General features: G+C 57.2%; 4 protein-coding genes across 6 annotated transcripts in view; all 4 read right to left on the reverse strand.

Moving 5' to 3' along the window:
- Nucleotides 1–6845: 6845 nt before the first annotated feature.
- LOC137674909 (acrosin-like) lies at nucleotides 6846–11050 on the reverse strand. Its single transcript, XM_068420711.1, has 5 exons — nucleotides 10980–11050; nucleotides 10463–10663; nucleotides 9859–10124; nucleotides 9435–9580; nucleotides 6846–7178 (listed from the first exon to the last, which is right to left on the reverse strand). The coding sequence occupies exons 1-5, from the start codon at nucleotides 11048–11050 to the stop codon at nucleotides 6846–6848; spliced, it is 1017 nt and encodes a 338-aa protein (XP_068276812.1).
- A 9491-nt stretch (nucleotides 11051–20541) lies between these two features.
- Nucleotides 20542–38519, reverse strand: LOC137675040 (unconventional myosin-Vb-like). The gene is made up of 37 exons (XM_068420929.1): nucleotides 38493–38519; nucleotides 34696–34806; nucleotides 34087–34249; nucleotides 33841–33985; nucleotides 33296–33452; nucleotides 32953–33093; nucleotides 32638–32719; nucleotides 32323–32424; nucleotides 31981–32093; nucleotides 31602–31867; nucleotides 31303–31384; nucleotides 30868–31008; nucleotides 30665–30787; nucleotides 30156–30239; nucleotides 29405–29554; nucleotides 29153–29319; nucleotides 28914–29000; nucleotides 28718–28829; nucleotides 27641–27852; nucleotides 27316–27472; nucleotides 26984–27223; nucleotides 26012–26221; nucleotides 25787–25880; nucleotides 25499–25644; nucleotides 25124–25255; nucleotides 24729–24962; nucleotides 24549–24646; nucleotides 23753–23939; nucleotides 23453–23546; nucleotides 23083–23238; nucleotides 22760–22911; nucleotides 22345–22434; nucleotides 21987–22137; nucleotides 21278–21548; nucleotides 21021–21195; nucleotides 20796–20876; nucleotides 20542–20700 (listed from the first exon to the last, which is right to left on the reverse strand). Exons 1-37 carry the CDS (start codon nucleotides 38517–38519, stop codon nucleotides 20542–20544), a joined length of 5292 nt encoding a protein of 1763 aa, XP_068277030.1.
- Nucleotides 38520–42286: 3767 nt separating this feature from the next.
- On the reverse strand, nucleotides 42287–54010 carry MEX3D (mex-3 RNA binding family member D). The gene is made up of 2 exons (XM_068420706.1): nucleotides 53419–54010; nucleotides 42287–43692 (listed from the first exon to the last, which is right to left on the reverse strand). The coding sequence occupies exons 1-2, from the start codon at nucleotides 53936–53938 to the stop codon at nucleotides 42428–42430; spliced, it is 1785 nt and encodes a 594-aa protein (XP_068276807.1). The 5' UTR covers nucleotides 53939–54010; the 3' UTR covers nucleotides 42287–42427.
- A 10203-nt stretch (nucleotides 54011–64213) lies between these two features.
- The window catches only part of MBD3 (methyl-CpG binding domain protein 3), an 18959-nt gene continuing 14434 nt past the window's right edge, over nucleotides 64214–68738 (reverse strand). For all 3 annotated transcript variants that reach the window (XM_068420555.1, XM_068420557.1, XM_068420556.1), the window contains 2 exons: nucleotides 68157–68354; nucleotides 64214–65383 (listed from right to left, as the gene is read on the reverse strand). In XM_068420555.1, the coding sequence (XP_068276656.1) occupies nucleotides 68162–68354 (193 nt within the window). In that variant the 3' untranslated portion in view covers nucleotides 64214–65383; nucleotides 68157–68161. The remainder of the gene's footprint in view (nucleotides 65384–68156; nucleotides 68355–68738) is intronic.

Here is a 68738-nt window from a genome sequence, read left to right on the forward strand (position 1 = left end):
CAATGAGTGCAAGCTGGAACACAGGAGGTTCCACATAAATATGAGGAAAAACTTCTTTACGGTGAGGGTGACCGAACACTGGCACAGGCTGCCCAGAGAGGTTGTGGAGTCTCCTTCTCTGGAGACATTCAAAACCTGCCTGGACGCGTTCCTGTGTGATATGGTCTAGACAATCCTGCTCCGGCAGGGGGATTGGACTAGATGATCTTTCGAGGTCCCTTCCAATCCCTAACATTCTGTGAAGTCACCCCCAGCAGCACAGGCAGCCCCGTCACCACCGCCCAACCCTACCCCGGCGCGTGCTGGGCCTGGCATGTCACCCGCCCACCGCTGGGTCCCCACTGCTCTCGGGGCTCACCTCCCCTTGCCCACGTGCAGGTGCTTGCCCGGTGCCCCCTTGTCCCAGAGACCCACAAAGCCCAGCCAGTGCTCTTGGCAGCCCACAGGCCCACAGCCCAGGCCTGCAACATGCGTCTCCCACACACGCAGCAGCACTGTGCAGAGATGAGAGACAGCCTCACCTGACAGGCCCCCGACCCCCTCCCACACAAGGCTCTGCAGGCCCCAGCACCTGAGCAGAGCCTTTCTGCGCAGTGAACACGGCTCCGGCAGGTGCTGGGAGAGAGAAGGAGCCAGCCGGAGCGCTGGCAGCGGCCACCCAACACCACCTCATCCTCTCTCCCCCGCTGCAGGGTGACAGCGGTGGTCCTCTCGTCTGCAAAGACAAGAGCGCTGACTACTTCTGGCTTGTTGGGGTGACCAGCTGGGGGACAGGCTGTGCGAGACCATGGAAGCCCGGAGTCTACACCTCCACTCAGCACTTCTACGACTGGATCCTGGTCCAGATGGGACTGCGCCCAGCAGTGACGGCTACTCCAGCGCCACAGCCAGTCCTCACCACCACCCCCTTGCAGAAGCCAACACCCACGCAGTCGGGCAGCTTTAGGCCCTGTCCATTTCCACTCCAGAAGCTCGTGGAACTCTTCAATCTGCTGCAGGACCTCGTGCAGCACCTAAAGGGGTGAAGGCTTGAGCAGCAAGATGGACAGGATCCAGTGCAGGCTGCAGGTTACCATCACCGTTTCCCCCGGGTCAATGCCTGCCCACCCAAAGGCAGCCGCAGCTCCTCCCAGCACACACATCCTCTGCAGCTGACTTAGCCCTTGAAATAAAGTTTGCCAGTTTTCACAGCTAACCATGCTTCAGTCCGATTCAATCTCCTGTGCCAGGCAAGGACTTCACGGCCGGCGCCTGCAAAATGAGGCAGCGGGAGCTGCGCTGGGCCGTGCTGACGCCCACGGGGCTGCGCCCGCCCGGGCTCCAGAGCGGCTCTGGGGGTCACTGGGATGCCCTAAGGCAGGGGCTCAGCCCCCCAACCCCTGGCGCTGGGGGGCTGCCCCTCGGGGACCTCACCCTGCCCCTTGTGCCAGCCAGACCCGCAGAGGTGAAGCTGCTTCCCGAAGGCACCGGTGGCTGCGTTGGCCCCGGCTTGAGGAGCTCGGCTGGGAAACGGGCAATAAAGAGAGAGGAAGTTTCCGGGCGCTTTTGGGCTGGTGTGAGGATTTTTTCACGATTCCTTTCCCCCCTTGCTGGTCTTGCGGCTGCCCAAGGTGCAGCCAGACAAGGGGAGGAGGGTCCCTGCCTGGCCTGCAGCTCCCTCCCTCCCTCCCCATTCTGGGCGGGATTTGGGGTGATTTTGCTGTGGCACTGAGGCAAAGCCGCGCCCCAGAGCTGAGCGCGGTGGGACGCGAGGAAGGGCGTGATTGTCCTGAGGGTGACCGAACACTGGCACAGGCTGCCCAGAGAGGTTGTGGAGTCTCCTTCTCTGGAGACATTCAAAACCTGCCTGGACGCGTTCCTGTGTGATATGGTCTAGGCAATCCTGCTCCGGCAGGGGGATTGGACTAGATGATCTTTCGAGGTCCCTTCCAATCCCTAACATTCTGTGATTCTGTGATTCTGTGATTCTGTGAAGGTGGCCTTAGAGAAGACAACCTGTCTTTTGTGGATACTCTGCTATTCCAGCACCAGATTTTGCAGGTGGTTAAGGGGGATTGCCGTGAGAGGTGGGCACACTTCACAGAGAAGTTGGGGTCATTTTGAGGAGACGAAGCTGGCAGAGACAGCAGTACCCAGGAAACCCCATCAGTAATGCCTTGGAAGTCCAAGATGACCTAGCGAACAGCACCTGAAACACCAAATCTGTTCACACATGTGGCAAACCTGGGAGCAAGGGGAAAAAAATAACCGGGGTTTAGGTCGCTTGTTTGGGAGGAGACAAGTGTGGAGAAAGGGAAGAGTCAAGGAAGATGAGGGGGCTGTTCAGCCTGGAGAAGAGAAGGCTCTGGGGAGACCTTCTACCACCTTCCAGTGCCTGAAGGGGCCACAGGAAAGCTGGAGAGGGACTTTTGACAAGGGCATGGAGTGATGGGATGAGGGGGAATGGTTTTAAACTAAAAGAGGGGAGATTGAGATTAGATATTAGGAAGAAATTGTTGACTGTGAGGGTGGTGAGACCCTGGCCCAGGTTGCCCAGAGAAGCTGTGGCTGCCCCCTCCCTGGCAGTGTTCAAGGCCAGGTTGGATGGGGCTTGGAGCAACCTGGTCTGGTGGAAGGTGTCCCTGTCTGTGGCAGGGGCTTGGAACGAGATGGCCTTCAAGGTCCCTTCCAACCCAAACCACTCTGTGATTCTGTGATTCTATGGTTTCTTGGAATACGCGGGCTTTTCTCGGGAATTGTATGAATATTCATTTTCCTATAATGTATATTAGGAGCGTGCTTTTGTCCCTGGGTGTGCACGCCAGGAGGAGAGATCCCCCATGAACCCAGCACTGCAATAAACCAGTGTCGGCTTTCTAAACTAGCATTTGGGTTAGAGAGTTTTCTTGGTTACTACTTTCCGGTAACAGTGCCAAATCCTCCCAAGTACGAGGAGGGCACGTACTAACACAGTGCCTGGGGTGCACAGACAGCCCCAGTGTCTCATCGTGACGTGTTGTGCAGAATCCAGCCCTATTTTGGGAGCACGCAGGGGCGGGCACTGTCCCATCCTGGGTGTCAGGCACCTGGGGACAGCATGGCCGCCACCGTGAGGGATCTGGAGCTGCTCCTTTCCCCATCAGGAGACCAAAAGACCTGACAGCACCACGTGAGGGAGAGCTGGGGAAAGCGTGCTGCCAAGTGACAACGTGTGACCTTCCCTCGCGCCCTCGACACCGTTCCCTCCCCCTGAGGCACTCCAGCCCAGGCAGCACGCAGGAGCACGGGCAAGAGGCACAAATGCATCTGCCGTGTGGCACAAGGAGGCTGCGGATGCTCCTTGGTCCCCGCACAGCTCGGCCCAATCAACTTGTTCTTTTTCCCCCTGAAAAACACTTACTTAAATATACTTTAATATACTTAAAGCAAAAAGCATTTGCACCCTCAGCCCCTGAGAGCCGCCTGTCAGGGGGAGGGGACACCCCAGCCCCCCTTAACCCTTTCCATGACAACAGGAGCTGGGGAGGCTCTTGGGGTGGGGCGGCATACGGGGACCCTCAACATCGTCTCCCGGGATACGCCAGAGAGTCCTTAGCAGCCAACAGGGCCAGAAGGCACCATGGTGCGGCCACCACAGCAGCTCCCAGCGCGTGGCCCCCGGTTCCCCCCGGCGCCCCGGCTCCTTCAGCCGCTTGTGCTCCCCAAAACCATCTATCCCCAAGGTAGGAACCGACCCCCACCCCTGCAGCACGGGGATGTCCTTGGGGGCCAGAGCTGAGCTGACCCCCACCCGTCACTCCTGGCTCTCTTGCAGGCTCAGCCATCCTCTACCAACTGCCCAGGCAGGAGCGGCCCTTCCTCGCAGCCTGGGCACCCCCAGGCGTGGGGGCACCCCCGGCCCCTCAGGCACCACCAGCAGGTACGGCACCCCTGGCTGCTCGGGCACCCCGACTCTGGGCACCTTCAGCACCCCCCACCCCGGGCGCTCCAGCCCCACCACCCCTGTCCCCCCAGCACTTTTGGGGCATCGCTGCAGCGAGCCCAGCCAAGCGTCCCTGCCCTCGCCTGCCTGATGCGCGCCAGTCGACCCCATTGCCGGAGAACTGCCCAGATCCTTGGGGCCAGCTCTCCCCTCTCACCCCCAACAAGCCAGTCTCCTCCCCAATGTGCAGGCCCGTTCCCCCCAGCTCAGCAGCTCACCCCACAGGCAGCGCCCTGGCCACGAGCTCCCCACGTGCCTGGCGCAGGGCTGGGGGACGTCGGCCATCGGGGCCGGCTCGGCGGGTGCCCCTCGAGGCTCCCCCCAGCTCAGCACGGCTCCTGCTCCCCCCCATAGCTCTGCAGATGGCTCCGTGCGGCTGCTGCTTTGGCTCCCGGCTCTTCAGCATCCAGAGGACCGTCATCCCAGTGGCCCCAGCCCCCCCGGTGACCCTGACGTCCCAGCACAGCACTGGGATGTCTGCACAGAACGACACCTCCAGCACAGCCACCACCGCAGGGACAGCCCCGGACAGCACCATCCCACCAGGCAGTGATGTCCCCCCCAGCGCCTGTGCTGCCCCCCCACGACCAAGGCCCTGGGGACCTGGCAGGTGACCCCAACACCTATGATGAGGAGGCTCTTGAAGAGGCCCTGAGGCTCCTTGATCCCTTCCTGGACACGGTGGGGCTCAGCCTGGAGGATCTGTGCAGCAGCCTCACACCTGGGCACCCCAGTGGCACCAGCATTGAGGGGACAGCGGTGGCCCCAGCCCCCCCAGTGCTGCAGACATCCATCACCGGCTGGCAGCAGATGCAGGGCCAGGCTTCAGGGAACACCAGCTGCAGCACGGCCACCTCCACGGGGACAGCACTGGGCAGCGACATCCTCCAGGGCAGCAACGACCCCCCTAGCCCCTCTGCTGCCCACCACGACCACCACACTGGGGACTCAGAAGGTGACCTTGAAGTGCCCCAGGAGGCGGCTCTCAAGGAGACCTCGTCGCTCTTTGAGGGCTCCATATATGCGGTGGAGGTGGACCCGGAGAGTCCCTCCAGCAGCCCCGTGCCTGGGGCACCCAGTGACACCGACACTGAGCAGACAGCGGTGGCCCAGGCCACCCCAGTGCTGCCGATGTCCACCCCCAGCTGCCAGCACATGGAGGGGCAGGCTGGAGAGGCCATCAACTCCGGCACGGCCACCCCTGTGGGGTCACCCCTGGGCAGCGACGTCCACCCCAGCCCCTGTGCTGCCCCCCACAACGACAGCGTTGGGGACCCAGGAGGTGACCCTGAAGTGCCCCAGGAGGAGCCACTCGATGAGACCTGGTGGCACTTTGAGTCCTCCATGGAGGTGGTGGAGGTCATCATAGACAGTGCCACCAGCAACCCCATGCCTGGGGACCCTGGTGACACTGCTGCGGCCGTGCCACAGAAGCGGGGACAGAAGTGGGGGCGGAAGCGGGGGCAGAAGTGGGGGCAGAAGTGGGGGCAGAAGCGGGGGCAGAAGTGGGGGCAGAAGCGGGGGCAGAAGCGGGGGGCAGAGCACCTCGGCCACAGCACCCTGCAAGCGCAGGGCTCTCGGAGGCAGCATGGGAGTGGCGGGGGCGGGATTAGTCCCACCACAGTGATGAGAATGGGATGGGGGGAGTAGGGGATGGGGCAGGAGGGTGGGTGTATTTGGGGAGGGAGGGGGTTAGAGTAGCTTTGAGGGGAGTTTGTTCTTGTTTTTGCCATTAAAAGCTGTTTGTGTTTGTCCAGAACCGCTGAGTGCCTGAGTGGGACGGGGAGGGAGCGTAGGGGGCACCAGGAAACGGCACCGCAGGGGTGCAAAAGCCCTGCTGAGCCCCAAATCGGAGCCGGCGAGCTCCGAAGGGCACCGAATCGCCCCCAGAGCCAAGTCAGCGCCAGCGGGGCAGGGACTGCCCTGTCGCCTTCCCCAGGGCAGCCAGGACACACAGGTCCCTGCAAGACTCACGCACACGGCCCCACGCAGAAAGCAGCACAGAGCCCCTGGGACAGGGACAGACCTGGGGGGGCCGGGGACGGACACACGACAGTCAGGGCTGCAAGGCCTTCGTCCTGAGCACCACCAGTGTCCCCTCCAGGGGGGACAGGGCTCAGGGCAGAGCCCTGCAAAGCCTCAGGACAATCACGCCCTTCCTCGCGTCCCACCGCGCTCAGCTCTGGGGCGCGGCTTTGCCTCAGTGCCACAGCAAAATCACCCCAAATCCCGCCCAGAATGGGGAGGGAGGGAGGGAGCTGCAGGCCAGGCAGGGACCCTCCTCCCCTTGTCTGGCTGCACCTTGGGCAGCCGCAAGACCAGCAAGGGGGGAAAGGAATCGTGAAAAATCCTCACACCAGCCCAAAAGCGCCCGGAAACTTCCTCTCTCTTTATTGCCCGTTTCCCAGCCGAGCTCCTCAAGCCGGGGCCAACGCAGCCACCGGTGCCTTCGGGAAGCAGCCTCACCTCTGCGGGTCTGGCTGGCACAAGGGGCAGGGTGAGGTCCCCGAGGGGCAGCCCCCCAGCGCCAGGGGTTGGGGGGCTGAGCCCCTGCCTTAGGGCATCCCAGTGACCCCCAGAGCCGCTCTGGAGCCCGGGCGGGCGCAGCCCCGTGGGCGTCAGCACGGCCCAGCGCAGCTCCCGCTGCCTCATTTTGCAGGCGCCGGCCGTGAAGTCCTTGCCTGGCACAGGAGATTGAATCGGACTGAAGCATGGTTAGCTGTGAAAACTGGCAACTTTATTTCAAGGGCTAAGTCAGCTGCAGAGGATGTGTGTGCTGGGAGGAGCTGCGGCTGCCTTTGGGTGGGCAGGCATTGACCCGGGGGAAACGGTGATGGTAACCTGCAGCCTGCACTGGATCCTGTCCATCTTGCTGCTCAAGCCTTCACCCCTTTAGGTGCTGCACGAGGTCCTGCAGCAGATTGAAGAGTTCCACGAGCTTCTGGAGTGGAAATGGACAGGGCCTAAAGCTGCCCGACTGCGTGGGTGTTGGCTTCTGCAAGGGGGTGGTGGTGAGGACTGGCTGTGGCGCTGGAGTAGCCGTCACTGCTGGGCGCAGTCCCATCTGGACCAGGATCCAGTCGTAGAAGTGCTGAGTGGAGGTGTAGACTCCGGGCTTCCATGGTCTCGCACAGCCTGTCCCCCAGCTGGTCACCCCAACAAGCCAGAAGTAGTCAGCGCTCTTGTCTTTGCAGACGAGAGGACCACCGCTGTCACCCTGCAGCGGGGGAGAGAGGATGAGGTGGTGTTGGGTGGCCGCTGCCAGCGCTCCGGCTGGCTCCTTCTCTCTCCCAGCACCTGCCGGAGCCGTGTTCACTGCGCAGAAAGGCTCTGCTCAGGTGCTGGGGCCTGCAGAGCCTTGTGTGGGAGGGGGTCGGGGGCCTGTCAGGTGAGGCTGTCTCTCATCTCTGCACAGTGCTGCTGCGTGTGTGGGAGACGCATGTTGCAGGCCTGGGCTGTGGGCCTGTGGGCTGCCAAGAGCACTGGCTGGGCTTTGTGGGTCTCTGGGACAAGGGGGCACCGGGCAAGGACCTGCACGTGGGCAAGGGGAGGTGAGCCCCGAGAGCGGTGGGGACCCAGCGGTGGGAGGGTGACATGCCAGGCCCAGCACGCGCCGGGGTAGGGTTGGGCGGTGGTGACGGGGCTGCCTGTGCTGCTGGGGGTGACTTCACAGAATGTTAGGGATTGGAAGGGACCTCGAAAGATCATCTAGTCCAATCCCCCTGCCGGAGCAGGATTGTCTAGACCATATCACACAGGAACGCGTCCAGGCAGGTTTTGAATGTCTCCAGAGAAGGAGACTCCACAACCTCTCTGGGCAGCCTGTGCCAGTGTTCGGTCACCCTCACCGTAAAGAAGTTTTTCCTCATATTTATGTGGAACCTCCTGTGTTCCAGCTTGCACTCATTGCCCCTTGTCCTGTCAAGGGATGCCACTGAGAAGAGCCTGGCTCCATCCTCATGACACTTGCCCTTTACATATTTATAAACATTAATGAGGTCACCCCTCAGTCTCCTCTTCTCTAAGCTAAAGAGACCCAGCTCCCTCAGCCTCTCCTCATAAGGGAGATGTTCCACTCCCTTAATCATCTTCGTGGCTCTGCGCTGGACTCTCTCTAGCAGTTCCCTGTCCTTCTTGAACTGAGGGGCCCAGAACTGGACACAATATTCCAGATGCGGCCTCACCAGGGCAGAGTAGAGGGGGAGGAGAACCTCTCGTGACCTGCTAACCACACCCCTTCTAATACACCCCAGGATGCCATTGGCCTTCTTGGCCACAAGGGCACACTGCTGGCTCATGCTCATCCTGTTGTCCACTAGGACCCCCAGGTCCCTTTCCCCTCCGCTGGTCTCCAACAGCTCTGCCCCCAACTTGTACTGGTACATGGGGTTGTTCTTGCCCAGATGCAGGACTCTACACTTGCCCTTGTTATATTTCATTAAATTTCTCCCCGCCCAACTCTCCAGCCTGTCCAGGTCTCTCTGAATGGCTGCGCAGCCTTCCGGTGTGTCAGCCACTCCTCCCAGTTTTGTGTCATCAGCGAACTTGCTGACAGTGCACTCTATTCCCTCATCCAAGTCATTAATGAATATATTGAATAGTACTGGTCCCAGTACCGACCCTTGAGGGACTCCGCTAGACACAGACCTCCAACTGGACTCAGTCCCATTGACCACCACTCTCTGGCTTCTTTCCTTCAGCCAGTTCACAATCCACCTCACTACCCGATCATCCAGACCACACTTCCTCAGTTTAGCTGCGAGGATGCTGTGGGAGACCTTGTCAAACGCTTTACTGAAATCGAGATAGACCACATCCACAGCTTTACCATCATCTATCCACTGGGTTACGTCCTCATAAAAGGCTATCAAGTTGGTTGAGCATGACTTCCCCTTGGTGAAGCCATGCTGAGTGCCCCTAATGATCCCCCTGTCCTTGATGTGCCTAGAGACAGCACCAAGGACAAGTTGTTCCATCACCTTTCCGGGGATGGAGGTGAGGCTGACCGGTCTATAGTTACCCGGGTCCTCCTTCTTGCCCTGTTTGAAGACTGGAGTGACATTCGCTTTCCTCCAGTCCTCAGGCACCTCTCCCGTTGCCCACGACTTAGCAAAGATGATGGAGAGTGGCCTAGCAATGACTTCCGCCAGCTCCCTCAGCACCCGCGGGTGCATCCCATCAGGGCCCATGGATTTATGGACGTCCAGATTGCTTAATTGGTCCCTGACCCAGCCCTCATCTACCAAGACAGATTCCTCCTCTATCCTGACTTCTTCTGGGGCCGCAGGGGTCCGGGGCTCCTCAGGACAGCCTCCAGCAGTATAGACAGAGGCAAAGAAGGCATTCAGTAACTCCGCCTTCTTTTTATCCTCTGTCTCCAGGGCCCCCACCTCATTCATCAGTGGGCCTACATTGCCTCTAGTGTTGGCTTTACCTGCAATGTATTTGAAGAAGACTTGTAGCACACTCCTACCTGGCAGGTGTCGATGCCACCCTGCGGGTAGCCAGCACACAAGTTGTGGCTGTGGATGGCCCCTCTGTACCACCGGCTGCTGTTACAGAGCTTGGCGTCGATGAGGTGGACCTGGGCCTCCTGCAGCGCATCGCTGAGTTGTCCAGCTGTGAGCACAGGAAGGAATTAACAGCCAGCAGCTCGTGGCCACTTCTCCTGCCCTGTCTGGACGAACCCCCCCTCTAGGGCTTGCCTCTGCCTCTGCAGAGGCATCGTACCGGGCTTTCCCTTCTCTCTTGCTTTGGGCAAGGGCTCAGCCCACGTCTCTGTAGGCACACGTCCCCGCAGCCTGACTCGGGCTGTCGCCTCTGCTCTCAGGAAGCCCAGCCCGCCTCCCCCGTGTGCCAAGCTGGCCCCCAGGACACGAGCGCTTTTGGCAACTCACATCTTGGAGTCGTGTAACCCCAGCCGCTGACGTAGCAGGTGGTCAGCTCTGACACTCTCAGCGAGGCGTCGGGCACACAGGCCAGCTGGACATAGTAGCCGCACTGGACAGGCTGGTCCAATACCAGCAACGCAATGTCGTTCTTCTCCGGGCCCTGTGTGTAGTTTTTGTGAACCAGGAGCCGTGCAATATTGCGCACTTGGGTCTCAGGGCCCTGCTGGCTCAACTGGGTGGCCCCGATCACCACGCGCCACGTGCTGATGTGCCTGGAAAGCGGATGGAGAGAGAGCTCAGAGGGAGCGGAGCCACGTGCTGCAGCAGCCCAGCAGCTCCCTGCCTCCTGCTTCACAAGGGAGAGGGGAAAGCAGCTCTGCGGAGGGTGTGAGTGCCCTCGCATGCCTTAGGCACAGGGAGCGTGGAGCTGGAGGCTGCTGGGCAGCAGTGGCACGAGCCCAGCCTTCTCCTGAGCAGTCTCTCAGGTGGGCTCGGGAGTGCCTGGGCACTGGGCGTACCGCAAGGGCAAGGGAAGGGAGCAGCACGTGGTGCTGCGGGCAGGGCACCTGCTGGTGTTGCGGGGACATGCCCGTTCCCTGATCCTCCTTACCTGACCTTGATGAAGCAGTGGGCTGCTGTGAGGACCCACTGTGAGCTGATGAGGGACCCTCCACATACATGCCCCGTGCCTGTTTTCCAGGGAGCCTGGATGCTGACGATCCAGGGCCAGGCTCCTGGCTGGGCATCTGTGCCACCCACGATGCGCGATGAGCCATAATAATAAGCCATGGGCCGCAGCCCGCAGGTCCCTCTGTAAGCAGAAACTCATCAGTGTCCTGCTCGAGGGCTTGCTGCTGTTCAGGCTGAAGGGCAGCCGTCTTCCCTCCCCACCAGGCGCTGCATGGATAGCAGGGCCAGGGAACGCCACGGGGCGTGTGTCTGCCCATGCCTGGTTCTGCTTTAGCCCCGCACACAAGTTGTGCCAGCAGCCTGGGTGCTGGCAAGGAGCTGAGGCTCCCCCATGGGCTTGGGGAAGCTGTGTCGTGGCCACGGGGGACAAGCGCGCACCCCCCAGTGAACCCCATAAATGTTGCCCAAGCTCCCTCCCAGAGCCTCGGGCCACTTACCCACAGCTGTCCAACATGCCGTGCACAGGCCAGCACACGGCCAGCAGGACGATGACGCGGAGCAAATCCATCGCTGCCATCAGCACGTGTCAGCTGCAAGAACCGAGGGCTGGTCGCCACCAGTGCAGCAGCCGACGTAGTGCTGGCAGCACTGACGGTGCCCATGGTGCCCTTGGCCCCGGGGATGATGTCACAGAGGGGCTGGTTGCGGGTGCTGGGCACGGTGGCCAATGGGCGGGGGGCAACATGGGGGGTTCCAAGCAGGAGGGGAGGCACAATCTGGGATCAGATCACCCCGACAGACCCCCACTGAATGCTCTGCTTGCGGGATGAGGGTGTGCAGGCGCCGTGGCAGGCAGCAGCGCCTGGCTCCCAGCACTGCCCGCTAACAGCCAGCAGGAAAGAAACAAGTGTGGCATCACAGCCTCCTTGGGAAGGTCACCGCCACCCTGCTCTCTGCAGCCGTGTGCCACCAGGTCCTTCCCACAAAACATACCCCAGACAACAGAACTCCTACGGGCAGTATGCACGTTTGGGTGCGAAGAGCCAGTCTGGTTGCAGGCGCGGCAGGCGGGCAGGGATGTGCCAGCCAAACAAGGCCAGCATCCCCAAGCAGCGTCAAGCCTCCTGCTCAATGCACAGTGAAACGCAGATGCAGCACAGCCCACGCTGGCTGTGTCAGCCACAGCAACGCCCTCGGCCAGCCTCAGGCCCTTGCTGTCTGTGAGTTCTAGTGCTCTTCTGGGCCAGCGATGACAAGGGCGCTTGTGGCACGTGGTCCGCGTGGCCAAGGACAAGAAATGTCAATCTCTAGGCAGAGAGGGATGCTCCTGCTCTCAGCCCCACATGCCAATCTGCAGGGCTTTGGTAAAGCCTGGATCAGCAGCATCTCCTCAGTCTGCCTTCTACAGCTGTGTAGTGGGGCCTTGCTCCCATGCTGGAGTGCAGGGCAGCCGTGGGAGAAAAGCAGGAGCCAGCCATGTGCATTGCATTTGCTGAGCAGGGCCATGTCCTTGGAGGGTAGAGAGCAGGATTTTGAGGAAGGGCGACCTCAAAGCTCATGAAAGGTGTTGGAGCTTCTTGCTGCCATCCTGGCTTGTGTGGATAGAGGTAGGGCACAGAGCTGGGTGCACAACCTGCTTCCTAGGGTGACAGGGCAGGCTCTGTCTGAACGTGGAATAGCTGCTCTCAAGGCCCTTGAGGCGTAGCGTGGCTTCATGGGCACCAGAACTGGGTCCCAAACAAACCGGACCCAAGGCTGCTTTGTGTTTTGAGAACTGGCCCGAAGGCGGTGCCCCACATCTGCTTAGAGCAGAGAGAAGGCGGCCTTAGAGAAGGCAACCTGTCTTTTGTGGATACTCTGCTATTCCAGCACCAGATTTTGCAGGTGGTTAAGGGGGATTGCCGTGAGAGGTGGGCACACTTCACAGAGAAGTTGGGGTCATTTTGAGGAGACGAAGCTGGCAGAGACAGCAGTACCCAGGAAACCCCATCAGTAATGCCTTGGAAGTCCAAGATGACCTAGCGAACAGCACCTGAAACACCAAATCTGTTCACACATGTGGCAAACCTGGGAGCAAGGGGAAAAAACAACTGGGGGTTAGGTCGCTTGTTTGGGAGGAGACAAGTGTGGAGAAAGGGAAGAGTCAAGGAAGATGAGGGGGCTGTTCAGCCTGGAGAAGAGAAGGCTCTGGGGAGACCTTCTACCACCTTCCAGTGCCTGAAGGGGCTACAGGAAAGCTGGAGAGGGACTTTTGACAAGGGCATGGAGTGATGGGATGAGGGGGAACGGTTTTAAACTAAAAGACGGGAGATTGAGATTAGATATTAGGAAGAAATTGTTGACTGTGAGGGTGGTGAAATGGAAGGTGGGGCTGGCCACTTGGGAGGAATATAAGTATGTTGTCAGAGGATGTAGGGAGGCAACTAGGAAAGCTAAGGCCTCCTTGGAATTAAACCTTGCAAGAGAGGTCAAGGACAACAGAAAGGGCTTCTTCAAATACATTGTAGGCAAAGCCAACACTAGAGGCAATGTAGGCCCACTGATGAATGAGGTGGGGGCCCTGGAGACAGAGGATAAAAAGAAGGAGGCGTTACTGAATGCCTTCTTTGCCTCTGTCTATACTGCTGGAGGCTGTCCTGAGGAGCCCCGGACCCCTGCGGCCCCAGAAGAAGTCAGGATAGAGGAGGAATCTGTCTTGGTAGATGAGGGCTGGGTCAGGGACCAATTAAGCAATCTGGACGTCCATAAATCCATGGGCCCTGATGGGATGCACCCGCGGGTGCTGAGGGAGCTGGCGGAAGTCATTGCTAGGCCACTCTCCATCATCTTTGCTAAGTCGTGGGCAACGGGAGAGGTGCCTGAGGACTGGAGAAAAGCGAATGTCACTCCAGTCTTCAAACAGGGCAAGAAGGAGGACCCGGGTAACTATAGACCGGTCAGCCTCACCTCCATCCCCGGAAAGGTGATGGAACAACTTGTCCTTGGTGCTGTCTCTAGGCACATCAAGGACAGGGGGATCATTAGGGGCACTCAGCATGGCTTCACCAAGGGGAAGTCATGCTCAACCAACTTGATAGCCTTTTATGAGGACGTAACCCAGTGGATAGATGATGGTAAAGCTGTGGATGTGGTCTATCTCGATTTCAGTAAAGCGTTTGACAAGGTCTCCCACAGCATCCTCGCAGCTAAACTGAGGAAGTGTGGTCTGGATGATCGGGTAGTGAGGTGGATTGTGAACTGGCTGAAGGAAAGAAGCCAGAGAGTGGTGGTCAATGGGACTGAGTCCAGTTGGAGGTCTGTGTCTAGCGGAGTCCCTCAAGGGTCGGTACTGGGACCAGTACTATTCAATATATTCATTAATGACTTGGATGAGGGAATAGAGTGCACTGTCAGCAAGTTCGCTGATGACACAAAACTGGGAGGAGTGGCTGACACACCGGAAGGCTGCGCAGCCATTCAGAGAGACCTGGACAGGCTGGAGAGTTGGGCGGGGAGAAATTTAATGAAATATAACAAGGGCAAGTGTAGAGTCCTGCATCTGGGCAAGAACAACCCCATGTACCAGTACAAGTTGGGGGCAGAGCTGTTGGAGACCAGCGGAGGGGAAAGGGACCTGGGGGTCCTAGTGGACAACAGGATGAGCATGAGCCAGCAGTGTGCCCTTGTGGCCAAGAAGGCCAATGGCATCCTGGGGTGTATTAGAAGGGGTGTGGTTAGCAGGTCACGAGAGGTTCTCCTCCCCCTCTACTCTGCCCTGGTGAGGCCGCATCTGGAATATTGTGTCCAGTTCTGGGCCCCTCAGTTCAAGAAGGACAGGGAACTGCTAGAGAGAGTCCAGCGCAGAGCCACGAAGATGATTAAGGGAGTGGAACATCTCCCTTATGAGGAGAGGCTGAGGGAGCTGGGTCTCTTTAGCTTAGAGAAGAGGAGACTGAGGGGTGACCTCATTAATGTTTATAAATATGTAAAGGGCAAGTGTCATGAGGATGGAGCCAGGCTCTTCTCAGTGGCATCCCTTGACAGGACAAGGGGCAATGGGTGCAAGCTGGAACACAGGAGGTTCCACATAAATATGAGGAAAAACTTCTTTACGGTGAGGGTGACGGAACACTGGCACAGGCTGCCCAGAGAGGTTGTGGAGTCTCCTTCTCTGGAGACATTCAAAACCCGCCTGGACGCGTTCCTGTGTGATATGGTCTAGACAATCCTGCTCCGGCAGGGGGATTGGACTAGATGATCTTTCGAGGTCCCTTCCAATCCCTAACATTCTGTGATTCTGTGATTCTGTGATTCTGTGCCCAGAGAAGCTGTGGCTGCCCCCTCCCTGGCAGTGTTCAAGGCCAGGTTGGATGGGACTTGGAGCAACCTGGTCTGGTGGAAGGTGTCCCTGTCTGTGGCAGGGGCTTGGAACGAGATGGCCTTCAAGGTCCCTTCCAACCCAAACCACTCTGTGATTCTGTGATTCTATGGTTTCTTGGAATATGTAGGCTTTTCTCGGGAATTGTATGAATATTCATTTTCCTATAATGTATATTAGGAGCGTGCTTTTGTCCCTGGGTGTGCACGCCAGGAGGAGAGATCCCCCATGAACCCAGCACTGCAATAAACCAGTGTCGGCTTTCTAAACTAGCATTTGGGTTAGAGAGTTTTCTTGGTTACTACTTTCCGGTAACAGTGCCAAATCCTCCCAAGTACGAGGAGGGCACGTACTAACACAGTGCCTGGGGTGCACAGACAGCCCCAGTGTCTCATCGTGACGTGTTGTGCAGAATCCAGCCCTATTTTGGGAGCACGCAGGGGCGGGCACTGTCCCATCCTGGGTGTCAGGCACCTGGGGACAGCATGGCCCCCACCGAGAGGGATCTGGAGCTGCTCCTTTCCCCATCAGGAGACCAAAAGACCTGACAGCACCACGTGAGGGAGAGCTGGGGAAAGCGTGCTGCCAAGTGACAACGTGTGACCTTCCCTCGCGCCCTCGACACCGTTCCCTCCCCCTGAGGCACTCCAGCCCAGGCAGCACGCAGGAGCATGGGCAAGAGGCACAAATGCATCTGCCGTGTGGCACGAGTTGGCTGCGGATGGTCCTTGGTCCCCGCACAGCTCAGCCCAGCCCAATCAACTTGTTCTTTTTCCCCCTGAAAAACACTACTTAAAGCAAAAAGCATTTGCACCCTCAGCCCCTGAGAGCCGCCTGTCAGGGGGAGGGGACACCCCAGCCCCCCTTAACCCTTTCCATGACAACAGGAGCTGGGGAGGCTCTTGGGGCGGGGCAGAACAAAGGGAGCCCCAACGTCGTCTCCCGGGATACGCCAGAGAGTCCTTAGCAGCCAACGGCCCCAGAAGGCTCCATGGCGTGGCCACCACAGCAGCTCCTGGCGCGTGGCCCCTGGGCCCCCCCGGTGCCTGGCCCCTGGGCCCCCCCGGCGCCCCGGCTCCTTCAGCCACTTGTGCTCCCCAAAACCATCTATCCCCAAGGTAGGAACCGACCCCCACCCCTGCAGCACGGGGATGTCCTTGGGGGCCAGAGCTGAGCTGACCCCCACCCGTCACTCCTGGCTCTCTTGCAGGCTCAGCCATCCTCTACCAACTGCCCAGGCAGGAGCGGCCCTTCCTCGCAGCCTGGGCACACCTGGCCCGTCAGGCACCACCAGCAGGTACGGTACCCCTGGCTGCTCGGGCACCCCGACCCCGGGCACCTTCAGCACCCCCCACCCCGGGCACTCCAGCCCCACCACCCCTGTCCCCCCAGCACTTTTGGGGCAGCACTGCAGCGAGCCCAGCCGAGCGTCCCTGCCCTCGCCTGCCTGATGCGCGCCCAGTCGACCCCATTGCCGGAGAACTGCCCAGAACCTTGGGGCCAGCTCTCCCCTCTCTCCCCCAACAAGCCAGTCTCCTCCCCGATGTGCAGCCCCATTCCCCCCAGCTCAGCAGCTCACCCCACAGGCAGCGCCCTGGCCACGAGCTCCCCACGTGCCTGGCGCAGAGCTGGGGGGACGTCGGCCATCGGGGCCGGCTCAGCGGGTGCCCCTCGAGGCTCCCCCCAGCTCAGCACGGCTCCTGCTCCCCCCCCCCCCCCAGCTCTGCAGATGGCTGCGTGCGGCTGCTGCTTCGACTCCCAGAACTACCACCTCCAGGAGCCCGTCATCCCAGTGGCCCCAGCCCCCCCGGTGATGCTGACATCGGTTCCCGGCTACCAGCTCGTCCCCAACTACCAGCTCATGTCCACCTACCAGCTCGGCACTGGGACGCCTGCACAGACTGAGACCTCCAACACAGCCACCACCGCAGGGAAAGCCCCGGACAGAACCATCCCACCAGGCAGCGATGTCCGCCGCCCCAGCGCCTGTGCTGCCCACCATGACCAGGGCACTGGGGGCATGGAAGTCAAACTTGAAGTGCCCCAGAAGGAGCCTCTCAATGAGACCTGGTACCTCATTGAGGGGTCCATATACCCGGTGGAGGACGGCCTGGACAGTCCCAGCAGCAGCCCCCTGCCTAGGGAACCTGGTGGCACTGGCGGCGAGGGGAGAGCGGTCGCCCAGGCCACCCCAGTGCTGCCGATGTCCACCCCCAGCTGCCAGCACACGGAGGAGCAGGCTGGAGAGTGCAGCGACTCCAGCACGGCCACCCCTGTGGGGTCACCCCTGGGCAGCGACGTCCACCCCAGCCCCTGTGCTGCTCCCCACAACGACAGCGTTGGGGACCCAGGAGGTGACCCTGAAGTGCCCCAGGAGGAGCCGCCTGATGAGACCTGGTGGCTCTTTGAGTCCTCCATGGAGGTGGTGGAGGTCATCATAGACAGTGCCACCAGCAACCCCATGCCTGGGGACCCTGGTGACACTGCTGCGGCCGTGCCACAGAAGCAGGGGCGGAAGCAGGGGCAGAAGCAGAAGCGGAAGCAGAAGCAGGGGCAGAAGCGGGGGCAGAAGCAGAAGCAGAAGCGGGGGCAGAAGCAGAAGCAGAAGCGGGGGCAGAGCAGCTCAGCGCCAGCACCCTTCAAGCGCAGGGCTCTCAGAAGCAGCAGAGAGGTGGTGGTGGTGGTGGATTAATTAGTCCCACTGCAGGGATGAGATGGGGGGAATAGGGGCGGTATATTTGGTGGGGGGAGTAGGGGAGTTTTCTCATGTTGTTCTCATTAAAATCTGTTTGTTCAGAAAGGCTCCGTGCTGGTGTGGGAGTGGGAGGGAGCGCAGGGGCACCCTGAAACGGCACCCCAGGGGTGCAAAAACCCCACTGAGCCCCAAATCAGAGCCAGCGAGCCCCAAAGGGCACCGAGCCATCCCCAGAGCCGAGTCAGCACCAGCTGGGCAGGCGATGGTGGGGGGGGATTGCCCTGTCCCATTCCCCAGGGAGGACACACAGGTCCCTTCAAGACTCGCGTACACGGCCCCACGCAGAAAGCAGCACAGAGCCCCTGGGACAGGGACAGACCTGGGGGGGCCGGACACACATGACAGTCAGGGCTGCCAGGCCTTTGTCCTGAGCACCACCAGCATCACAGAATCAATCAGGTTGGAAGAGCCCTCTGGGATCATCAAGTCCAACCATTGCCCTGACACCACCATGTCACCTAGACCAGGGCACTCGTCCCCTCCAGGGGGGACAGAGCTCGGGGCAGAGCCCTGCAAAGCCTCAGGACAATCACGCCCTTCCTCGCGTCCCACCGCGCTCAGCTCTGGGGCGCGGCTTTGCCTCAGTACCGCAGCAAAATCACCCCAAATCCCCCCCAGAATGGGGAGGGAGGGAGGGAGCTGCAGGCCAGGCAGGGACCCTCCTCCCCTTGTCTGGCTGCACCTTGGGCAGCCGCAAGACCAGTAGGAGGGGAAAAGAATCATGAAAAATCCTCACACCGGCCCGAAAGCGCCCGGAAACTTCCTCTCTCTTTATTGCCCGTTTCCCAGCCGAGCTCCACAAGCCAGGGCCAACGCAGCCACCGGTGCCTTCGGGAAGCAGCTTCACCTCTGCGGGTCTGGCTGGCACAAGGGGCAGGGTGAGGTCCCCGAGGGGCAGTCCCGCAGCGCTGGGGTCAGGGGGGCTGAGCCCCTGCCTTAGGGCATCCCAGTGACCCCCAGAGCCGCTCTGGAGCCCGGGCGGGCGCAGCCCCGTGGGCCTAAGCACGGCCCAGCACAGCTCCCGCTGCCACTGCAGCTCGGCCTCTGGCCTCGCACACTGACCCCCCCCCGAGCATCGTCCTGGGCCCAAAACCCCTGTCCCCTGGAGCACTTGCACCACCACTGCCTGCAGCTCTCGGGGACCACCCAGAGTTGTTCTGCTCGAGGGAAGGAAGGAAACAGCCCAGAACCCACACCTCAGGGATGATCAAAACTTAAAGCATGTTCTTAAGGGCATTGGCCAAATCAACTCCTCGTGAGCCTGCTGCCCACCAGCACCCCCCAGAGCCCTTCCTGCAGGGCTGCTCTCCAGCCACTCCTCTCCCAATTTACACTTGTGACCGGCGTTACTCCCTCCTGGGAGGCACAGTCCGGCACTTGGACGACTTCAGTTTCATCCCATTCATCACTGCCCCGTGCTCCAATCTATGCAAGGCCTCTTGTCCCTCAAGACGCTCCACAGCCCCTCCCAGTTTGCTCTCGGCCTCAAGGTGCTAATGGGGCATTCAACTCCTGCACCAGATCACGCATCCAGACATCGAACAGCAGCGGCCCTAGGACTGAGCCCTGAGGAACACCGCGGGTGAGCACTCGCCAGCCACGTGGAGCCCTGTTCACTACAACCCTTTGAGCTCTGCCCTTCAGCCACTTCTTCATCCAGCTGGACAACTGCTCCAGGAGGATGCTGGCAGGGACACTATCAAAAGCCCTACTAAAATCCAGCAGAACTACATCCCCCGCCTTCCCTTCATCCCCTGGGCGGGGGACCTTAGCGCAGAAGGGGATCAAATAGATCAACAGGACTTTCCCTTTGTGAGCCCACATTGACTGGGCCCGATGATGGCATCACCCTTCACATGCCTTTCAACAGCACCCAGTATCACCTTCTCCATCAGTTGTCCAGGCACTGAGGTCAGACTCAGCTCTCCAGGTTCCTGGGTCTTCCCTCACACCCTTCTTCTCAAAAGCAATAACGCTGGCCAGCTTCCAGTCAGCAGGGACCTGCCCACGCTCCCACCCCCTCTGGTACCTGATCCAGAGGGCTCCTGCCCTCACACCTGCCAGCTCCTTCAGCACTCTGGGCTCAATCCTGTCCAGCCCCACGGACTCAGGAACATTCATCTGCTCCCTGACAATTTCAGTGTGCAAACAAATGCAAAGTGGCTGTTCCCACAGTCATGGGCCTCCCACTCAGGGCACTGGGCAGCCCACGGGCAATCCATATTACTAAGGACCGAGGCAAAAAAAGCATTGAATCCCACACTTTTTCTCCACCCCTATCAGGCAGGTGACCATCTTCAACATCTCCTCCTTGCCTAGAGAATAACTCATAGTAGTTTACGAGATCCTGTGCGGAACCCTGCCACCCTCCAAAGAGCCCCAGATCCATCTGTGGGCCCAGCTGCTGTTTTGGGGAAATTGAAAGAGTGCAGATTTAGACTGGACTTAAGGAAGAAATGTCTTACACTGAAGGTGGTGAGACTCTGGAACTTGTGGAACCCCATCATTGGAAGCATTTAAAGTCAGGTTGGATGGGGCTTTTTCTAGAGAAAAACGTCCCTTCCCATTGCAAGGGGTTGGAACTAGATGATCTTTAAGGTCCTCTCCAACTTAAACCATTCCATAATTCATGAAAAGCCCCAGGAATGTTCCAGTGAAGGTCCTCCATCTCCCTCCCACTACCCTGCAAACAGCACACCCAGCCCAGACAGCCTCAGACTCCAAAGTTATCTGCAAAGACTTTTATTAGCTTTAAAGGATTAAAAAGTGGCCAAAAGCCCCAGTGCAGGACTGCCACGGGCCCTGGCTGTGCCACAAACGAGATATCAGAGTTTCAATAAACAAACAACATCCCAGAAGAACAGGACATAAAAAGTGCTGCAGCCCCACACCTCAGGCAGACACCCCTTGATGGACCACTGGCGGTGGCCCAGGGCTGGACCTGGGCTCAGAGGCGGACAAGGAAGGCCAGGTCGAGGGCATCAGGGATGCGGAGCTCATCCAGGTGCACAGGGGAGGCAGTAAAGGGAAGGTGCACAGGGAAGAGGTGGCTGGTGTCCACCAGGAGCTGGCTGGGTTCCCCTCCATACTGGTCCTGCAGCTGCTTCTGTGGGGACAAAGTGCTCATATCCAGGGCTGCCCCAGTGAGGGGCCCACGTGGGACAGCCCTCACCCCACACTGGAGCCCAGGGTCCTGCTTACCTCAACAGTGCTGATGAAGCTGGGGCTGATGCGCTCCTCCAGCCCGATAGCTGGAGTGTAAGCCCGGAGGATCTTCACAACCTGGAGGAGGTGGTGGGGACCATGAACAGGGAAGGGCTGGGCACATCCAGACACTTCTGTGTATGGTGTGGTTCTCACCCCAGAACATCCCTAGTGCACCCAGCAAGGCCATGGAGCTGGCAGAAAGCCCCAACCCCCCCATACCTGCTGGGGTGACAGCACCGTGCACAGGCTGCAGAGAGCTCCAGCATCCTCCTCTGTCACCTTTTTCACCTGCAGCAGCTGGGCAGCCTGGACCAGGGGCTCCAGCACCTCACGGGCCCCACTCTGCTGCAGCCCCTCTGCCCGCAGCCACTGCTCCAGCTGGCTGATGTTGTACCTGCCAGGGAGACCAGGTGAGGGAGAGGCACGGACCATGCCCCAGCTCCCCCAGATACACCCGTCCTACACAAGGAACTGACCTGAGCTGGATGCCACGGCTCCAGGAGCACGTGTCCTTTCTCAGCAGCAGGTAGTTGAGGGTGGTGCCACTGATGAGGAAGAGGAGCTGGCGCAGGGCTTGGTGCCCCACACTGGGGGCCAGCCCGTGGTGGTCCAGAGCTGCACGGAAGGAGCCCAGCTGCCGCAGCAGCTCAGGCAGGGTGTGGGCAGGAGCTGCCGAGGACCGGCGGTGGCCAGGAGGGCAGGAGGAAGACAAGCCCTGTATGGGCTCACTTTCCAGCATTGCAGCAACTAAAGGGTAGAATAGGCTCATCGTAAGGAGGCAGAGACCCTGCATCATGCCTCGAGCAGCCAGTACACTGCTCCTTGGCTCTGGGTCCCAGTTGGGGATGCAGGGGACTGTGACACCTCCAGGACACCTGGCCCAGGCTAGCCCAGGGGCTGGCCCTGCTCCATGAGGCTGCAAAGCAGGGCATAGGGGAATAGAGCTCCCCATGGGATGACAGTCCAAAGTCCCCAGGGTTCTGAGCCCACTTTAGCTGCCCAGCCCCAATGCTCAAGGAGCAGATGGTCCCTCATGGAAGGGGGCCCCCGTATTCAGAGCCTACCTTCCCCATCTGGGTGCAGCCTCTGTAACAGAGCAGGCAGGTATCACAGCTGACCCCAGCGCTCCCTCCCTGAGCCAGTATCCCCCGAGTGCCCTGCGAGCCCCCAAAGCCCAGGCCATACCAATCATGGGTTTGAGGCTCTTCTCTGCAGTGCGGATGAGTTGCTGGTAGAGCTGGACAGCCAGAGCACCCAGGCTGCGGCAGGAGCTCTGGGGGTCCATGTTCTGCAGACGATGCTTGTTCTGGCGCGCCGTGTTCCCCTGCCAGTAGCTCTGCAGGCAGAGGCTGGGTCAGAGCCAGCAGCACCAGGGCACACAGCTGGGTCCCCGAGCAAGTGTGGAGCAGTGTCAGCCCAGCACACCCCTGCCTACCTGGCTTGGGGGCAAAGAGGATGCAGTCCCAAGTGGGGACAAACCCTGTCCCCACTAAGCTCCCACCCTTTCCAGGGAGGTGGCAGACCGCCTGCAGCCCAGCCCTACCTCATCCTGGCTGTACTGGCGCAGGCAGTTCAGGAGCCGGCAGGTGTTGGCAAGCCAGAGTGCCACCATGTCAAAGTCATCGCTGTGCTTCTGCAGGAGGAACCAGAGAGCACCGCGGTCGGCAGGGCTCTGACGGTGACAGCAGCAAGCCCTCATGCCCCACGGTAGCTCTATGAGCCACACGGCTAGCTGCAGCCCGATAAGGGCTATGGGGATGTGGAGCTGTCAGGATGCGGAGGTGTCGGACCCCCTGCAGCACCCAGGGCCACCCCTCACCGCAGGAGATGCTCAGGCTGGACACTGCAGTCAGGCACACGCCATGCCCTTGGGGCCAGGCTGCTGCCTCAGTGCCACCCTCGCCTTGGCCAGTGAAACTCCTGCTCCTCAGCCCAACCCACACCCCCAAGCCCAGCACCTTCATGACCCTTTTGATGGCATTGATGGCTGCATCCAGGAGTGAGCGGGCCCGCGGCTCGTCACAACAGTGGTCCGCATGTCGGAAGCACAAGAAGAGGATGTAGGCTGGCAAGTCTGGGAGTCCCCCAGGGCTGCTCTGTGGTTTGTAGTCTGCAGGGGAAAGCAGGACAATTGGGATCCAGGCAGCTATGGAAAGCTGGTCCTGAGCCAGGCAGGATGCTGCCCCAGCAACACTGAAAGGATGAGCTCACACAGGGGCTGGCAAGAAAGCCTACCAGGGACCAAGCTGGGGTAAGGAGTTCCCATCTCTCCAAACCCTACCTGTGATGATGGCCTTGATAATGCGCCCTTCGTCCTCCATCCTCCATGCTAGCATAGCCTGGGACAGCCCAGCCAGGGACGGGACCATGGGGGGCCGGGACAGAACAACAGTGGACGCTGCCAACTCCTGCAGTGGCCCAACAGCCTCTCTCTTCACTGGGGGAGAGGAACACAGGTCACATTCTGCTGTGTCCTGGGCTGTGGGACCCAGATCATGTCCCCTCAGCTCAGTTCAAGCAGATGCTCCCCCGCATCTCTGTTTGGGGGAGACTGTGCTCCCCCATGTTGGGGCTGGGGGATGCTCCAGCCTCAAACCAGGCTAGTGACCCTCCAGGCCAGCCCCGTACCTCCCTCCCACACAGGCACTTGCCTGTGAGCTCCTGGATCTGCTTCTCATAGGCTCTCAGCTGCTTCTGGAGCTTCAGTGTGGTCCTCTCCTCCTTCTCCAGCTTCTGGGCCAGCTCCTGGGCAGGGACAGTCCCAGTAGGGCTCAGCCAGCCTCCCACAGCTGAACACCTCCACCAGCACCCACTGAGTGGAGCATTGCTGGGGGGCTGCAGCAGGGTCCCCCACGTTGCTCCTTAAGGGGCTGCTGCAGCTCGCCACATGGCAAGGGGGTGGAAGCCAGCCCCAAGGCCAGTCCTGCCAACTCTTTCTCCCCAGCCCTTACCCAGTTCTCCTTCTTGAGGCGCAGGACACGGTGCTGCAGCCCCTCCTGCCCCTGGTGCCGCTGCAGGTCCTGGATGAGGGCTGCCTGCTGCTGGCTCAGCTGCTTGAGTGAGCAGATGTCGAGGTGCAGCCCTTCTACCTCCTCCTCATGCTGCTGCTTCTCCTCCCGCAGCTGACTCGCCAGCAGCCTGTACACACGCACCCAGGGAAACTGAGGCACAAACCTCCTTCAGCTGCCACAGCCCATCCAACTGGGGAGGCTGCTGAGGAGGTATTTCTCCCCTGAAGCCTCAGAGCTGGGAACCCTCCCCCTGCCCAGGCACCCTGGGGGCAGCATGGTCCAAGCTGTGCTAACAGAGCATCTCCCCTCTGGAGCACACACAGCACAGCCCAGGAACAGGCTGCACCAGCCCTGCCCTCTTAGGAGGCTCCTGTTGAGCCCAGGGCATCCAGTCTGCTCACGCAGTGGGTGTGCCTGTGCTCAGAGCAAGGTGGGATGCTCCAGCCCCTCTGGAAAATGCAGCTGGGTGCACTGGAGAGAAGGGAAGGAGAGCCAGGGCTACCCCACACCCGGGTGGGCAGCGAGGGGCAGGCTGCCCTTGCTTTCCCAGCCCATTTGGTGCCAATAGCATATGAGGAGGTGGCTGCTTCAAAGAGAATTTGCAGCTGCCCAGCATGACAGAGGCCAGGCAGCTGCAACCCAAGCCATGGCTGGTAAAACACCAGGGCAAGAGGACCCAGCAGCACAGCCCCAGCAGCCCATTGTGTGGGGACCATCTCCCCAGGACCACACTCACCTATTGGCAACCTGCACAGCATCATACGCATGCTTCAAGTCATCATCCACTGCCACCTTCTCCGGGCTCCTGCCCAGCCCCAGCATCTCAGCTATGTTCTGCAGGGAGAGGAGAGCAGGGTGAGGTCAGCCCCACCAGCCTGGATCTGGCCTTGCTCGTGGCAGCGGGGCAGGGGCTCACCCTGCGCTTGAAGAAGTCCAACGGTTTCCTCTCCTCTGGCTCCACAGGGGCCTTGGACCTCCGCAGCTCCTCACGGGTCCAGGCCAGCTCCTCTTTGGCAGCTTTGAGCTGCCCCAGGAGGAGAAGGTATGCCTTCTCAGGGGGGTCCTGGCCCACACTGCCATTCAGCAGCACCTCATTGCCGGGCTGTGGCTGCGGCCCCTCTGACACCAGCTGCCAGTGCTCCTCCAGCCCCTGGGTGCAGAGACAGGCTTTGGTACAGCAGCCAGTGCTGGGCACCAGCACCACAACACCTGCAGATGCCCCTCCCTGATGGGACCAGCTCCCAGCCAGGAGCCCCAGGGCACAGCTGTCCCCATAGCCAGGGGAAGGGACAACCCACTTGTCACTCCCACCCCAATGTCCCCACTAGCCTCAGCCTGCTGCTCGGAGCCATCTCGCGAGGGATCTGTGGACACAGAGGACAAGTAGCTGCTCTCGGAGCCCAAGAAGCTCTCTGACGAAGGGGACCGTCTCAAGGTGTTTTGCTGAGTAGGGAGAGAAGAACAAGGTTGTTCCCCCACACCCCAAGCGCCTGCTGGTGCATCAGCTGGGGCAGAGCAGCGATAGCCTGAGGAGGATACCTTGGCTCTGGGATCCCCCAGCACGTGAGCTGGGGAGCCCAGCTCTCCTCCACAGGGTACCCTGGACCAGCCAGCGCTGCCTTCTCCCCACAAAGAGCTGAGGGAAGGGTTACTCTGAGCCTCCCTGTGTCCCTGCCAGCCCCTCACCCTGTGGAAGGCCACCTCATCCCGCAGGTTCTCGTAGCCCTGCTCCAGGCGGGTGTACTCCTGCACCAGGCTCTGGTAGCGTGCTCGCTCCTCCTCCAGCTCCTGCAGCAGCCCCTGGCTCTCCCGTGCTGCTCGCTGGTGCTGCTCTGTGGGGACAGACAGAGCAGGGAGTGGGGACAGGCAAAGCCAGGACCCCTCTGCAAGGGGACATACAGAAACACTCCAAGCCTGCAGGACCAGCACATACCCAGGGGAATGGGATGAGGTGACCAGAGAACCCCTTTATACCTTCCAGATCCTGCGACTGCTCCAACATGCGCTGGACCAGGGCATCTCTCTCCTTCCCCAGCTGCAGCTTGACGGCTTCCACCTCTGCCAAGTGCTGCGGGAAAGCAGAGGGGCAGGTACAGCCAAAGGTCTCCTCCAGGGACCACCCCGCAGCAGGAAACACAGCATGCCACCAGGTCCCTGGAGAGCCCCAGCAGAGCAAAAGCATCCCCCAGACAGACTGACCTGCCTGAGCTCTTCGACCTCCTGGCCCAGGCAGGTCTTCACATTGTGCCCCTCCAGCTCGGCCAGCCGCTCCTGCAGCCACTGGACCTGGGCGTCACGGGCCGCATCCTCCCGCAGCCGCTGCACCTCAGCCCGCAGGCACTGCACCTCCTCAGCGTGGGCAGTGCTCAGCCCCGAGAGCTGCTCCACCAGCCGCTGCTTCTCCTGGGCCTGGGGCCAATGGGTAAAACACATCAGGCAGGTGGCCAGGAACAAGGACAGATGCCCACAAGCCTCCCATCAATGAAAGCCCATCAAGGGTGCCCTTCTGCAGTAAACCTGGCTACCCCCTTTCCCACCCGTCTGGTTGGAGCCCTGAGCCTCCGGTATCACCTCAAACAGAGCTCAGGCCTGGGAGGGCAGCTCTCCATGACACACCATCCCACATGGAGATACACATGAGCTTTGCCATGGCTTTATAGCCCATTGCCCACCTCCTGACCAGCCCCAACGGCCAGATTTTTCCAGCCCTGCTTCTCCTAACCCCCAGAGACAGGATCATACCACAGGAGCCCTCGCTCCCCCTCCACAAACACCCCCAGAGATGGAGCAGTGACAGCCAAAGTAGAGACACTCACCCAGATGGTGACAGCAGATGCTTCTAGCAGGAGAACACACCATGCCAGAACTGTTCCCAGCACATAACACTGCTGCAAGGCTGCACCCAACCAAGCACCCAGGAGGGTGCCCAGCCCATCCCACCAGCCCCACATCCCTAGGGAGCACCAAAAACCCAGGAATGACACCCAGATGCATGAACTCCTGCCTGAGGACACATGTCAGGCAGGGTCAGCTCCTGCCCCAGGGCCAGGAGAGGACTGAAGCCAAGGGTAGCCATGGTTTTGGCTGCACAGGGACTGATAAGAAGTGGGTCAGCAAAAAGCAACTGCCCCCACACCCTGGGACCCACAAAGGGCTGAAGCCAGCACCCACCTGCTCATCCAGCCTGCACTGCAGCTGTATCACCTTGATCTCCATGCCCTTGTGCAGCTGCTTGTAGTGCTCAACCGAGCGTGCCTCGACGCGCAGCCGCCGCAGCTCCCGGCGTGCCCGCGCCCGGCGGTAGCAGCACTGCATGTAGATAACGGCCCCACGCAGGTGGGCATAGCGGGTCCGGGCCAGCCAGCCCCTGACAGCAGCCTGGATCACCACGGCTTTCTGGTGCCACACCATCTGTGGAGGCAAGAGATAGGGCAGTGGCACCACCAGCAGCACAGCCCACTCCAGGTGGGACTGGGACACCCACTGCCCTGCCAGGCTCCTACCTGTTGGTAAAGACGCCGGGCAAACATGCCCCGGGCAAAGGCTTGGATGGTGATGACAGCCTGGCGCATGCGTAGGTAGGAGCGCCGGGCCAGAACCATCCTCAGGGTCTTCTGCAGCATCACAGCAGCCCTGGTCCTTCGCAGCATCCTGGCAAACCTGCAGGGAGGACAGAGAGCTGGGCAGGGGGTGGCAAAGCTGCAGCCCAGCCCATGGCACAAGGAAACCCACATCAAAGCCCAGAACCAGGACAAGTGCCAGCTCACCCCAAGGCTGAGCTCTGTCTCAGCTCATTGCAGCTCCCTCCAAGCCCTGTTCCCTACTCACCTCCGGGCCAGCGTGCCCCGGGCATGACGCTGCAGGCAGACCGCTGCGGCGCGTACCCGTCCAAAGCGCCTCCGTGCCAGCCAGCCCCGCAGGTGCCTCTGCAGCAGGATGCAGGCTGCCCTCAGCCGCTGGTACCGCAGCTCCTCCAGGTGAGCCACTTGGCCAGCCCGGAAAAACACCTTGCTCTTCCCACACCGGTACTTGCTGGGGTCCTACATGCAAGCGTGGAGTCAGTCCCAGGGACCAAGCATACCCCAGCCAGGCTCCTCCAAGGGTGATGCTCCTCATAGAATCCCAGAGTGGCTGGGGTTGGAAGGCACCTCTGGAGATCATCCAGCCCAACCCCTGCCCAAGCAGGGGCACCCACAGCACATTGCACAGGGTCATGTCCAGGAGGGTTTGAATATCTCCAGAGAAGGAGACTCCCCACCCTCCCTGGGCAGCCTGTGCCAGGGCTCTGGCACCCTCACAGCAAAGAAGTTTTTCCTCATTTTCAGATGGAACTTCCCGTGTTTCAGTTTGTGCCCATTGCCCCTTGTCCTGTCACTGGGCACCACTGAGAAGAGTCTGGCCCCATCCCCTTGACACCCCTTGAGGTATTTGTGAGCATTGATCAGATCCCCCCTCAGTCTGCTCTTCTCCAGCTGAACAGCCCCAGCTCCCTCAGCCTCTCCTCATAGCAGAGATGCTCCAGCCCTCTGACCATCTCCGTACCCCTCTGCTGGACTCTCCCCAGTAGCTCCTTGTCTTTCTTGAACTGGGGGGCCCAGAACTGCACACAGTTACTCCACGTGTGGCCTCACCAGGGCCGTGTAGAGGGGGAGGAGAACCTCCCTTGACCTGCTGCCCACACTCTTCCTCACGCAGCCCAGGACACCATTGGCCTTCCTGGCCCCAAGGGCACCTTGTTGGCACATCACGCCACTGATATCCCCATCCAACCTCCCTGGAGGCCGAGTTCCTCCCCATCTCCCAGCTCAACCTTTTCTGTACCCCACTGAGCACCCACACATGAGGAGAAGCATCTGCAAGGGGTACTGTGGTACCACAGCTGCACTCCCCAAGCAGGACCCTTACTTGGAGCAGTCTCTCAAGGGCAAGGCTGCAGATCTGCTTCTCATCAGTGCCCATCAGCTCCTCTCTGCTCACCAGAGCCCTGTACCTCTCTAAGAACTCCTGGTACATCCACCTGTGGGGAACAGAGTGGGGTCAGAGGTGCTCCAGCTGGAGAGGTGGGGGAGCACCCAGGGTGCTGCTGAAGCCTGGGGGGTACCTGGAGGGGTAGCCTGAGGCACTGATCCGGATGGTCTCCAGGACCCCACAGGCTCGTAGCTGCTCCACTGCCCGCCTGGAGTCAAACCTGGGGCAAAGAGGGGCTGATCTAGAATGGGTCCCAGTCAGCTTGGCATGCTCCAAGCTATGCAGGGCCAGGGCGGGAGGGACATAGATTGGAGGGATGGCAGTGCCCCACAGTGTCCCCAGCCCCTCCAGCCTCCCTGGCCAGGCACTCACACAAAGGGTTGCTTGCCATCGTTGGGTTTGATGCAGCGGATGTAGTGCGGTGTGGTGCTGCCCAGGGTCTCCATCAGCCGGTTCAGGGAGGATTTGAACTGCGAAGGACAAGACAAGCGTGGTGAGGGCCAGCAGGAACATCCTGGGACTTGTGGGGCTCCCCAGGCCTGGACACACACAGGTCCCCTTGGGGCTACCCCAGTCCCAGTTGTCTGGGGTCAGCACGCATTTCCCCCCACCCCAGCTCCATACCTGCCTGGAGATGGACTTGTTGCTCTTATGGCTACTGGGCAGTGATCTGCGGCTTGGGCGACCAGCCATCCTGGGCCCGCTGGACCTGCGGGACTGCAGGGACACGCGGCCATCCCCTTCCTCCAGGAAGAGCTCAGCAAGCAGGGCAGACTGTGCAGAGCAGAGCAGTGAGAGCCAGGCAGACCTTGCCACGAGCACCACCCAATACCCATAAAGCCATCACCACCAGGAGACACAGCCCCAGAACACCACAGGCTCCACAGAGGCCAGCCCAGTGCACACTCCTCGGCCCTGCTATAGTCCAGATGTTGCCAGATCCAGCTGTGCTCCTGCCTGCTGCTTCCCCCGGGAAAAACCTCAATGCAAGCCACAAGCACCTTCCCAGTTGTGGTTGAGAGCCCTCAAAGATGTCCCTTACCTTCTGCCAGGGCCGTGCAGGGTGGAAGGGAGAAGTGACAGCATTACAAGACCTGGAAGCAGCAGGACCCTCCAGCCCTCCCAGCAGGGAGATGGCCAAGGTGTCCCCCAGGATGGGGAAGCCCAAGGCAGGGGAATGGGGTGGGAAGCACCCACATCTCAGGGCACCCTGGCCATGGCCAGCACTGCATGGGGCTGTGCCAGCAGACAGACAGGGCTTTACCCTGCACAGCTTATACCTTCCACACCACCAGTCCTTCCCAGCCCCAGGCTCCCAGGGCCACGAGCCAGCCAGGCTCTGCCCTACACAGGCCCTGCTCAGGGTGGCTCTCACCTTGCTGGCTCGCAGCAGCCCCAGCAGCTCCTCGGGGACAGCATCCCTGTTCTTCTCCACAAACCCACCACACTGGTATTCCACCTGGCAGGAGACAAGGCAAACACCAGCATTAGCCTGCAGCTTCTCAGTACCCAGTTTGGTGCAGGGCTCTGCTTGGACACAGTCCAAGGGTTTTGGAAGAAGTCATTGCAGGAGTCAGAGCTGGTGGTGGCCACACTGCCTAGCTCCTGTCCTGCTGCAAGGCTACTGATGGTACCATCACAGCCAGTTTCCATATTTTTACCCCCAGGTAAAGAGTTGCAGCCCAGCACTTAGCAGCAGCAGAGCCAGCAGGATCCACTTCCCAGCCTGGGAGGGTGCAGACGGCTGCTACAGCCACTCAGGACAGCGGGAGGCTGCAGGAGCTGCCACCACCACCTCTAGACAGGGGAGGCTTGGTCTCCATTGCTGCAGAGCCACTGCCAAGCCCTCCCCACCCAGGACTGTACTGCCACAGCTTTCCCTACCTTGCCAGCAAAGTGGCAGACAATGAAAGCATCCCTGGGCCTCTTGGGCTTCTGGAAGTGGGAGCTGCTGAGATGGGTCTGGTAAAGCTTCTGGGCCCAGCTCCCATCACTGCCTTGGGGCATCTGAAAGGCAAATAGGTCAGAATGGGCAGCAGCAGGGCCAGGGTGGCCACAGCAGCCTGCTCCCAGCACCCCTTTCCCACCTTGCACTCCTCATTCAGCAGGTCCAGGATGCCAAGCCGGCCCTCGATGAGCTCAATGCATGGCTGGTTGTCACAGAAGTCAACGAAGACCCAAGGTATCTCCTCGGTCACGTACTCTTCCTGCTCCAGCTTGAAGACATGCTGGAGGGCAGGGATAGCAAAGCAGGACTTAGCCAGGAGGGGACAAAGGTGGCCAGCCACCAGGCAGTAGCTTGGTTTCCATAAGACACCTGAGCAGCCCTTCTCCTGGAGCACTTTGGGAGAAAGGAAGGGACCATGCCCAGGTCCAGCGGCCTCCCAGAGCCCCATGTTTGCAGGGACTGAAGCACCAGCCACATTCAAGGGAGAGAGCTCCAAAAGCACCAGCACAGTGGGGATGTGCAGGGCCCACCCTCGCTAGCACCCAGCAAAGCGACACATCTGGGTGACACCCACCAGGTTGAAGAGCTGCTGCAGCTTCTCATTGGCATAGTTGATGCAGAACTGCTCAAAGCTGTTGACCTCAAACATCTCAAACCTGCGGGCAGCAGAGACCTGCCTGAGGCAGCTGCCACCACAGCTGCCCCAGCCAGCCACAAGCTCCAGGCGCAGGCACCCAACTGGCCCCACTGCAGGGATGGGTACTGCCCCATGTCCCAGCTGGAGCAGTTGGTGGCTGCAGACCCACAGCCACAGCTGATGCAGGAGCAGGACCACGCTCTTCCAGGCAGCTCAGGAGAGGGGAACCACCTTACCCGTAAATGTCCAGGATGCCAATGGAGGTGCGGTGGCCCTCCAGCGACCGCAGGGCATGGTTGACCCTGCTCACCATCCACCTGAAGACCTGCCCATACATATGCTTGGCCAGGGCATCCCGGGAGTCGAGCGCCTGCTGCCTGGAGAGGGGCTTCAGGTAGGTCTCACCAGCAGTGACCAGCTTGCGGTGGCAGAGCCAGCACATCACCTGCGATGCCTCGATGCCCAGCAGGGTGCAAAACAGCCCTAGGGCCTCATCAGCAGGCTGCAAGGGGACAGCCCCTGTCACCTCCGTGTTGCCGAGATGTGGCTCCTGCAGCCAGCCCGGCTCAGGGGCCAGTTTGGCACACAGGGTGAAGGCACCAAGCTCTCGCCCACCTCCACAAAGCAGCCATCCCCACGGCGGTCCCTCCCTCTGATCACAATGTTGCCCAGGTGCAGGATGGCAGCCAGGATGTTGAATAGCTCCAGCTGGTCAGCCTCAGGGACACCTGCAGGCACAGCAGGGGCATGAGGGACTCCCCAGGCTCCCCACACCCTGTGCTGCCCTGACCCCCTGCATGGCACAACCTGGAGGGATGGGAATGGCCAGTAGACAGCCAGGCTCCCCAGCCCTGGGATGTCTGGCACCAGCACTCCTACACCTGCATCGGGGTGAGGGTGGTGGGAAACCAGCCCTGGGCACCAGCCCTGCCCACCCGTGCCCACCCAGGACAGTACCCAGGAGCGAGAAGGCATGCCGCGTGCTGTCCAAGTTGGCCGCGTCATCGGTGCTCTGGGCAGCGGTGCCCTGGCGGGTGTAGTGGAAGGACTCTGCCCCACCTGTGAGCGAGATGTGTCAGGTTGGGAACCAGCACAACCTTCCCCATGGGGCTCCCAACCACCCTTATTCCACCCCAGGGTGCCCAGCAGCAGCAGAGCCTCCTCCAGCACCCAGCCGGGGAGGGCAGGATGGCCTGGCACTGCCCAGCGTGGGGTGGGCCAGCAACAAGCTGTGCCAAGGGGCTTGGGGAGGGGGGACATGGGGGCACTCACAGAGACCCAGGCCTTGGAGCTCAGGCAGGGTGGCTGAAGCACAGAGCTGGTAGAAGATGTGGTAGTTCCTCTCTGCTTTTGCCTGTGGATGGGCAAGAAAATCACCGAGAAGCCAGGTCACCTTGGGCCACCCCCTACTCCCCTGCAGCAGTGCTGCAGCCCTAGATTTGGGGACAAGGGACACCTTCTCCTCTCCCAGCTTGACTCAGCAGCACTGGGGTTGCTTCCCAGGGGGATGCCCAGGAGGAGAACCCTCCTGCTCCGAGGACTGGGGCTCCCGCTCAGCCCTATCCCCATGCCACCCCAGAGACCCACCTGGAAGGTGACACGGGACTTCTCCAGCAGGTAGGTTTTGATGGTGGCCCCTGTGACACGTGCTTGGCTGAAGCCAATCTCTATGTATTTCCCAAAGCGGCTGCTGTTGTCATTCCTGGTTGTCTTTGCATTCCCAAAGGCCTGGCGGGGAAGGAGGGCAGGAGGTTTTAGCTGGCTCCAGATCTCCAGGTGCTCTGGAGAAGTTCAGTCCCTGCTACCCATTTTACAGGAGGGGACAGACACAGCATCACATCAGGGATACAGACCATGAGGAGCATGGGGAGAGCCTGCAGGGACACCCCAGCTACCCCCATGCAGAGCCTGTGGACCCAGGGGGACCCACCTCCATGATGGGGCTGGAGGCCAGCACCTTCTCCTCCATGCTGGAGTCGCCTAGGCAGCCCCCGATGGTGGTGAAGTATCTCATGGCATACTTGGCCGATGCAGTCTTCCCCGCGCCTGACTCACCACTGATGATGAGGGACTGGTTCTTCCCAAACCTGCCAGAGAGGGACATGAGCTGGGGACAGTCTGTGATCAGACCGCTCTCCACAGACACACCATGTACCAGAGGAGGCTTCAGCCCTTCCCCACTGCAACCCCAGGGATGCTCCCATGGGATGATTTTAAACTGAAAGAGGGGAGATTGAGATGAGATATTGGGAAGAAATTCTTTCCTGTGAGGGTGGTGAGACCCTGGCCCAGGTTGCCCAGAGAAGCCGTGGCTGCCCCCTCCCTGGCAGTGTTCAAGGCCAGGTTGGATGGGGCTTGGAGCAACGTGGTCTGGTGGAAGGTGTCCCTGGCCGTGGCAGGGGGTTGGAACTGGATGGGCTTTAAGGTCCCTTCCAACCCAAACCGGTCTGTGATTCTATGATTCTACGTTCTCACCTCACCATCTGCTTGTACGCCTCCTCTGCCAAAGCGAAGATGTGGGGATCCATGTCCCCCATTTCACGGCCGCTGTAGGCATAAATCACCTCCTCCTCGTAGATGGGCAACGGCTTGTAGGGGTTGATAGCGACGAGGACGATACCTGGAGGAAGAGAGCTGTGCAAAGGGCAGGAGGGGACCTGTCCCAGGGAGCCATGGGGAAGGGGCAGGGGATGGGGAGCAGGAGGGGGTGCACGGGCTCACCGCAGTAGGTGTAGATGGCCTTGGCCTCCAGGAAGCGCCGGCGGAGCGAGTGCAGCACGGCCGGCTCGTGCAGGTAGCTCAGGGCCACCAGGTCATCGGCACCCGAGAGGCAGTCAGGGTTGCAGAGAGGTGGCAGCTGGGACTCGATGGGGTGTGCCAGTACCTGCGTGGATGGAGATGGAGCAGGACAAGCGCTGAGCGGGGTCAGCCAGCCCCGGAAAGGCAGGACGGGTCTGTGGGGAGCAACACAGCGGGGGGGATGCTGTCTGCAGGCCATGCTTGGGCTGGTAGTCACCAGGAATCACAGCCCAGCATGGCGAGCTGAGCTGGAGGCCTTTTGGGAAGTCAGGCAGGAGCAGCCAGCAAGGACCAGCTCACCAGGCAGTCAGGGGACACAGGGCACGGTGAGCCAGACACAGCCACAGTGGTCTGGGCTCCTGCTCAGACACCAGATGGGACATGTCCAGGCAATGTTTGAGCCTCCCCACACCCTGCTGGCGAGCCCAGGCTGGTTTGAGGGTGCAAAGGTGAACTATCTCCCATCTGGAGATGCCCGACCATATGGCAAGCACAGGAGGGACCTGCTGAGCTGCACAGCTCCAGCCTTACCGAGCCATCTTCCAGGCGGAGGTGGAGAACAGTGTCTCCTTCCTTGTAGCCTCTAGTTATTTCTGCTGCCCTCCAGACTTCGACACAGTCGGGGATCCACACCCGGGCACCCTGCGGGGACATGGGAGGGAGGGGACCTCTGCAGAGAGCCACAGAAAGCGCCTGGCCACCAGCCTCGGCCCCAAGCATCGCAGCCCTCCCCACGGTTCTCACACAGGACAGTCAGCCCGGGGCTCAGCATCACCATAGTGGGGTGACACATGGGCCCAGCACCCTGCGAGGTGCCCCTCAGCTCCTACCCAGCTGTTCTCCAGATGTGCAGGAAGGCACTTTTGCTGGAGGTCCACTTCTCCCCAGCTCTGCTGCCCACGCCCAGGTCAGCACCTCTCCTGCCCTCAGCATGGGGGGGCTGTCTGTGCCCCACACCGAGGACACAATCACAGAATCACTGATGTTGGAAGAGCCCTCTGGGATCAACAAATCCAACCATTGCCCTGACACCTCCATGTCAACTAGACCAGGGCACTAAGTGCCATGTCCGGTCTTTTCTTAAACCCCTCCAGAGATGGTGACTCCACCACCTAATCACGACTGCTGCTGCAGGGAAGGTTTCTGGAAAGGCAAGAGATGCCAAGCACGGCCATTTCTGAACACCCAGCGTGCTGGGTGCGCAGCAAGTGGTTTGGCTGGGCAGAGACACGAGGCTTGAAGGCAGCTACGTGCAGTACAGATCCCCTGCTCGCTGCTGAGCAGGTCCAGACACTGTCACCAGCCCCACAGACCCAGCTACAGGCCAAGCGATATGAAAAAATCACCCCATACCCTTTTCACACCCCCAAAATTTGCAGCTCCCTGGGGCCAGCCGCAGCAGGCAGCCTTGTGCAAGGGACCAGCTGGCACCCATGGGACCAAGCTCCCTGCTTCCAGGACCCTGCCTGCTGGAGACTGCTGCCAGCCTCAGTTTCCCCTCTGCAGACAGCAGGTGCTGATGAAGTGGGAGTTCTGCAGCACGGTGAGCCCCGACTTCCCTCTGCACCCAGAGCAGAGCCTTAACACCTCCCTCATGCCTGGAAAAACTTCTTTGGAGCCACGCCACAGGGAGCACGATCCTACGCTCAGCCTGAGTGAAGCAACACAACACCACAGGGGTAGAGAGGGAATCACAGAATCACAGACTGGTTTGGGTTGGAAGGGACCTTAAAGCCCATCCAGTTCCAACCCCCTGCCACGGGCAGGGACACCTTCCACCAGACCAGGTTGCTCCAAGCCCCATCCAACCTGGCCTTCAACACTGCCAGGGAGGGGGCAGCCACAGCTTCTCTGGGCAACCTGGGCCAGGGTCTCACCACCCTCACAGTAAAGAATTTCTTCCTAATATCTCATCTCAATCTCCCCTCTGTCAGTTTAAAACGTTCCCCCTCGTCCCATTATTCCATGCCCTTGTAAAAGCCCCTCTCCAGCTTTCCTGTAGCCCCTTCGGGTACTGGAAGGTGCTAGAAGGTCTCCCCGGGGCCTTCTCTTCTCCAGGCTGAACAGCCCCAACTCTCCCAGCCTGTCTCCACAGCAGAGGGGCTCCAGCCCTCTGAGCATCTCCGTGGCCTCCTCTGGACTCACTCCAACAGCTCCGTGTCCTTCTTCTGTTGGGGTCCCAGAGCTGGACACAGCACTGCAGGGGGGTCTCATGAGAGTAAAGCAGAGGGGCAGAATCCCCTCCCAAAACTGGGCCAAAACTGCCTGCAGCCCCACTCTGCACCGAGCTGTCAGACACTATCTCGGGAGCTTCTGCCAGACTGCGAGGAACAGGAGCTGCTTCCAGGAGGTCGGTACCTCCTGCTGCTCCGAGCAGGAAGGGATGAGGCCATATTGCAAGCTTAAAAAGGGGCGAGGACAGAAAAATCTAGTGGTTGCAGCTTTGCTCTCAGACTGAGACAGGAGTGTGTATCTATTTCCACAAACTCCAGGAGCTACTGCAGAGCAGCAACAGGGCTCTAACTCCTCACACTCCCACCCCAGCGGGCTGGGGCCAGCCTCTTGCTAAAAAATAGTGCCTGAAAAACCATCCTGGTTTTGCTGACTTTGCAAATCCAGGGAATTTGGCTCACAGCAAATGTTTCCAGGTCTGCAGCATGCAAAGAACACGTGTTAATGCATCATTAAAGTTGACCAAACGAGCACTGAATAGGCTGGAAGGCTGGGGAAAGGGAAGGAAGGGGCTGAACTTTAGGTTCACATCGCAGGAGCCATCAGAAGATTGAACGTCTGACTTTGCAGTTGAAATAAAGAGGGAAGGAAGGGGAGTGGGTTGCAGGGGCCGCTCAGCAGAGGAGCCGTTATGTTTTCTGAGCAGTAACCACTGGAGGGAGCAAAAATTGCACGATGCACAGCTTCCCCGCACGACATACAGCTCCCCAGCACCATCTACAGCTTCCCTGGCACAGTGCGAATGGATTTTAGTCTGAAATCACAACTGGACAAAAGAGCATCCCTGCTAGCGCACCCAGCTCGTCCTGTGGCTGCTCCCCAGCTCCCCTCCGAGGGGCCACCACGCTGGTGCTCCAGCCACGAAAGCTGGAAGGTGACCTCGGGGCTCCACAGGACACTTGGCTAAGTCAGTCGTGCGGCTGCTTCGGTCCCAGCCTGTCAGCGGTGTGGGACAAGGCAGCCCACGATGCCTTAAGCAATGAAACCCTCCTTGCTTTGCCCAGGTTGGCACCTCAATCATGCTACAGCGATGGGGTGCTGCACCTCTGCAGAAACCACAGAACCATTTTGGTTGGAAAGGACCTTTAAGGTCATGAAGTTCAACCGTTAACCCAGCACTGCCAAGGCCACCATTAACCCATGTCCCTCAGCACCACATCTACACGGCTTTTGAATCCCTCCAGGGATGGGGACTCCACCACTGCCCTGGGCAGCCTGTGCCAGTGCTTGATAACCCTTTCAGTGAAAACATTTTCCCTGATCTCCAATCTAAACCTCCCCTGGCACAACTTGAGGCCATTTCCTCTCGTCCCATCACTTGTTACCTGGGAGAAGAGACTGACACCCCCCCTCGCTACACCCTCCTTTCAGGTAGTTGTAGAGAGCAAGAAGGTCTCCCCTCAGCCTCCTTTTCTCCAGACTAAACACCCCCAGGTCTCTCAGCTGCTTCTCATCACACTTAGTCTCCAGTACCCTCCAGCCCCGCAGGCTGATGTACCTCCAGGGAGAAAGCACCAAGTTTAGGGTCTGCCCTACACCTGCAGCGATCATTTTTGGTACACAGCAGTAAAAGTGAGAAGCAAGAGCCTGTCCTGCTGCCCACTCACAGCAGACACATCCTCAACAGGCAGAGGGAAGAGGACATGGGCCAGGACCCAGGGGGTGAAAGTAGCCAGGTCAGTTGGGCAAGAAGCAGGACAGATGGGTGCTCAGGCAGCCCCAAACCCTTCTCACCTGGGTGCTGCATTTGCCAGGCCATGGAGCCCTACAAGCAGCGTAGCTGGGGTGCAGCACCCATAGCAGCACCCACGCAGGGCGGGCAGCCCATGACCGACACACCACCAGGTATCCTGCACCCCACGAGGTGCCACCAAGCCTGGCACCAGTAGGGAGGTGACCCAGGGTGACACCCAGGCCACAGCACCTGCAGCCACCCGAGGTGCTGAGCCTCGGGAGAGGCACAAGACCCATCTCCCCCCAGCCCCCCCCAGGTCTGCAACAAGCACCCCAGCCCCGCGGGCAGGGCCCCCCCGAGGTGGGACCCCCTCGGGGCCCCTCTGCAGCACCGCGAGCTGGGGCCCCCCCCATCCCCTCACCTGCACGTACAGGTCCCCCGCAGCCATGGCACCCCCCCAGTGCTGCCAGCTCCCACCCCCACTGCCCGCAGCCCCTTTATGGCCGCTAATTGCTGCTAATTGGAGGGGGAGGGGAGGGTTACGGTTCCCCGCCCCACTCCGCCTCCCATCCTGCCTCACAGCCCCTCCCCGGGCCAGAGGAGCTCCTGGGGGTGCTGGGACTGGTCCCCCCCCACCACCGCTGCAGCACCCAGAGATCCATCCCAGCTCAGGCACCTCAAGGGCCCCCTGTGCAGGGCACCTCGAGACCCCCCATTCGGGACACCCCAAGAATCCCCATTCGGGGCACCCCAAGACCCCACCTGGGACATCCTGAGGAGCTCTATCTGGGACTCCCCACCCAGGACACCCCAAACTCCCCCCCCTACCTGGGACACCCCAAGATTCCATCAAGGGCACCCAAAGACTCCTCCTATTTAGGACACCCCAAAACTGCCCTCATCCAGGACACCCTGGGCCACCCTAGGCCCTGATCACATGCACTCCAGCCCCTCCTTCCAGGGTACTCCAAGCACCTACATGCCACCACAGCCCCACGCCACAGGCCCCCGCTCCCCTCATTACAGAGAAACTCCAGTAACAATGAAAACCTGGGGCCACGGCACCAGCGGTGTATTGACAGCTGTCTGTGGGTGCTGCTGCGCAGGGGGCCCCGTGGGTGCCACTGTCTGTGGTTCCCCACCACCCATATGTGCCACTGCCCATGAGTCCCTACAGTCTGTAGGTGCCACTCTCCATGGGTGCTACTGTCGGTAGATCCCTGTTGTCCATGGCTCCCAACTGTCCATGGGTCCCCACTGCCCATGGGTGCTGCTGCCTGCAGGTCCCTGCTGTCCCTGCACATCTGCGGTGGCCTGGCCAGCCCTGCAGAGCTGGGACAAAGCCTGGGCGACTGGCTACCATGCGGAGGTGGCTGCTGGTGGGTGCAGCTGGGGACAGGGTGACAAGGGGATGCCCAAGCAGGGTGAGAGGTGGGGGACGGTGAGCAGTACCACCGTGCCAGGGGCAGGAGCACCCATGAGGACACAAAGGCCAGAACCACATCAGGGTCACCTGGCCTGGACAGGGACAAATCCACCCGTCAGGAGGAGGCAGGTGTCCCTCTCGGTTCCTGCTCTTGCCCCAAGAACCCAAGCTGGCACCCATGTTTTTTCCAGCTGGCTTTGCCAGGCCTCGGCAGCCCCACCGTGCCGCCCCGGTGCTGGCGCAGCTCTGGAGGTGCCAAAGCCACCCCGGCGGGTGCCAGCTCCTGTGACCCAGCACACTCCAGCCGATTAGCGCGACATGGCAAGAGGGGCGATGAAAACACTGCCCTTCCTCCCCCCGAAAGTGAGCACGTTCTGCAACAGGGAATACACAAAGACATTTTCTGATGAAAAAATAATGAATCCTTAATTACCCAAGGGCTGTCAGTGGCATGTGGCTCATTACCAAATCACGTAGGCGGGTTCACGCCATGTGCAGCTCATAGACACAGACTTGGAGCTCCATTAATAGCCGAGCTTTCAGCCAGGGAGAAAACAGGCGCCCAGGCAGCCTTTCAGGAGTCACTGCGCCCCAAAGGGACTGACGGCACTTCTGACAGCCGCCTTGAAAGCCCCAGTGCGGCCAGGGAGAGCTGGGCGAGGGGGTTGAGTGCCCCCTCAGTCAGTTCGCAGGTGACACCAAGTTGGGTGGGAGTGTTGATCTGCTGGAGGGCAGGAGGCTCTGCAGAGGGGTCTGGACAGGCTGGAGCGATGGGCTGAGGCCACTGTGTGAGGTTCAACAAGGCCATGTGTCGGGTCCTGCACTTGGAGCACAACAACCCCATGCACCGCTACAGGCTGGGGGAAGAGTGGCTGGAAAGTGGCTGGGGGAAAAGGACCTGGGGGTGTTGGTCGATGGCGGCTGGATATGAGCCAGCAGTGTGCCCAGGTGGCCAAGAAGGCCAGTGGCATCCTGGCTTGTATCAGCAGTAGTGTGGCCAGCAGGACTAGGGCAGGGATCATCCCCCTGTACTTGGCACTGGTGAGGCCGCACCTCGAATCCTGTGTTCAGTTTTGGGCCCCTCGCTACAGGAAAGACCTTGAGGTGCTGGAGCGAGTCCAGAGAAGGGCAACGGAGCCGGTGAAGGGTCTGGAGCACAAGTGTGATGAGGAGTGGCTGAGGGACCTGGGGGAGTTTAGCCTGGAGAAAAGGAGGCTGAGAGGAGACCTTCTCGCTCTCTACAACTGCCTGAAAGGAGGGTGTAGCGAGGGGGGGTCGGTCTCTTCTCCCGTGTAACAAGTGATAGGAGGAGAGGAAACGGCCTCAAGTTGTGCCAGGGGAGGTTTAGGTTGGAGATCAGGAACAATTTCTTCACTGAAAGGGTTGTCAAGCACTGGCACAGGCTGCCCAGGGCAGTGGTGGAGTCCCCATCCCTGGGGGGATTTAAAAGCCGTGTAGATGTGGTGCTGAGGGCCATGGGTTAGTGGTGGCCTTGGCAGTGCTGGGGTAACGGTTGGACTTGATAATCTCAAAGGTCCTTCCCAACCAAAATGACTCTGTGATTCTATGACTCTATGCGGACGCGGGGCGTGCAGCCGCCGTCGCCCGACGATGGCGCCCAGCGAAGGAGCGAGGCCCCGGGGTGCTCGAGGGGCGCATTTTCCCCATCACCCCATCCCGCATCGCGCCCCGGCTGCCCCACGGAGTCACGGCTTGGCCGTGGGGTTTGTAGGAGGGTCCGTGTCCCAGCACACGGAAAGCAGAGGGTAAACGCCGCTGAAAAGCAAAACCAGGCGTAGGGACACCCAACCCAACAGCAGAGCAGGGCGGCCGGTGCCGAGGGCTGCAGGCAGTGAGACACCGCAGGTAGCGCATGAATTCATATATAGTAAAAAGTCTTTATTAAGAAGGCTTTGAAGTCAAAAAATAAAACTCTTGATACAATTTTCATAACCGTCAAGTCAGCTCAGCAAATATATAATCAGTACTTTAGCCATGTAAGGTTAAAGGTCCGTTATTTTCTTTTTAAAATAAAATATATTTTAGTTTTTAAAATTTATTCAATAAAGTACATATTTTCCTATAAATTCCCTACATATACATAAAGAGGTAAAAAATAAAAAAATAAAACTAAAAAAAAAAAAAAACAAACAAACACCAACCACAAAATGAAAAGGAGATAGAAATCTGTCTGGTTTTTCCGAGATGGCGTGTTAACTGTGCCCCTCCTCTGTCCCGTGAGCTCCCCGGCCCCTCCAGCCACAACCCCCAACCAACCCCTTGTCACACATTTTTGGGCAGTTTTCACATTGGCAAAATAGAAGATAGACCTGCGTTACAAAAAAAAAAAAAAAATATATATATATATATTTATAGAACCGTCAAGAATCATCCAAAAAATAACTACATACAAAAAGAATGACAACCAAAAAATTATAATAATAATAATAATAGAATGATTTTAAAAAAATAAAAAGACAACCCTTGCGTGTCCTAAAAATAAAAAGTGCAACCGGACCTTTTCTGTTTATTTAACTTTGCAAACTGAATACTGTTATTTGGGAAGGACTGTTGAAGAACAGCTGGGCTTCCTCCTCCCAGCCGCCACAGCCGGGTGAAGAGTTAAAGCTATTCTGTAAACATCGGAGTTTCCTCCTCTCCGCAGTTTCACACCCCTCTTCCTCATCATTTTCCTCGTCGCCCCCTTCTTCCCCACCCCTCCCGACCCCCTGTGTTTTCGGCCACCCTCCCGCCCCGCCGTCCTGCCCTCTCCAGCCAGCAAGCAGCAGCCTCTCCTTCCCCACCCCAACCCCGTGCGCCCCATCGGATCCGTTATTAAATAAAAAGCTTGATTTAAACAAGTTTAAAGTCCTTAAAAAGCTGCGTTGGGGTGGAGGGGAGGGCTGGCCGCCGCAGCGAACCAGGTGTGGCTAGGAGAAGATGTGGATGGCTTGCGTGGCGGGAGTGTGGCAAGCGGGGCACTCGGGCTCGGCCTTGCCGCAGATGCGCATGGCGCACTCCATGCAGAAGAGGTTGTGGCCGCAGGGCACCAAGGCGGCGATCACCTCGCTCTCGAAGCACACCATGCACTCGCGGGAGCTCTTACGGTGCCCGTCGGAGCTGCTGGAGTCGGTGGGTGAGCCCGAGGCGGCGGAGACGCTGCCGGGCAGGGAGGAGGAGGAGGAGTAACCGGTACTGTTGGAGAAGGAGGACAGCGAGCCTTGGGTGGGCAGCCAGGACAAGGTGCTGACGGGGTCGCTCTGGATGCGGCGCGCTAAGGGGTGGTCCAGGGTCACGCTGCCGCTCTCGGGGAGGGTGGGCGAGTGGCGCGGCGTGGCCGTGCCGCTGTTCCGTCTCTGCAAGCCGTTTATGGAGGAGCAGCTGCTGAAGGCTTGCAAGGGGTTGCCTGAGCGCTCAAAGGGCGACCAGATGGTGGTGGGTGTCGTGAGGTCGAGGGCCAAGAAGTCAAAGCCGAAGTCGCACTCCTCGGAGCCCAGCGGGGCCGGGGGCTCGCTGAAGGTGAAGCCGCTGCTGGTGCTGTAGGGGCTGGTGGGGCTGGCGTCCGCCACCCGCCCGCTGTAGTAGGACTCGGTGGAGGCGCTGCCCAGGGAGCTGAGGCTGTCGTTGCGGAGGGTGGCCGAGGGGCGGCGGGCAGGGTGGGGGGCCTTGGCCCACAGGCTGGCCGGGCTGCCCTGCAGGTCAAGGCAGACGTCGGTGCCGTTGGTGTGGAAGTCGTTCTCGGCGTTGACGTCGATGAAGGAGCCTGTCCGCATGGTGATATGCGCCTCGATCTCCTCCCTCGCCCGGTCCACGTTCTCGGGCATGCCCGTCACCTCGAAGACGGGCTCTTTGTCCCGGCTGGGCGTCACGATGTAGGTGTGCGTCTGCTGTTGGATCCGCTTGATGGTGGCTCCCTTGGGCCCCACCACCAGCCCCACCACACGGTACGGGACCCTCACCTGGATGGTGGTCTGTCCCGGCAGGTTGGGGGGCCCCTGCATCGCTCCCGTCAGCCCGTTCACTTTGTTGCGTGTTGCCCGGATCATGGAGAAGTGCTCGGCGGCCGAGAGGATCTCCCTTTTCGCCATCTCCACGTCCTCCTTCCTCCCAGTCACGATGAAAACGGGCTCCTCGCCCCTGACCGGTGTCTTAATGTACGTGTTGGTCTTGGCGCGCAGGGCTTTGATTTTGCAACCTGCAGAGCAAGGAGGGGAAAAGAATGACACGTCAAAGCTGAGACCTTGCAGGGACCCCCTGCCCACCCAGGATGGGGAGATGGAGCAGGAACCAGCAGGTCCTTTTGGTTCTGCACCTGCAGCACGGACACCCTTGGAGAGAGGGGACCCTCCCGCCTCGAAGGCAGCCACAGGCTCACAGCTCAGTGCTGAGGGGCTGCACCGGCTCGTCCAAGACACACCAGGCTCCTGAGGGCTGGGGTAACGCGTGGGCAGAGAGGGGCCGGGGCAGGCAGCCACGGGGGCACCTTCCGGAAGCTGGATTTACCCAAAAGGTGTTTAAGGAGGTGCAAGGGAAAAAAAAAAAAGATACTGAAGATGGAAGGGAAGGAAAAGGCTCGTTTGGATCCTGCACGTTTGCACCACTCAGCCAGCAGCTAAACCCGAGAAACAGCCCTGGCCGCACCCCAACAGCGGCAGCGATGGCCCCGGAGGGACAGGGGAGCTGGGACAACCCCGTGCACAGGCACCCCCCCACCTCGTTCTCCCTGTTCTGGAAAGACCTGCTTCCCCCGCGCGAGGAACATGATTCAACAGGCAGAGTCCAGGCTGGGACGCAGGAGAGCGGGGCTTCGCTGCCAGCTCTGCCGTCACCTCGCACAGCCCCGGGGCCAGTCCCCTGCCCCCTCCCTCCTGTGGGCTCCGGCTGCGAGTCCCTGCGGTGCTTGGCCAGCAAAAGGCTCCTGCTCTCCTCTGGGACTGGTCGTCGCTGCTCTCACCGAGGAGCCTCCTCCAGCCGCAGCACCGCTCCCCGCAGCCCCAGCCCTGCTCGTTCCATCCTCTGCCCGCGCTTCATTAAACCCACACGAGCCAAGGCGCATCGCCCCAGGAGCTCAGCCCGGCTGGGCACCCTCCGCTCCCGGCACACGAGGGCGAGTGACCCCATCTCCCACCTCCCACACGCCCTGAGCTTCGCAGGGCACCCAAAGCAAAGCCGGGAACCCGCAGGGATGGAGCCTGCGTGATCAGAGCCCCGAGTCCCTGTCCACTGCGAACGCTGCTGCTGCAGATCCGCGTCGATAAACAGTCGCGCACTGGTGGGGAGAGCTCGACTCCTCGCAGCCGCAGCCAAGGCAGCCGCAAGCGCCCGGCTGGCTCCTCCGCAAACGGCAACCCCGGGGCACTGCTCCTCCTCCTCCTCCTCTTCCCAGCTGCTCCCTGAGGAAGGGCAGGGCTGCTCTTCCAGCTGCAAGGCTGGAGAAGGGAGAGCCCCAAAGGTTGAAGAGACTCAGCTGGGGCTGGGGTGGTGCAGGATGTTCAGGCAAGTCTGTCCCAACCTGGTAAATCAATCTGCGCTCGCTAAGAGCTGGAAAGCAGAGCCCTAACGGGGGCCATACTGGTCCTGGAGACACCAGCGCGGTGCGTTGACCCGGGCGTTAAGCATTGTGAATAACAAGAAGTTAAAAACTGCCAAAGTAAGTGGGCAGCAGCTGTCCTGGCTGTCACAGCCCGGCTTTCCTGCAGCACCAGCCCCTCCGATAGACACATCCAGGGAGCCAACACCAGCATCTCCAGACACTTCCTCCAAAAAAACCTCAAAAGCAGCTTGCACAGCCCCTGCCTGGCTCTAGGCTGCCTTGGGGTGCTGGCAGCTCTGCACGTGCCATACCTGCTGCCTGCAAAGGTCCCAGGATTGGAGGGGAATATGGGAGGGGAGCAGGCAGATAGAGCTGGGGAGGCACGAGACCTAGAATCACAGACTGGTTTGGGTTGGAAGGGACCTTAAAGATCATCTAGTTCCAACCCCCTGCCATGGGCAGGGACACCATCCACCAGACCAGGCTGCTCAAAGCCTCATCCAACCTGGCCTTGAACACTGCTGAGACCTGCTGAGATCTCCCCCCTTCACACAAGCCAGGCTGAAAGCATTCGAAGGCCACCCCCGAGCACTTGTTGCAATCAAACGTTCCTCCCCGCCTTGCATCGCCCCAGGGATTCACTCCTGGCTTGGGGCAGTGCAACAAGCCCAAATTCAACCCTTCGTGTGACCAGCCGGGCTCGGCCAGGCAGAGGCAGGGCTGGCGATGGCACAGAGCTGCCCCGGTCCACAGAGCCGGAGAAGCCTCTGAGCAGCCGTGGGGACATGAGGAGGAGGAATGTGGGTGGAGAAGGGTTTGTCCAGGCTTTTCCTAATTTAGGACAACAACTGGAAGATGTATTTATGGCTGGGGGCATATGGTGGGGAAAGCAACGGCCCAGTCACTGGGGCAGGGCAGAACCAGCAACCATCAAAGGTGAAGGTTTTTTAAGCATGTACCAGCTCCTGCGAGGCTGTCCAGAGCGAGGTGCCTGCGACTCCCATGTTTCCCTCCCAGATTTATTCTGGTACCCGCTATAAGCTCTCCCCCTGCTCCACTACTTGGCAAATCGGGACGAACACGGTGGCAGCGGCAGGGGCTGGGCTGGGAGCCACCGTGGGGCTCTGCCGGTGCCCCCCACGGCTGCCAGCCTCACCCCCAAGGTCCGAAATTCGCCCTTCACAGCAGGAAGCAGCAATTTCAAGATCCAAAGGTATCGGCAGCTGCCAGGAGCTGCGAACAGGAGCAGCTCGGGAGCCGTGTCCCGCGGGGGGTACAGCACAGCGAGGCTCTTCTTCGCCCTGCTCCACCGTGCCGGCTGCAGCGGCGGGACTGAACTGATGCTACGGCAGCACGAAATGGAGGAAGAGTTTATCCAGCTGCTTCTTTCAAGCCCTTCCTAGGGGCAAAGCCAGAAACTTGGGTTAAAAATTAAAGGGGTGCCTGGCTGGGCCAGCTCCACCCTCCTCTAACAAGCAGGGCAGGAACAACGCATACAACCTGCGGCTGCCGGACGCTGCCGGGGCCACCGCAGCACAGCGAAACGCACCACGGGGCAGAGCTGGTTTTTCCAATCCTGGCGTAAAAGAGGAGGGCGGCAGGTCTGGGGCAGCGAGGGATGCTGGCTCGCCCCCCTGCCTGCGGAGCCATGCGGGGAAACATCGCGGAAAAGGAGGCATGGGCCGGGGAAGGCGCTTGCCTTGAGGCCACGTGCTGGCACCTGCACCAGGAACTGCACTCGAGGAGCCTCCGTCATCGTGACACACCGGCGAGTGCTCCCGGATGGGTGCGTCAGGGACGTGGTGGGAGCAGAGCTGGGACAGCACCGTGGCCTCACCCAGGGAATAAACCATCCTGCTGCTGCCCCCAGTCCCAAACTCCACCCAAGTCACCCCTCGGCCGTGGGGATTCCCAAGGCAGCAGGTCCTAAAAGCCCCGATGGGGAAGGATGGGCAGCGTCCGCGGGCTGAGACTCAGTAAAGCATTTACACCCCCAGAGCACAGCGAGCTACGGGTCTGCAGCACCAGGGACCAGTGAAGAGACACAACCTCACAGCAGTACAACCCCTGTCCTCCATCCCATCCACGCCCTGGAGAGCTGGTGGGCAGAGGCCGCTCCTGCCCACGCTTGGGGAGATGCTGACGCCATGCCAAGCCCCCCAAAGCCATCCCAAGGGCCAGACGTACTCGAACCGCACGACACGGGTGGTTTAACCAGCAACCTGAAACTGGGGGAACGATCCGCACCAGTATCATAGAATAGAATCATAGAATGGTTTGGGTTGGAAGGGACCTTAAAGATCATCTAGTTCCAACCCCCTGCCCTGGGCAGGGACACCTTCCACCAGACCAGGTTGCTCCAAGCCCCAGCCAACCTGGCCTTGAATACTGCCAGGGAGGGGGCAGCCACAGCTTCTCTGGGCACCCTGGGCCAGTGTCTCACCAGTATGAGACATTTCAGGCGAGTCTCCACAAGCCCCCACGCAAACACACTGTAAAAACGCCGTCCTGGATGGCTGCATCCCTCTGAATCACAGAACCGTTTTGGTTGGAGAGGACCTTTAAGATCATCAAGTCCAACCATTAACCCAGCACAGCCAAGGCCACCACTAACCCATGTCCCTCAGCACCACATCTACACGGCTTTTCAACCCCTCCAGGGATGGGGACTCCACCACTGCCCTGGGCAGCCTGTGCCAGTGCTTGACAACCCTTTGGGTGAAGAAATTGTCCCTGATCTCCAATCTAAACCTCCCCTGGTGCAACTTGAGGCCATTTCATCTCGTCCTGTCACTTGTTACCTGGGAGAAGAGACCGATACCCCCCCTCACTACACCCTCCTTTCAGGCAGTTGTAGAGAGCGAGAAGGTCTCCCCTCAGCCTCCTTTTCTCCAGACTAAACCCCCCCAGGTCCCTCAGCCGCTCCTCATCACACTTGTGCTCCAGACCCTTCACCAGCTTCACTGCCCTTCTCTGGACTCGCTCCAGCACCTCAAGGTCTTTCTTGCAGTGAGGGGCCCAAAACTGACCCCAGGATTCGGGTACAGGGGGAAGTCGGTGCCGGATCAAGCGCCGTACCTCAACCCAGCGGCAGCGGTCGGCATTCCCATGTTTTCCCTTGCTAAGTGCCAGCTCGCAGCATTAATGAGGAGGGAGGAGCAAAACAAGGTGCCAGACTTGCTACAAGCCTATAAACAAGGTGGCTTTAGAAGCACTTTTCAGATCCAGAACAAACCACCTCCAAACCCGCAGGCGGTGGGGGGCAGATCCAGGGGTGCTGCAGCCTCAACAAATCCCTTCTCAACACCAGAGCCTGGGGTTCACCGAAGCCCAGGAGAGGCTCAGTGGCCGTGTCACAGCTCTTTGGCAGAGCTCCGAGTCCCCGTGGGCCAAACTCATCATGACAACCCTTGGCCATGCTCAGCTGCAAGCGAACACCCTCATTGCGGGGGGTCTCAAGCACACGTGACCCCCACCGAGTCGCAGCCCCTCGCGCCACCACCCAGCTCTGCCTGCAGAGATGGCACCGACGGAGGGGTACGAGGTGGATGCTCCTCTCAAACCCTCCCATCTCCAGACTGAACACCCTTCTCTCCCTCCCGCTGGTGCCAGCTCTGAGCTGCTCTCTGCCCACCCCACACGGCTCCTGGCACGCTCCGCTCCACAAAGCCGCCCCACAGAGCCACGGTGCCCTGGCTGGACCCGTCCCACCTGCCCTCGGGCTCAGAAGTTACTAGTTTTGGACAAGAAACAGAATCCCAGGGGATTGTCCCCGGGATGATGTGGTGACGGAGGCAGCACCCCAGGAAAGGCAGCTGCTGTCCCTGAACATCCTCTCTTGGCACCATCCAAGAGAGGACCTCTGAGGTCCAAGAGAGGGCTTCCTGCCCTCTGCCAGGAGCCCCAGTTGGATCAGGGCTGCGACCATCACAAGAGCCCATGAACACCAGTACAGCGCAGGCTGGGGCAGCGGGCTGGGAAGCACCTCTCCATCCTCTGCTCTCCTGTTGGTACCCAGGCAAGAAATAAGAGACCCGACAGAGCTCATTCACTCCCTGATCCCCAGCACAGCCCGGGCAGCGCCTGCTTTGACATAAGGTGGCCTCCTCCACGTAAGGAAGACAAAGCCAGCCGATCCCCTTGGCCAGACCACATCTCCGTCTGCCCAAAGAGCTTTGCGCTTGCAGCACCCAGCTCCAAGCTATGAAAAGCCAAGAATGAGCCGACAGAGCTTTTCTGGAGGAGCCTTTGATGGCATCAACCAGGAGGACTGTGTCCATCACAGCCTCCGCAGCTCGGGAGCCGGCTGATGCCTTGCACCCAGCCCTCTGGAGGGTGCTACCTACTGCAGAAAGACGTTGCCCTTCCTCTTCCCCAGCATCTCCTGACCTCAGATCCGGCGTTAAAAGCATTCCCAGTCCCCTTCGTTACAGGCAAACGGCACAGGATGCACCAGGACCGGGGCCAGACGTGGAGGAGAACACGTTGCACCTCCACCGCGTCTCATCCCCCCTCTCGCTGAGCGTTTCTTCCCACCTCTCTGCAAACAGTAATTAATTCATCCTCGCAACCACACTGCGGGAGGCAAGCACATCACACCTTTGTTTCTTCTCCAGACGCCGGGAAAAGCGAGGCAGGGAGGCTGGGCTCTTTGCCTCGGGCCAGAGAGGAGGAAGCCGGGGCCAGAGCCAAGATGCGCAGGCAGATACTTCAGCGATCGGATCAATCTGTGCGACTGACTTCAGGAGTTTCTGGCTCTGCTACGGACTCAGAGAGGCGGGAGGAGGCGGCCAGGTCAGCCTCAAAGGATGTGGCGTGATGGGTAGAGGAGAGCAGAGAGCAGCAGCCCAGGGCTCAGAAACATGAGAGGGTTCATCGCAGCCCTGACAATCCACCACAGGTTTTCAGATGCTCAGGCTGGCCCAGAAACTGAGGCCTGTGGTCTCCCTGTGCATCCCAGCTCTGACAGGGAGGAGAGCTGCTGTATTTCACCCTTCCCCGGATCTCCCCTTCTACCATCCCAGCGTCTTCTCTAAACAGCAACTTCCCCAAATCCTTTGCCAAGCTGCTAACGGCCCCTGCGTGGGGCAGGTGGGGAAGCGGAGCCCAGGACAGGACCATGGCTGGCTCCGTCCCACAACAGGCACGCGGCGTAGGAGAGGAGGGTAGAGCCCAGGGCTCTTGGTTGTACCTCTTGGCCTCGTTGGGACAGAAGCTTCTGGAAATGAACCTCCAAAGCCGGGACACCAGCAAGCTGGTGTACAGCCACATCATCCCGCCAGAATCACAGAATCAATCAGGTTGGAAGAGCCCTCTGGGATCATCGAGTCCAACCATTGCCCTGACACCACCATGTCAATTAGACCATGGCACTAAGTCTTTTCTTAAACAACTCCAGAGATGGTGACTCCACCACCTCCCTGGGCAGCCCCTTCCAATGGCTAATGACCCTTTCAGTAGCCATGTGGGCAAGGAGAAAACAAGGTGCAGATCCTGGCTGGCAGATGCTGCTCTGCACCATTGCTGATGCCCATCTGGACAAGGGGTCACGGCAAGCACCTCTCCAGCTCAGTTAAGAAAACACAGATTTGCTTTATACAACAAAGATTTACCTGCTGAGCCACTGCTGCTCCCTTCTGGGAAGGGTTAAATTAGTGGATCTGGAGGAAATTGAAAAAAAAAAACCAGGAGAAGTAGGAGAAATAGAGTCTGTCCCAGCTCAGCCTGCGCAGGACAGCCCTGCAGTGGTCTGACAGGAAAAGCGCTGCCCCAGCTGCCGGGACCTCCCAGCCACGTCCCTGCTCACCCCAACGGCAGCAAGGGGCTGCCAGGCTCTGGGGACAGAAGGACCGGTCCCAAAGCGCCCCGAGAGCTGCTCCTCAGCACACGGTGTATGGGGAAAGAAACCCAGCCTCGCCCCAACGCAAGAGCCTTCCAGGGCACCCCATATCCACGTCTTCATCCCTTCCTATGCACCGAGTGTGGCGGCACCACTAGCACCCGCTCCCCGGGTCACGGCTGGGCTGGGTAGCACAGGGAAGGCAAAGAGTGACGGGGACACGGTCTGAGGGAGCGCGACCCAGCTCCGCAGCAGCACATCTCACCACCCAAACGATGCCAGGCCCGACGAAGTACCCCAAGGCTCAGCTCCACGCTGCTGCGCAGCCACAGCCCCGCTGCCACGGGGCTACCGAAGACCAAGGGAGACTCTCACGGGGGGACCTGGGGACCAGGAGGACACAGGAGGCAGCACGGGTGCAGGAGGATGAGGTGAGCGAGAAGGGCTCTGCTCATTTTCGAGTTCAGTGTGAGACCCAGAGGGGCGGGCAGCTGCAAATGACCTCGGTATCGCCCCTGCTCCGGCTGCACCCGCCTCGCGTCCCTGATTTAAAACAGCTGCCGGCAGCACCGGAGAGCAGCCAGAGCACAAAGAAACTACGCTGACAGCCCTGTCCCCTCGGATACTGCCCAACCACACCCCCCGCCAGCGAGAACCAGGGGTGCCAAACGACGATCCCCCCCCTCACGCCAAAAACCCAGCACAAGGGGGTCACAGCACAGCGTCCAAACAGGCCGGGAGCTGCAGAAAAGCCAAGACCAGGAGAGGGGAAGGAAACACATGGGGGAAATCCCTGGGGAGAGCCGTTCCTGCCGACGGGCCGGGGCAGCAGCAGGCAGCTCCAGCACGTCACTGGCCCTAGGTCCCCTCCGAGCCCACCAGCAGGACACAGTGCCCCCCAGCACCCTTCCTCAAGCTGGTACAGTAATTTCTTTTACAGCTCTTTTCCAGAAGCCCCATGAGCCCACGGAGCTTAGCGAGCACCCAAACTCTGCATGAGGTGTCTAGGGCAGGTACCCAGGTGCCCATTTAACTCATCGGGGTGCTGGAGGTGCAGCACTGGGGCCTCATCACAGCCGAAACACCCAACCCCAGCTGCTGCGAGAAAGGGTGCGACCAACAGCTCGCTGGCCCGAAAGCAGCCGTTCCTCCAACCTCCTCCAACTCACAGAGCCAACGTGTTTCCCAGCAGAGGCCAGACCCCGTCACAGGTTTGCTTTCAAGTTGCCGGACCCCAGGGTTCTGCAGAGCCCACCGGCAAAGCCCCCAAATCCAGGTCCCCATCCAGCCCAGGGAGAAGCAGGATCCACCCGAGCAGGATGCGGTGCCGTGCCCCTCTCCTCCAGTGACACTGTGGGCTTCGCCACGCTGCTCAGCAACCCCGGCCGGGCTCGGCAGCTCGGTGGGACCCCACGGCCGGGGCGGTGGGACCGACGAGGGGTGCACGGAAAGTTGGGAGGCCGGGAAGCGGGGCCGGCTGGGAGGCAGCGCAGGCCAATGGGAAGCGCAGAGCATGATGTCACCGCGCTCATCACAGCATGGCTCTGGCTAACAAAGAGAACAATGAGGCTGCCCAGCTCCCCGCTTCCCCCCAGGAAAAAAAACGCCCCCCCAGCCCCTCGCCCCGCAGCCCCCTGGTTGGGGAGGGATGGGAGCTGTGGGAGCCAGGGCAAGGCTGGGGTGCCAGAGCCCTGCACGGTGAAGACGCCCCAGAGGTCACGGTCCCCGCGAGCTGAGCTGCCCATCGCCGCTGGGATTCCTGCGGGCAGCGGCTCCCTTCCTTTTTATTTTATTTTATATATTTTTTTAAAATCCTCCTCCCTGGGTGTCTTGTCTTTTTTTTTTTTTTTTAAGAAACGGTGAAACTTTGGTTAAGGGTTATTTCAGATTTCCTTGAGACAAAGCCCACGCCAGGCACACCCACCCCGGGCGAGGGCTGGGGCTGAGGCGTTCCCCGGGTGTCCCTTTGTGACAGCTGAGTGCGAGCGGGGCTCCGTGCCCCCCCGAGCTTCAGCCACCTCATAAACGAGCGGATTAATTATCATTTATACACTAAGGCTGAGATATTTAATATCATTGACATGCCAAGTCTGAGATAGAGGGGAAAGGAGGAGAAGAGAGACTCAACTACAATAAAATCACAGCTTTCGCCTGCACTTCGTGCCCTGCCTGCTCCCACGGACTCCCGTGGCACCCGGGAACTTTCCGTCTGCACAAGGTGTTTATCCCCCCTCCCCCCGTGCCGTTTTGCTGCCCTATAGATGTTTAATTAATATTTACAGTTGAGGAAAGGCACAAAGAGGAGCAGCTCGTCCCTGAAAGCCAGGGCCGAGGCGCGGCCGCGGGAGGAGTTTTCAGGGCCGCGGGATCTCTCGCCGTTAAGTTTCCGCCTCTGCGCTGCCGGGCACGGAGACAAAAAAGCCCTAAAACTGACCCGAATGGAGCGGGGCCGGGCCGGGCCGGGGCAGCCCGCGGGAGGCGGCGCCGCCGCAGCCCCGGGGCAGGCGCGGGGGTGGACAAAGGGGGGGTCCCCGCGGGGCGGGGGTTACCTTGGCGGCCCACGATCTCGGCGACGTGCTCGGAGCTGGGCACGGGCACGCACTCGGTCATGTTCACGCTCTTCTTCCTGCTGCCCAGGGCGGCCAGCGGCTCGGCCAGCAGCGCGCCGGGCGGCGCCAGGTGCGGGGCGAAGTTGCCGAAGGCGGCCGGGGGGGAGGCGGTACCGGCGGCCGGGGGGGAACCGCCGCCGCCGCGCTCCCGAGCCTGCAGGCCGCCCGGCCCCGCGCCTCCCGCCGCCGCCTCCGGCTCCTCCGGCCCCGCGCCGCCCGCCTCCGCCGCCCGCAGCCCGCGCTCGCCCGCCTCCTCCAGCCCCAGCAGCGAGAGCTGGTCCAGGGCGAACCTCAGGGCGGCGGCTTCGTCCTGCACCGGCGGCCCCTCCCGCTCGGGCTCGGGCTCCGCCGGCGGCGGCGGCTCCTGCCCGGAGGGTGGCGGCGGGCTGAGCAGCGCCAGGCAGCGCGGCGGGCCGCGGGCGGGCTGCCCGCCCTCGGGCTGGTAGATGGAGCCGGGCATGGCGGCGGGAGCGGCGGCTGGCCGGGATGGAGCGGAGCGGGCCGGGGCGGTGTCGCTGCCCGGTGCCCGCTGCCCGCCGCCTCTCTGCGCGCCCCCCGCCGCGCCGCGCGCCCGCCCCGCCCCGACGTCAGCCCGCCCCAACAATGGGCCGCGCCCCGCCGCGCGCATGCGCCCGCCGCACCCCCCGCCCCGCACCGCCGGGCGGCCCCGGCCCCGCCCCGCCGGGCGCGCGGCCCACGCGTGTCCCGCTCCCACCGGCCGCGCCCCGCGCGGGGCCGGGCCCGGGCTGGAAGCGACTCGTCGGGCCGGGGGGCACCGCACCGCCCGGCTGCACGGCGGAGCCCCGGCACGACGCCCCTTCCCTCCGCAGCTCCAACACCGAGCGGTTCCCGGCGTGAAGGCACCGCCCGGAGCCTTAAAAACGATGCCGAAATCGAAGAAGTCGGGCTCGGGGCTGCCGGCTGCGGCTCTTCGGTGGTTCACGCCACAGCACGCTCAGTCCCCGGTGCGGCCATCGCTCCCACCCTCCCTCAGAAGTAACAGACGAGTCCAGTACCGACTTGTACGAGCCCTTTATTGACCAGCGGGGGGTGTCTCCCAGCAAAGAGCAAAACCAGAGCAGCAAAAGCATCTGCTGTTCCCCTCCTCCCGGCTCCAGTTTATCAGGCACTCAAGGGGATGGAGCTACAGCACAGCTATGCTTTGGGTACCAAAAGGTATTTCCTTCTTCCCGAGTTACAAAAGTTAAGAAAACATAAAATCTTTGTCCTTTCTCCCACCTTTTTCCCCTTGGTTCTTTAGCTCCTGTTTTGCAGAGGTTATTTCTGTTCATCCCACGCAGCAGTCATCTGCTTCTGCTTCAGACAGAGCCGCACCACCTTCAGCAGCTTCGATGCCCCAAGACCACAGGGATCTCACCCACCTTCCCAAGCCTCCCTCACCAGAAAGCCACCACAGCAGATCCCTGCTGGGATGGTTTCTCCCCCCACAAAGGCAGCTGGCTCACAATTCCCTCCAAATCATTCGTTCCACCTGGGCCACTGCTCTACAGGGACCTTCCACAGACAAGAGCTTCAAGAAACCCTTCCTGGCAGCGATGGCACAGCACACTGATTCACAGTAACAACATTGAGACCATCAACTCACCCACTACCTCAAACACCCAGATGCTCAAATTCCACACGTCCTATTCTCAAGCTTCATTTTCTCCACTTCCACATAATTGTCTTTCCCAATCGCTGTCTCTGGGACTAATTCAACCATTCGGCTTGGGATTGTTTTTAATCGCAAGAACCACCCCTGTCTAGCATGGAAAGCCCCACTTTGAAACACCCACTCTGCATTTCACAGATCCTGGGAAATATTAACTCCTGCTGGTCAGTGGCCCAAACACACAAGCCACGTGGTCTCTCCTTGTGCTTCCAAGTTTCACCCTTCAGCTGGTGACCCTCCTATGGAGAAGGAATTTCACCTTATGAGAACTCTGAATAGGTCACCTTAAATGTCTATGGGATCTTTCCAGCAAGGTAAGAGCCACCAGGAACTGCCTCCTTACTTCTTTCCATTTCTCTTACCTGCCAACTAAACCTAACATCTTCCAGCTGCTGAGAAGTTTCATGAGAACAGGTAACAAGCTTCCCCTCCTCCTGTTTTACCTTCAGAGGTCTTGGCAGTGAGCTCCCGCCAGCTCTTTCTTTCTGGATGGCTGCCGCAGAAGACGACTGTAGCAACTTCTGTTTCCCCCCGAAAGCGCTCACGGCTCAGCTTCATGGAGACCCGTCCGTATCCATCCAGACTCGGTGCTTACACGGACGCATCAGCATGAACTGGGAATCCTCCCACTTCAGACTCATCCTCCCCATGCTGCGAGCTGGTCAGGGAGCTGGCAGGCTCCAGGCGTGTTACGGAGAGCTCGGCTCGCACCTACTGCGGGCTGAAGCTTCTCCTCCAGGGAGAGACGCAGCAAAACCAGCAGATTTGAGCCACGCAAGCTGGCTGTGAGACATCTCCCCCTCTCACTTCCCTAAATATTTAACCTAGTTAAGTTGAAACATCCCACTAAAGTACTAAAAATAGTGGGTTTTCCATTACTCGAGACAGAACGGTACAAACCCTCCCTTCTGAGCTTCTCCCATTTCCAGAAAATGCAGAAAACTCATTAACGACCAACACTGCAAACTTCTCTGGGCAACCTGCACCAACATCTGTACCCGAACCTGTCTGAATGGCTCCTCGTGTCCTTGCTGCAACTCGAATACCAACCACGCTCCTTGCCACCACGTCACCATCTCTCAAGCCCCATGAGAAGTGTTGTACGTGGGCTTTTAAACTCACCTCAGGAACCACGACGCTGGCTCCAAACGCTGCCAGTTTTGCCTACTCTGTACTCGAGAGAGTCCTTTCGGGAAATCACTACGTCAAGTCCAACACCACCTAGAGAAACTGCCAGGTGTTATTTTAAGTGCTTTTGGCAAGCCTGGTTTGTAGATGTTACGCCTCTGATCTGTTCCATTTTCAGCAGAACTAGCTCATGCTTTCTTCTTAGATTCTTAATTCCACTCATGACACCAAGTTGCCTCTATTTTTTAACCTAAGTAATTAGCAGGTCTTTAAGAGCCTTGTGTCTCCCATTAACAGAGAAAATTGATTGTACAAATTAGGGAAGTTCTCTAGCACATCTATGTTTCTTTACCAAAACACCATTGGGAAGATCCAACTTCCCTGAACACAAGAGAAGAGAGAAGGCACTTGCTGCTTCCAAGCCCATCCCTCCAGATGGTTTCCCCATTTCCTATCAGGGCTCATTCACAATTGCTTCTGCTGCCTCTTTGTGCTGCCTGTGACCATTTATCCCTCTCTACAACTACCTGAAAGGAGGGTGTAGCGAGGTGGGGGTCGGTCTCTTCTCCCAGGTAACAAGTGATAGGATGAGAGGAAACAGCCTCAAGTTGGACCAGGGAGGTTTAGATTGGAGATCAGGGACAATTTCTTCCCCAAAAGGGTTGTCAAGCACTGGCACAGGCCGCCCAGGGCAGTGGTGGAGTCCCCAACCCTGGAGGGATTTAAAAGCCGTGTAGATGTGGTGCTGAGGGACATGGGTTAGTGGTGGGCTTGGCAGTGCTGGGTTAACAGTTGGACTCGATGATCTTAAACGTCCTTTAACGGTTGGACTCGATGATCTTAAACGTCCTTTCCAACCAAAACGATTCTGTGATTCGGTGTCTGATCATCCACAGAACAAAGATGACCCCCAAAGTGACCAATCCAATCCCCTGTACACGTACACGGAATTAAAGAACACTGCACTAACGCCAAGCAGAGGTGTAACAGCCCGTTAAGATGTTTTCTGCACGGGGAAACAGAGCAACGTAACTCCAGCAGAGCAATTAGTGCCACCACAGCTCGGCAAGCCCAACTCCCCCAAGTACAATTCTGCAACAGCCACTCTTATCCCGGGCCAAGCGTGCAAAGGCAGAAGTTACAAAACCCTATCTGGAATATTCATTCTGCTATAAAGACCATCCTTTCAGAGACCAACCCGTAAAGAAGGGATTAGTGAACACACAGAGGGGAACCCCCCCCAACAAACAAACAAAAAACCCCCCAGTTATCCATTTGCCCACATCACAGCACATCAGCCAAATGCTGTAAACGGGATCTAAATTTTAGGGTTTAAAAAAAAATACTTTTAGAACTATTGTAGCTGCTCCTCTCCCTCTTTAGGAGATGAAACTCTGCTTTCTGCGCTGTTCTTTAAGCACATGCAAACATCGTGCAAAAAAATACAGGCTTTGAGCACAGCGCCGAAGAGGTGGTGCAGCTTGGAGAAGAATTAAAAAAGAAAAGTCCTTACTTGTGTGTGGGAGGGCTGAAGGGAATGCTTCAGCACATCAGGAGCTGAATCACTGCACGTGGGTGGAGCCAGACAGATTGACAAGATCTGTGACTTGAAAAGTGACCTGTGTCTGAGATCAATCATGGCACGGAGTAGCTGACTGAGGGAGCAACGTACGGAGACGGCTCAAGGTGACATGGCTCAACGTCAACATGACACGCAAAAACTGTAGAGGCACACGCTACAACTGACCAACTATTGAAGAACTCAAAATGCAGAGAACTGTGATCCTCTCGGCACCAACAGTCTGAGCAGTCGTTTTTCTGTTACCTCTCAGTATCACCACGGTATCTTCACAGATTTCCCTACTACAGCAGCACATAAAAAAGGCACTTTGGGGGAAGCCATTAGCAAACATCTCTTTTTTCAGGCATTAATGAAGAATCTAGCTTTCAGGTAATGACTTCTGAGAAGTTGTGGAGCAGCCACTGAATGGAAAACTAAGAATTAATTGCAGATCAGATAAAAGCATGAAAAATAAAGGATGGGACGCCAAGCTTTCAAGTTTTACAGCCCTCCAGATCACTAAACCTCCAAAAAATGTGCTTGATAGGCTAATCCAGGACATAGAACTGGACTCAAATTACAAACAAAACCAAGTCATAACTTTTTTAGTATTCACTTCCTTCCAAAAGCTCAAACTTGGGATCTATTTATCAGAAGACCTGTATTTTCTATATGCAAATGAAACCAGATTTCTACAGCAAAGCAGTTCCTGAATCTTGCCACAAGAGAAACCATTCAGAGGTCGTTCATTGCCCTACCATTCCAATTCCACATGATCTCAAATAATTTCCATTTGTGACTCTGCAAGGTAAGAAAAAATGCACTAAACATTAAGAGGGTTATTTAATGAATTAAATAAATATTAATTTACCGTACTCAGTAAATATTATTTATTACCAGCAGTGTGTTATATCAGTAATCATCAATACTAAATTAGATTGCTAACCAATAACCCTGACAATTTCAAGTGCAATTTGGTGGGTCATTCTGAAGTTCAAAATGTTTTTTTCCCCTTCTCATTCTCATAAATGCTCTCTCACTTTAAACAGCATTTAGAAAATACTGTTCTGTACTATTCTCTCATATACTCCAGCTAATCATGGGGTCAAACTGAAGGGTAATGGTTTTCCCTCATTAGTTCAAGGGAGCAGAGTTGATCCCTGCTAATATGAGAACAAATCCAAGTTTTTCGCTCACTACATGCCATACAGGACATTATTTTCTGTGCTGCAGAATCAGTACGCCACTTCTCATGCGTATCTGTACACTTATTTAAAGCAGGGAGCTAAAATATGCAACACTGGGAACCTCGACCAACCACAAAGGAAAAGCCTGTTATGAAGCAGTTCCAGCCTACACAGAAATTTCTGTTCAGAGTGACAACAGCTAAGAAAATGATCTGACAGGGAATAAATGGTATCATCCAGAGATTTGCATGGGCATCTGGACCCTTGGAGATTGTTCTTATGGACATAATCCCAAATAATTAGGATTGTCTGACTGGAGAGTTAGTTCATGCTGAAAAAACTTACTTTTTCTTCATTAAACAAACATTCTCCCACCCCCTCCCCCTTTAAACATGTTATCCTACCTTCTTTTCAAGGGCCAGGAGAATCAGTCTAGATAGAACGGGCTTCTCTTTAAAGCAAGACAAAAAGGACATGACTCAGAAGCACTGAAAGACTAGTTATCCCTTCAGACGTTCTGCTGTGCCTACCTCCTGCAAAGTAGTAAAGAGTAGGAGTGGAAAATAAAAAAATAATTAAAAAAAACCCCAAACCAATCAAGCAACCAGGTGTAGAGGCAGAAGGAAGAGCTGAGCGTCTAGGTAGGTTATCAGAGCCCAGGAACAGATCCAAACAGAAGGCAGTGAGGAATCCGGGTGGAGACAACATGGCCACGCTTCCTTCAAGTGCAAGACTTTGCATTTGAGGTCTCATTTGCAACGGCTGCTCCGAACCTGTCAGCGGTGCTGGGGAGCCTGGAGGGAGCCGCTGGGTTGGGCACGTCGCTGTCTGTCATCGGAAAGAGCTACTAAGGGGGTAAATTGCTAAAATACATTCCCACATCCAGAAGCGTTACAGTTGCCACAGAGGTAACATTCAATGGCAAACAGGAGGGAAGGAAGGCAAGAATATATTTAATAATGACCTTAAAAGAACAACTCAAGTTGAAAAGCAGGAGCCAAGACAAAGTTAGACAGGGATGAATAAGTATTAGGTCAGAAAATTTAAGGATAGAAGATTAGAAGCAGCCCTGTAGAAGGTACAGTAGCATCAGTGGGTTTAAAGTCTTTTAAATACACGGATGCAGCCTTGAGCTGTGCACCTGGGTGCCTTTCACAGGCCTGGCACAAATACTGATTTGACACCACAAAACTTTTAACTAACAGGATAGCTTGCTGCCCCTTCCCTCTCTTCCTCAAATTACCACAGCCAGCTTGGGTAAGATTATTTTTCAGCAAGATCACTACAAAATACATGTTTTTTTTTTTTAAACCTTCATTCATACTCACATTTAACATTTTCTTACTTTATAGAAAGTCTCTAATTTTGCTACTATAAAGTAGCAAAATTACCTTGACCGGTTGCTGATAAAACTAGCATTGATGAAAAGCTTTCATTCAGCAGAGTCTGCCTTGTGCACAGGGCGTGCTTTCAGTTCCCACAGTAACCAAAATGTGTGTTACTGGTGAAAACATGTTTCAGATTTCATAGAATCCTAGAATGGTTTGGGTTGGAAGGGACCTTAAAGCCCATCCAGTTCCAACCCCCTGCCACGGGCAGGGACACCTTCCACCAGACCAGGTTGCTCCAAGCCCCATCCAACCTGGCCTTGAACACTGCCAGGGAGGGGGCAGCCACAGCTTCTCTGCGCAGCCTGGGCCAGGGTCTCACCACCCTCACAGTCAACAATTTTTTCCCAATATCTAATCTAAATCTACTCTGTTTCAGTTTAAAACCATTCCCCCTCATCCCATCACTCCATGCCCTTGTCAAAAGTCCCTCTCCAGCTTTCCTGTAGCCCCTTCAGCTGCTGGAAGGTGCTAGAAGGTCTCCCCAGAGCCTTCTCTTCTCCAGGCTGAACAGCCCCAACTCTCTCAGCCTGTCTCCAGAGCAGAGGGGCTCCAGCCCTCTGAGCACCTTCGTGGCCTCCTCTGGACTCGCTCCAACAGCTCCGTGTCCTTCTCATGTTGGGGCCCCAGAGCTGGACGCAGCACTGCAGGGGGGGTCTCAGGAGAGCGGAGCAGAGGGGCAGAATCCCCTCCCTCGCCCTGCTGGCCACGCTGCTGGGGATGCAGCCCAGGACACCGTTGGCTTTCTGGGCTGCAGGCGCACGTTGCCGGCTCATGGTGAGCTTCTCGTCACCCATCACCCCAAGTCCTTCTCCTCAGGGCTGCTCTCAATCCATTCTCCGCCCAGCCTGGATTTGTGCTTGGGATTGCCCCGACCCACGTGCAGGACCCTGGAAAGTTCTTTTCGTGGAAAGTTCATTTCAGCCAGCCTCCTTTCACATGGGAAGTAGAACAAGAGTGTACACTTATCCATGAATTCTAACTTCAACAATATTTTTGACATAATATTATCACTAGAAAACAACTCGCAGCCATGACGCCAAAGCCCCCACACGTGGGGTTTAACACACCTACGTTCCCAAAGTCCAGCCACGTCGCTCATGACTGTTTTTTTTCCCTTCCTGATGCGCTCAGTTTACAAGCAAGAAAACTCCTCCCTTTTCTTACTCAACAGCCAGTTCAGCAAGTTCAATTTCAGATGTGAATCAAGCTAAATTTTCCTGGGCAGAACCACCTACGAAAGCTCTGCAAGCCAAATGCAGGCTGTACCAATATCCATGCAAATTCATTATTTTTATTGATCGCACAAAATTTCACCCAAGTAGAATCCAGTAAAAATAACACTGGCAATACAAACAGGACATTCCCTTTAACTGTGTTAGTTTTGTAAAACAAAGCAGATAAAAAAAAGTGAGCCACCTTCATGGAACAGCTCCAACACACTTTGCACAAGAGAAAATCAGAAGTTTTCAATAACAAGGAGTCTCTTGTTACAAAGTTACCTTTGCAGCATTTCGAGGGTTTTCATCCTATCTACCAACATCAACCAAACCAGTCCGTGCCCCATCTCCTCCAACCGGTGCCCTCTAGAATTAGGGCAGGTTTCCAGGTAAAACAAGATAAACCTGACTGAGCATGACACAGCATAAGAAATGTAGCTTTTGCGGACTCAGGTGGTGTGTATCCAAAATTACACTGTCTACAGAAAAAGACGCAAAGCCTTAGCTGTACTGGGTGAGATCCTATGCCTTAGTGAAGTTGCATAAAGGACCATTAAAATATGCTTATATATTATCTCCAAAGAGGATTAAACTATACCAAGGTAACTATCCGTCCACAGAGCTTGGTACTATTGTTTTAGGAGGAAATAATCAAAACAGTTTACCAGTATAAACCACGAGCAGGACAAAGCTCAGGCTATTTCACACCGTAGCTCTGTATTACATGTATTTATAATATTTGAGGGCAACAGGGAGGTGTCATTACCATCGACAGAAAGAATCACCAGTTTCAAAAGCATCCCCTCACTAGTACCTCTCCTGGCAGATGAACTTGATCTCAGGCAGAACAACGGACAACACCAGTATGTTCCCATGTGACAACTGCTGTATATTAATAAAAGGTAAGTTTTGCCCCAATTCCACTCAATTATTTTTCTTAAATATCTTCTTTACTCATTATCTGCTTAACAAGATATACCTCAAGTAACAACTGCTTTCTCCATCTTGTGGACATAGTTGATGATGGCAGACCACTATATGCCCGTCAGCCACCTCCATGGCAGTAGGCTGTGATAAGACAAACTAATCCAGATATTATTGCAGCAACATGAGAAAGACATCAGGGTCATTTAAAAATAATATTTTATTTACTTACCTGTCTTGATAAGGAGGTAAAGGTATTTAAGTTTCTTTGGATGTGATAGAAGTCCTGGGCCCCTTTTTTGGTACTTTGAACAATCAACTCCTCCATACGAATGAAAACATTAATAAACTTTTTAAAGGACTGAAGGAAAGAAAGAGAGCTGGACAGGGAAAGTAGAGTGGTGAAAACAAAAGAGTTGGCACACAAGTTGTCAGCAATTTAAACTTGATATTCAATGCAGCAAAATACTAGTATCAATATCTCAGTCATCTGATTTCTGGCACTACATATGCTTACGATATATTTAGATTCAAATAAATGTAAAGACATCACTAGATATTAAACAAGATTTAAAAAAGAAATGGTGCCAGAACAAGATTGCCATGGTCAAACGAACACCTCTAGTAGGGGTTACAACCTGCTGGAGTCGAGACTCAAAGGAACTATCAGCAACCTGCCCGCTAGACGGCCCGCCCTGGCACCCTCTTACTTGGTGAGTACACAGGAAGACTCTGCAGCAAGAACAAAGCGTCTTTCCACAAGTTTCACTCCGTATTCCCCTCTGCCAGGTCCCAAATATCAAGATCCAAATCTCAGAATGGAGCCCACAACAAAAATGCAAGAGCATCTCTACTGAAATAACTGTTAGGGGTGTAGCACAAAAACTCCAGGTAGGGGCTTGACGCAGACTAGAAGAACCTCTATTTTGTGAGAAACATTTAATTCAACACAATGAATTACAAGAGGACAGATTTACAGAATCATAACTGTAACAGACTGTTCAAAAAGGAAAATAATTCTCACTGGCTGCAGTACCAGGTAAGGTTCCCCACAGCAGTACCTGGTAGAGCAGCAGCAAAGTACAATTCAGTCTTCTTGGAGTACTCCAAATGAGCAATATCAAAGAATTTTGTATTTGCAAATCTTTAAGAAAAGAGTTAATATAGTAGCAATCACTTTGGAATGGGATATTTTCCAAGGAGCTTAAACCTATTCAGGTCACTAAGCTGAACTACTCCCAAAGGCTATTACTTTCCAGGCAATTCCCCTGGTCCCTTGCTGTCACTGCTAATCATTCTTACATGATAAAGGCTCTGGGAGCTACTTTCTTCCCCAAGTTTTGGGATACCAACAACTTGTACAATTGGTTAGTGGCACAATATTTAATCCACCACTTTATAGTGTACTCTCAGCTGAGACATCCACGCATGAATTATGCAATGGATACCCTAAGACTAAAATAACTTTTGCAACTTAGTCAACACATTCTCCAAGCTATAAACTCTCATCTTCCTCCCCTCTCCCTAACCTCCCTCCCCAGATAAATCCATTGTTAGCCACAAGTTACCCCAATATGCTCACAGATGTACTAGAAGAGACTGAGGAATCAATCAAGGTACCCATGGTGAAGCCAAATACTTATAAACACATTAAGGCAGGTTTCACATAATTTCATTTTTGGACACAAAATGCTGGTCACTTCACTGCACATGCAAATAAGAAAGATTTAATACTTAATAAAAAGCTTTAAATTCATTTTTAGATATCAATTATAGAAAAATCAACCTTTTTCCTTTCTTGTTTTAAAAGAGGTCAGAACTTTACTGCACACGAAAGCAGATGTGTAGACACACCTATTGGAATGGATCCCCTTCCCTCCACACGCACAGAAACAGAGGTCAGGGTTCTTGGCACCAGAAGAGAACGGAGGAAGTTTTCCTCATTGTCAGTCAGAAATGAGTTATCCTTCCATTCCGAGTTGAGAAGGTCCTTCTGACTGGACTTAAACCAAAGCAAAATATACCATAGGGTGGGTATATTTCTCTTCGAAACTCTCTGCAGCCATGCTCGGACATACGCACAGCCCCGTATCAAAAACGTGCACAATAGTGCACTCGGTGCGGTGCTGGAACTAACTAAAAAACCAATTGCCATTATGTAAGACCAATTCCTCAAGTGTAACTTCCCCTATTAATCAAAACCTCAGGTGGAAGAGGCACTGGCAGTTCATCTCCGAGACTACACTTCCAAGACCAATGTGGTCTTGCGAGGAAAAGGAAATTCAGTGATCCAAATTGACGCATGGAATGACAATCCACAACATATAATGACCTCCCTACAGTCCGGTACAAACAGGTAGCCCATAGCAGAGTAGCCAAGGAGTGAAACAGCATCTCTCTGACTTGTGTTAGAGAGAAAATTGTTTCTATGGGTCATCGTTAAAGGTACTTTGATAGAAAAGCTTAAAAATGTATCACCTATCACTGACCCACAACAACAAAAAAAAAAGGATAGGAAATTTGGTTCCTAGTATTTTCCCTCCCACCGTTTTATATTCCTTTATTCCCTCCCACTTTTGCATTCCTGATTACTCTACCCCTTCAGAAAAAGGAGGGGGAGTAGAGTTTAGTCAAGTTCCATCTTCAAAACTACCCAGCAATTAATGGACCATCAGCTTCTCAACGGTTCCTGAAGTGTACGTCAAAATGCTCACAGGTACAGTTGGATTGTTGGTGCAATTTACTCGGCAGACACTCTTGGCTTTGTAATAGTTGTGCTGACCCTGCTGAGAGGGTTTATACTGGGAATTCTTAGATGGAACTCCCTAGAAGAAAGAGGAAAAAAAGACCTTGTAAGTCAAAGTCAGTAAGAACATCTTATATCTTTATAGCAAGTGAGCCCAAAAAGAATAGAGCACCATTACAGAATCACAGAATGTTAGGGATTGGAAGGGACCTCGAAAGATCATCTAGTCCAATCCCCCTGCCGGAGCAGGATTACCTAGACCATATCACACAGGAACGCGTCCAGGCGGGTTTTGAATGTCTCCAGAGAAGGAGACTCTGCAACCTCTCTGGGCAGCCTGTGCCAGTGTTCGGTCACCCTCACCGTAAAGAAGTTTTTCCTCATATTTATGTGGAACCTCCTGTGTTCCAGCTTGCACTCATTGCCCCTTGTCCTGTCAAGGGATGTCACTGAGAAGAGCCTGGCTCCATCCTCATGACACTTGCCCTTTACATATTTATAAACATTAATGAGGTCACCCCTCAGTCTCCTCTTCTCTAAGCTAAAGAGACCCAGCTCCCTCAGCCTCTCCTCATAAGGGAGATGTTCCACTCCCTTAATCATCTTCGTGGCTCTGCGCTGGACTCTCTCTAGCAGTTCCCTGTCCTTCTTGAACTGAGGGGCCCAGAACTGGACACAATATTCCAGATGCGGCCTCACCAGGGCAGAGTAGAGGGGGAGGAGAACCTCTCGTGACCTGCTGACCACACCCCTTCTAATACACCCCAGGATGCCATTGGCCTTCTTGGCCACAAGGGCACACTGCTGGCTCATGCTCATCCTGTTGTCCACTAGGACCCCCAGGTCCCTTTCCCCTACGCTGGTCTCCAACAGCTCTGCCCCCAACTTGTACTGGTACATGGGGTTGTTCTTGCCCAGATGCAGGACTCTACACTTGCCCTTGTTATATTTCATTAAATTTCTCCCCGCCCAACTCTCCAGCCTGTCCAGGTCTCTCTGAATGGCTGCGTCAGTCATTCCTCCCAGTTTTGTGTCATCAGCGAACTTGCTGACAGCGCACTCTATTCCCTCATCCAAGTCATTAATGAATATATTGAATAGAACTGATCCCAGTACCGACCCTTGAGGGACTCCGCTAGACACAGACCTCCAACTGGACTCAGTCCCATTGACCACCACTCTCTGGCTTCTTTCCTTCAGCCAGTTCACAATCCACCTCACTACCCGATCATCCAGACCACACTTCCTCAGTTTAGCTGCGAGGATGCTGTGGGAGACCGTGTCAAACGCTTTACTGAAATCGAGATAGACCACATTGCCATAACATATCCATTATTTTATCTCTTGTTTTTCACCTTCAGCAGACAGTTTGTTCTGTTTTTTTAACTGTTGCCAGACCTTTGTAGTAGAAAGGAATGCAAGATATTCGGTGTCCAAATAAAGCTACTGTTAGTGATGTGGTAAAACAGAAAAATAGAGAGCGCCCAGGTATAAGATGGTATCTCCCAAAGGCCAAAGAGATTTTATGTTATAATCCACCTTCCAGCTTGAAGGATTGCTTAACATAAATCACTCCTCCTTCTACCTGAAATACAGCTGCCACTCCCTCCAAAGGGGATTTTATTTTCTTCTGCTCTTCACCCTAAGAATTCTTCCCCCCAACACATTCTTGATTCTTGCCTCACAGGCTCTGCAGTCCACATAATGAAGCACCCAGGGTATTGGCTATCCCATTTCAGTGACAGAACAACTAATTGCTTTTCTTAGGCTAAAACTTAAAACGATGAAAAATTAAAATCAGTGAGTTCTGTTTTCATTTCACTGCACGAGCTCCAGTGACGATACATACAGTGCTCCTGGTTAGGGTTACATCAAAGGAACACAGCAAGGGAAAACTCCTGCTTCATGGCATGGTGCACAGTCTCTTTCCAGCACAACACGCATTTAAGGGAACTCCTGCTGGTGTATCTCGACTCGGCCTTCTACACCTGCTTGTTTCTGCATTGCTACACAGGAACCATTCATTATTCAGAGCTAGTTTGGTTTACAAGACAATTAAAACCAAATTCTAGTTGCACCTTTAAAAAGTTCCACTGCACAAGTAAAAGTCAGGCATACACCTGAAAACAAGAAGCCCTTCGAGATACTTTTAAGGGATGCACAATGCAAAGGCACAGTTCTGTGAGTCCTGTAGTTACTACTGCTACTCCATCTTAAAACTTTTCAGATATTTCCAGATTTTGAATATATACGTTCTTCTGTTACTGTCAGCTTACAAATTCCTGCCACATATAAAGTTTTTTAGCAGCTTCCTTCTTCTGATGGTCAGGTTGCCTTCTTCTAACTTTTTACAAATATTATTTTAAAAATTCCACAAATGTGCCCGCTAATATACCCTGCAAGAAAATGTGCACTAAAAATGCAAAAGTGAGAGAAAAAGGCAGGCAGGGGAAGAAACTCACTCCATAAGATGGGAGCTGTCCTTTCTGCCCGCAGCATCCTCTGGCCTATCATAGGCAGTAATAAACAGGAGAAAAAAAAATTGACATCACAAGACAATTTTTTAAGAACAGATGCACTTTCAAGACAGAATCCTTCAAGGACTTACATACACGTTCTGGTTACACATTTAGCCCATCTGACACAGACATAAGGCCCAGAACATTCCATGACACCGCAAGCACTCACCAGACATCACACACATCAAAACATGATTTTTTCTTGCCTACTACACCTTTAAAAGCGCATGCTAAAAAGCAAAGATTTGTCAATATATACTAAGATTCTTTCTGAAAAGATTTCTGCCTTCAAGGAAGTCCAGTTTAAGGTGAGAAATGATGCTGTCACATTACCTGGACTATACATTCTCCATCTCCTGGTCATGGTCCTGCTCCTCCTCATCCTCTTCCTCTTCTCCTTCTTCCTCACCTCCTTCTTTCTCTGAAGGAGCTTCCCCATCTCTTGCTATTTCCTCTACATGGGCAAGCATGTCAGCCATCAGGGCTTCCTCCAGCCTCTTTCGCACCTGCTGCACCAGTTCCTCTTGCTTCCTGCCCCAAATCAATGAACACTGACATCAATCCTCAAAGCTGCCTTTCAAGGGAAAGGAATCTTAAATCCCTCATGCACGAGGCTGGGCAGATAAACACGGCTTTGAAAGAGCCCTCTGTAAGAACTGCATTGTAAAAAAACTGCCTGGCATTATACTATAAGTGAAGCTGAAAGAAACACTTCAAAAAGTTGTCCAATATTTTCTATTACAAGTCCTTAGCATTGACTGTACCATTTCTAATTCTGGCTGAAATTTCCCTAATTAGCAGTTGACTCAAGACTTTTTTTTAATTTATTTTCATTTCTAGTACTAATATTAATTTAAACATGAAAAAGTCAGCCTACCCTGCTCAGATTTCCAAAAATGAGACTGGAGAAAATTA

Source organism: Nyctibius grandis, chromosome 31 (genome assembly GCF_013368605.1).
Source record: "Nyctibius grandis isolate bNycGra1 chromosome 31, bNycGra1.pri, whole genome shotgun sequence".
Classification (NCBI taxonomy): domain Eukaryota; kingdom Metazoa; phylum Chordata; class Aves; order Nyctibiiformes; family Nyctibiidae; genus Nyctibius; species Nyctibius grandis.

Coding starts and splice junctions, on each gene's coding strand:
- MEX3D (XM_068420706.1), bottom strand. CDS start 53,938: ATGCCCGGCTCCATCTACCAGCCCGAGGGCGGGCAGCCCGCCCGCGGC. Junction 43,693..53,418: donor CGAGATCGTGGGCCGCCAAG/GTAACCCCCGCC, acceptor CTTGCTCTGCAG/GTTGCAAAATCAAAGCCCTG.
- LOC137674909 (XM_068420711.1), bottom strand. CDS start 11,050: ATGGATTTGCTCCGCGTCATCGTCCTGCTGGCCGTGTGCTGGCCTGTG. Junction 10,664..10,979: donor GGCATGTTGGACAGCTGTGG/GTAAGTGGCCCG, acceptor TTCTGCTTACAG/AGGGACCTGCGGGCTGCGGC. Junction 9,581..9,858: donor GGGTTACACGACTCCAAGAT/GTGAGTTGCCAA, acceptor CTGTGCTCACAG/CTGGACAACTCAGCGATGCG.
- LOC137675040 (XM_068420929.1), bottom strand. CDS start 38,519: ATGGCTGCGGGGGACCTGTACGTGCAG. Junction 28,830..28,913: donor GCCTCAGGCTACCCCTCCAG/GTACCCCCCAGG, acceptor TGTTCCCCACAG/GTGGATGTACCAGGAGTTCT. Junction 24,963..25,123: donor AGGCTAGTGGGGACATTGGG/GTGGGAGTGACA, acceptor CTCTGCACCCAG/GGGCTGGAGGAGCACTGGCA.